The sequence below is a fragment of the Taudactylus pleione genome, unplaced genomic scaffold, assembly GCF_031769625.1.
Source record: "Taudactylus pleione unplaced genomic scaffold, aTauple2 ptg000248l, whole genome shotgun sequence".
NCBI lineage: Eukaryota > Metazoa > Chordata > Amphibia > Anura > Myobatrachidae > Taudactylus > Taudactylus pleione.
In genome coordinates, this window is record NW_028284650.1 from 2,492,665 (window position 1) to 2,553,612 (window position 60,948).

Consider the following 60,948-nt stretch of genomic DNA (forward strand, 5'->3'; position numbering starts at 1 on the left):
ACATTAGAAGAACTGATAAAATTACAGAAAATCAAAATTGCATAATGGTGCACTGCTAGATTTTGCTAGTTGTCATTGATAGTATTCCCAGTGGCGATAATAACAGATCATATTAGAGAAGGAAAATGAATGGATGGTTCAATATGGGAAAACAAATTTGTAGACCTCTGTTTCCAAACTCCTGTCCTCAGGGACCCCAAACTGTGCATGTTTTCCAGCTCTGCCAGTAGTTGCACAGGTGTCATTACTGGCTGACACATTTAAAATATCCACAGGTGGAGCTAATTATTTATCTAAGTATAGCTAGGCTTTCCACATCATCCCTTTAATTCTGGACATATATGAATTACACATATTATGTGGCTGGATATCTTCAAGTCTCCATTTCACCTGGTTTTTAATCAGCCACAGAACCTATGTAATTCACATGTGTCCCAAATTAAAGGCATGACATGGCAAGTATAGCAGTGTCATTATTACACTATGGGGCAGATGTACTAAGCTCTGGAAAGTGAAACATTGGAGAGTGATAAACTACCAGTGAATCAGCTCCTAACTGTCATTTTTCAAGCACAGCCTGTAACGTAACTAGGGATGTGCGCCGACCCCCGTGTTTTGGTTTTGGATTTTATATCCTTGTGTTTTGGATCTGGATTTAGTTTGCCAAAACCGCCCCTTGCGTGTTTTGGTTTTGGATCTGTATTTTTTCTAAAAAAAAATAATAAAAACAGCTAAAAACATAATTTGGGACTGTTTTTTGTTCCTACAGTATTATTAACCTCAATAACATTTATTTACAGTGATTTCCAGTCAATTTTGACCACCTCACAGCTCACAATATTGATTTCATCTAGTTTAGGGCCAAAAGGTTGCATCCAGCTAGCTGGCTGACTAAGCTAAGCGACACCAGTGTGCGACACTAAAGGCGCACATCCATATGCCGATTATACCGAGCGATTGCACGATCACGACATTGTAATCATGCAATCGCTCAGTAATCATGCACAAATCGTGCACTTTTATGTCGGAAATGACCAGCGATGCGCGCTCCCGCTGGTCATTTCCGACATCAATCATCGGCCGAACATGCTGTACAACCTGATGATAACGTCAGGTTGAGCATGGTAGGGGATGATTGATGTGCCTAAACTGAACGTTCAGTGTAGGCACAGCGCAGACTGTGAAACGACTACATGATTACAATGTCGTAATCGTGCAGTCGTTTTTTGGTCTGCAAGTGGATGTGTGCCTTAACATGTGGCAGTTCAGATTTCAACATGGCACAGAGTGGCATTGCAGTGGTAGACAGGATGGCAGTTTAATAAACTATACGACCCCTAGGAAGTTTAAAAACCAAGAATGTTTTCCTTAACTAGGTTTGAGGCTCGAGGGAGTTGGAATATGTTTATGGACTGAAGACAGGGAAAGGACAGAAGGATTGATTAGTTTTTAATTTATTTATTTTAATGTTATTTTAATGTTTTGAGGTGGCCTTGCTGGTGGAGGTGCTGCCACACCACCTGCAGAGTCAAAAATATGTGGACGATAAACTATGGTCTGGCTGGCAGTGTCACCAAACAATAATAGCGAAGCTAAGTTGCTAATGCACACAGACACAAAAAATATATATATATATATTTTTGTTGTTGATTGATAATATAAATTTTATTTCACTTTTATTTTTTTTAACACTGGGGAAGAGCACTCCTGAATGAGGCAGCAGCCCCTTGATGAACAACACAGACAGCACCCTTCTTTATGGACAACAAAGCAACCCTGCCAAGTGCGGACAGACCAGCTGCAAAGTCACAAATATGTGGACGATAAACTGCGGTCTGGCCGGCAGTGTCACCAAACTATAATAGCGCAGCTAAGTTGCTAACGCACACACACAAAAAAAAAAGTACAGGACAACAACAGAGCAGCAGCCACAGTTAATTGACAGGACAAGTGACACAGCAGCTGCAGCACCCACTGAAGGAAGCCCCTTTATATACTGCAGCCTAAGCCCTATTATGGGCAACACAGCAGCAGCCTTCAGGCCAAGCCCCCGACTGGATACAGACACTGAGTGACTGACAGTGACTACAAATCTGCTAGCGTCTCTCCACAGCCGGAGTGAAAATGGCGCAGATCGCAGGGACCCTTACTGTATATAATCCAAAACCCTCGAGAATCTGACAGCGGGAGGATGACGTTTTGCCTAGTTTTGAGATCCAAGTCAGGTGGGAAAACCCAAGCTGGTCTTGGATCCGACTCGGAATTGCAATGTTCAGGTGGGGCCGGTTCTCAGAGAACCGGACCCGCTCATCTCTAAACATAACAGTTAAGAGCTGAGTGGTTGGTAGTTTATCACTTTCCAATTTATCACTTTCCAGAGCTTAGTTCATCTCCCATATAGTAATATAGCCTCCCTCATGTCAAGGCTACAAAATTAGAAAATAGCATCACCAATGATTATAAGAATCGGTCAATACAGGGGCAGAACTATGGGAGACAATGGAGGCGCCTGCCGCCGGGCTCCAGCTCTGAAGGGGCACCGCATCCATTGTCCACAATGTAGTCACCCCACTTGGGGGCACCTAGTGGAGATCTCCATGTCAGACCATCAGCTGCTGAGTTCATCTATCTATAGCCTGTTTGCATGTGAACTGCTAAATTACAGTATCAGCGGCTGTGACGAGGGGGTTGGCACCAAAATATAACTTGCCTCCAGGCGTCTGGGATGAACTTACGCCACTGGGTCAATAACTGACTTTTTATTTAGACTCTAGGGCAAAGGTTCCCGAACTCTGTCCTCAAGTGTGAAGGATATCCATACTTGACCACAGGTGACTAATGGGCTGATTCATTATGGATCTCTATTGCGAACGCAGCTGCGATTACGCACACAGACCCGCTGCGAAAATATGGTAATGATTGCACACTCTAGTGCCGCGGCGACCATTTTTCCGGTGTTCTGAGCAGCAGTGACACCCGATGCGGGATCTCGGACAGGTAAGTTTAATAAAAATATGGGTGCAGTGTGTGCGGTGCGGGGCCCCCCTGGACCCGGGGGCCCATGTGCCCCGCACACACTGCACCCATTATAGATACGCCACTGATTCACAGATTGAATGAAATAAATTACACTTTTCAATGTCAAGCTATTTATTTATTACCTCCCCATCCTCTACCGGTGACCCCAGCTGGCAAGCAAGTGTAAACCAAAGAAAACACGATTTCTGCAGAACTTTTACTTTCACTAAAAGCAAATGAGAGAACAGAACATGAAACCTGCGGGTCAAGCTTATATCAGTAATGCACCAGCAGGTTATAGCTTTAATATACAAGTCTGTGCTAATGCTTCAACTTTTGCAGGGAAAACGTGGGAAAAACACATGCAGGCCGAGCTTGTACTTGTAGTTCTCCAGCTGTAACGGCTAACAATTCATGCAGAGTAAATGGCCCAAGCTCAATAAAGCACCTGCAAGTTAGGCTGCTACTTGTAGTTCTCCAGCTGTAACGGCTAACAGTCTATGCAGAGTAAATGGCCCAAGCACAATATTGCACAAGCAGGTTAAGCTGGTACTTGTGGTTCACCAGCTGTAACGGCTAACAGTCTATGCAGAGTAAGTGGCCCAATCACAATATTGCACATGCAGGTTAAGCTGGTACTTGTAGTTCTCCAGCTGTAATGGCTAACAGTTCATGCAGAGTAAATGGCCCAAGCTCAATAAAGCACATGCAAGTTAGGCTGGTACTTGTAGTTCTCCGGCTGTAATGGCTAACAGTTCATGTAGAGTAAATGGCCCAAGCTCAATAAAGCACCTGCAAGTTAGGCTGGTACTTGTAGTTCTCCAGCTGTAACGGCTAACAGTCTATGCAGAGTAAATGGCCCAAGCACAATATTGCACAAGCAGGTTAAGCTGGTACTTGTGGTTCACCAGCTGTAACGGCTAACAGTCTATGCAGAGTAAATGGCCCAAGCTCAATATTGCACATGCAAGTTAAGCTGGTACTTGTAGTTCTCCATCTGTAACGGCTAACAGTCTATGCAGAGTAAGTGGTCCAATCACAATATTACACATGCAGGTTAAGCTGGTACTTGTAGTTCTCCAGCTGTAATGGCTAACAGTTCATGCAGAGTAAATGGCCCAAGCTCAATAAAGCACATGCAAGTTAGGCTGGTACTTGTAGTTTTCCAGCTGTAACGGCTAACAGTCTATGCAGAGTAAATGGCCCAATCACAATAATGCAACTTTTACTACCAGAATTGCCAGCCAGGGTTACACAGGGCTAAATAAACAATTAATGTACCTTACACTACAGAAAATGACAAGGTAAAAGATTCACAGCAACCATACACCTTGTGCTAAGAGATGACAGCAAATAATATACATTACATCAGCATGAATGGACTTTGAAATGGATACCGGCAACAAGCAGTGTCTAAAAGACAATTTACATTAACACCAATACCAGAAAATATTCAAACATTTCATGGCAAGCAAAATAATAATCAGTATTGACAACAATAACACAGCAACAAGGCACAATGCCCGAGAGAGAACAGCATTTGAATAACAAATTTCAGCAAGAATAAATACAGATTACATTAGATTTAAGCGACATTTGACATCCCATTAGATTGCGTCAGACGTGAGCCAACACAAGTAACTCACATCCCCTCCCGGACATGAGCCGGAGGTTCACAGGAAAGAAAACAACCACCAATACAACTCTTGGGGGACAGAAGAGGTAACCTATCTTTCACTTCCCCCCTATTTCAACACTTTACCTAATTTAAAGACACTGTCAATGAGAGTTTATACGGCAGCATAGTATAAACTGATAAACCCCCTGTGTGGGCCTAAGAGTAGGTACTGGCACAACTGCATGGCGGCAGCTCCTAGGAGGGGAGAAGGGACCCACTAAAAAAAGGCTGGGGACCCACTAGAAGGCACTAAGGGAAGAGGGTGAGAGGGTGTCCCGCCTGGGTGATACTATCTAAAGGCAAGAGCTGCACTCAGGGGACGAAAGGAGGCAAGAGTTTAGCAGAGGGAGATCTGGTGTTCTTACCCCTGGCTGTGGCTGTTCAGCCCCCCACAATGTCCAGGGAAACTCTGGGATGGTAGGCACTGCACCGGAGCTCCCAGCTGCAGACCTCCAGCAGGTATTTTACAAGGAGCAACAGGTGCCAAATCCCTTTCCACAGGGGCTCTGTCCGACAAACAAACACAGCAGCAGGAGGGGTCCTGAAGCACTCTTCCTCTGGGGCTGTCTTTTCTTCTGCCCATGCGGGTGCCAGCAGGGTTTTCGTCACTGGCGGGACCTTTTCCTCAGCTGGGGTTTCATCTGCGACAATGGACCGATGAGACCTCCTTCTCAGGCAGCTCCTCTTCTCTCCCAGCATGCGCAGACTTCCACATGCGGCGCCTCCTGATAACAGGCACTTAGGAAGGCAGTCCTTTATTCAGAGGGGGCTTCTTCCAAAGTAGGGTCCTCTATGCAGGTCCCAAGGCAAGCTTCCTCCAGGGACTCACATCCAGCATCAGAGCACCTCTCCTGGCAGGTTGGATAGGTATCCTTCTGTGTTAATGTGAAGTCTGGTAATTGTAATCCAGGGCAAACATAGGGGATACCGCACCCCTATTTTTACAGATCCAAGGGCACTCCACAGCAACTCCTTACAGGCAGCACACCAGGTGCAGTATTTGTAATCCAGGGTAACACAGGGGGATACTCTCCCCTATCATATGACCAAACTCTGAGCACTCCACAGACAAAATCCTCCCAGACTTCTCACTCCCAGCCCTGGGGAGGGTATTTTATAAACTCTTTCATACTCTCCTCCCTGTCAGTCCGGCATCTATGAGTGGACAGGGGGGGACCCAGCAACAGGTCGCCTACAGGGATCTCTGCATGGACACCCAGGCTACCAATCGATGGGGCAGGATTTTCCCTCCATAAATGGGTCACTGACCAAGGGGCACTTTCTACCTCCCTGTTTGCACATGCTCAGTCGGGGTTCAGGGAGAGCAGGGTCAGTCAAAGTTCACTGTACATGCCTATGGGGCCAATGGTGCTGTATAAACTTATAAAAAAAAAAATGACTGGGGCTTGCAGGGTAACTATATCCTCTAACTAGTTAAAGGGGTAACCCTATAACTATGGGGGTACCACACACACACTGCGATGCTTGTGCAGTATGAAACAATCGGTCTGCGTGCATAATCGCAAAAGAGATCCGTAATGAATCAGGCCCTAAGTAGTACCTCAGTCAATTTGATTTAACCACCTGTGCTCAACCATGGATATCTCTAAAACCTGAACTGTTGGTTTGCCATGAGGGCCTCGTTTGGGAAACTCTGCTCTATGCCAGTGTTTACCAACTCCAGTCCTTAGGGACCCCTAAAAGTGCATGTTTTCCAGATCTCCTAGTTGGTGCAAAGGTGTAGTTACTGGATGACACTTTTTAAAATGTACACAGGTGGTGCTAATTATTTATTTAAGTATAGTTATGTAATTATGTATAGTTATATAATTATGATACTGAGGATATCTGTAAAACATGCACTGTTTAAGGGTCCATGACGACTGGAGTTGGGAAACACTGCTCTAGATGGTGCACTGATGTAAATATACCTCCCATATTTGTTGTGTTTCAATTACCATTATTGGTATTGATATGGAGCCTGATAAACTGTAACGCTATTGCACAGTAGCTGCGTCTTTGGACCTAAATACTATGCAAGCATACGCTAATGCAGCAGGAGGCATCATGTGTAAATAGACATCTCCTGCCGACTTCCTTGATCCGCAGCTGCATCTGAGGATATAGCCATTGGAGCCAGGGCCGGATTAAAGGCAGGGCGACAGGGGCGGTTGTCCCGGGGCCCCCACACTTATGGGGCCCCACACACTCTCCCCGGCCACATCCCCCTATGAACACTTTTTTTTCTTCTAACGGAGCCGCCAGCTGCGGCCTGCGATTAAGTCCCGCCCCTCCCGGTATTTGGCTCCGCACCCTTTTTAAAGACCCGCGAATCGTGCTGGTCCTCCAACAGTACTGCTGCTGCCTCTGAAACCATGGAGGTAAGCAGCAATGTATATGTTTATCTGTGTCTATGTATATATGCGTGTATGTATCTATATATATATATATATATATATATACACACACATATATATATATATATGCACACAATACATATACATATATATATATATACGCACACACATATAATATATATATATATATATATATATATGTGTATAATATAGCAGTCCCGCTAGGCTGTTTTAGGAGGGCACCGCGCCATGCCCTATTTCTAAAAGGCAAAAAGCACCCCGCCCTCCGGCGCCCCGCTGAAACAGCCTGCAGGTGTCAACCCCACCCGCGGGTCACAGTGTCCCGCAGGTGGGGGAAACTGCTGGTGAATGGATGTCGGGCGCATGCATTCACACTGACAGCAGCACTTGGGGGCAGCCCGGAACTCCCCCAAGAGTGACGAAAAGGGGACGCATTAAAGAACACCCACTTTTCATTGGCCACACCTCCTTTTCGGGCACGCGCCCCTAGATGTGCCCTTTCTCTAGGACGTTGGACTAGAGTGAACATATATATTTAATCAACTTTTATTGATAGGGGCCCCCGCATGTTTTTGCCCAGGGGCCCCCACAGACCTTGATCTGGCCCTGATTGGATCACTCTGTGACCATCAGTCATCTGTGTAACCTTCAGGTTACTCTGTATGGCCGGTGGCTTTGCGCAGCTGAATTCAGTGAAGCTGCATACAAGGACACAGTTACTGGCTTCAGCACTCCCAGAAAACGGGGCCGACAGGTCCACATTTCTGGGATGCTGCCTGATGCTGCCCACACTCCATGCCATGGCTGCAGCCTGTCAATCAGCCTGCACCGTCCGGGCACTACGAGCGAGCTAGCAGAAGGAGATCTGCACATGCGTAGTGCAGATTCTGCTCATGTGCAACTCATCTAACATCGGTCTTGTACACAAACCATTGAGTTTACGTACAACACTGAATCAGGCCCATGGTGCATGTAGATTACAGGAATGTGCTCTAGGGACATACGCAAACAATGACACGGCCGGTCCAGTCATTGGGTCCTTGTGTGATTATCAGATGTTTCCTCTGTAATGGGACATGTAAAAGTAGTGCCCTAAAGTGTTGACAAATTATTGCAAAGTAAAGTACTAATAGGATAATGGCTTCAAAAATATTATAATTTTGTTTTAGAATCTCCTGTTCAAAAAGATTTCCTCTTGGAGATTGTAGTCCAAAAACTGATTAAGCCAGTATAAAATGAGAGATTGGTTTAGCCATATACAGTATAAGGGACATATTTATTATAATATTGATACGTGCGCGTTGAATTAGGTGGACAAGTGATAGGACAGGATCTCCTTACCTGGTGAGGTCCCCACTGCCCTCTTCTTGTAAATAGGAAAATTTAATAGGAGACAGTATTGTCCCAGTTAGTGCTCACCTAAGGAAAGGATTGTCATAGCAGTATGGATAAAACAGAAATGTCACATATCTCAATCCAAGAACTGCTAACACGTAAATGTAAATAAACATTTTAAATCAATAAAATTGTATTGAATAATAATTAAAATAATAATATATGAATGAATAATAATTAAAAATGTATTAAAAATACTAAAAAGCAATAAAATTGTATTGAATAATAATGAAAATAATAATATATGAATGAATAATAATTAAAAATGTATTAAAAATACTCAAAAGCAGTAAAACTATAGGAGAATGGTTAAATAAATCCAATTAATGTGGTAAAGGGCACAGCTGTGCTAATATGAATAGGCAATTCAATAAATTGTTATTGATTTAAAACATTTGTTATAATGTGAGGTCTGCCCCCAATAATAAGGATTCCTTATCGCCTAGATGTCACAATTCTGAGTTGACAGGTCACCAGCTCGGATAGGAGCCTGTCACCGCGATCAGATAGAACAAATGTGCCAGCTGGAGCCACACGGAGAGATTCTTTGGATCTGCGAAGGGCGACCCATAGGCTACTATAGGCTAACACCATCTGGAAATGGCGTCAGCAGCTGGGGCCAAGCTCCGGAATGGTAAAACTGGCAGCACAGCTTCCCCCATAGGATTCTATGGCGGCTGTAGCTGCTGTCGGAAATAGAGGGACAGCAGAAGATATAGGAGATAACCGCTGCCATCCCTCCATGTTACATGTTACAACTTAGGGATACTTAATATTTGCGGGTAGGATGTGGTCAGGGATACAGTATGCCACCAGTATACTCTAATAACTTAATGTGTTTATAATTCTAACTAGAGATGAGCGGTTCGGTTTTGGATCAGTTACATTCAGATCTGAAAAAATGAATCTTATTGGTATCCAAGTTTCATGTGTTTTAGATAGCCAATAAGATAAATCTGAATTTACGCTAATTTTAGCAAAAAGAACAGAGTAGAACCGAACCGCTCATCTCTACATCTAACACATTGCAGGGATTTTTAATCATCCAGGCGGTATAGAAACTCTTATTCCCGTGAATAGCGGTGATAATAAATTACAATTGATCTGGTCTCGCGGCACCAATAAATGAATACATATGCCTTTAAATATTTAGTCCATCAAATGCATATAATGTAACGGCACAATATGCTTCTCCTTGAGTGCACATGGTGGGGTAAGTTCTGTATTGGAACCAACGCTAGAGTTCCATCTAAGCTGCCTGGGGTCATGCTAAAGAAGAGGTGCAACAATATTAAATCCAGTTTAGATTCACCTCTTCAACAAACCAGGGTTCTCTGAGCTGACGACCTTCTTTAGACCAAGAGGACCGGCCACACAGTCATTAATCTAACCCAGAAGTAGCTTCTTCTCCCAAAATAAAAAAGTGTCTCTTTCTACTTTAACACAGTGATAGCTTTATGGGTATGTAATAACGGCAGTCAGGATGCCTCTTGTCAATGGGCCTCATTCAGACCCACTCGCAAGCGGCTGTCCGCTCGCAAGTGGGTCGATGTTGTGCACTGCGCATGCGCACGACGGAGGGAGCTCCGTCGTGCGCATGTGCCAGACGTGACGAGCAAAGGACTTTCCTTCGCTCGTTGTGTCTGATCAAAGGGGGCGTGCTGTCGATGTTGATTGACAGCACGCCCCCTTTGGTGGGCGTGCCGGGGGCGTGCCTCCCAGACGGAGGCGTTCCCAAGGGAACGCCTACCGTCAGAAGCCAGCCCCACCGACATCACTAGTGATGTCAGTGGGAGTGATTTTGGCTCTGATAGAGCCAAAATCACTCCAGGGCTTGTGGTCGAAAACCCGGACCACAGGCTTCTGGTCGCACTGGCGATGGTCGCGATGGTCAAGACCATCGCGATCATCCTGCACGCTCGTATGAGCTGTGGGTGGTGACCCACAGCTATACGAGCGTCCAGGAGGACGCTCCATTTTTATGGAGGACGGCCATCATTCAGAGCGAGCACTCTGCTCAGAGCGTCCGGCTCTGAATGAGGGCCAATATACCAACAGCGGCATCCCGATGGTCGGTATCCCGACTGGGGTCAGGTTAGTATACTAATCCTCCCCCCTTCTCCCCCTAACCCTCCCTTCTTGTAACCTAACACTAACACTCCCCAGCCTGCACCCTAACCCTCCCCATTAGTGCCTAAACCTAAGTCTCCCCCCTTCGTGCCTAACCCTCCTCCCTTAGGGGTCTATTTACTAAGCAGTGTTAGGAGACAAAGTGAAATCAGATAAGGTACCAGCCAATTAGCTGCCAAATGTAATTTTTCAAACAGCCTGTGACATGGCAGTTAGGAGCTGATTGGCTTGTACCCTATCTCAATTAACTTTGCCTCCTAACACTGCATAGTAAATAGACCCCTTAGTGCCTAACCCTTACACCCCCAAGAGTGCCTAACTCTAACCTCACCCCCAAACCCTAACCCTGGTATGCTGCCTAAATCTAACAGTCTGTGGCTAACAGCTAAGACGTCCCCAGCTTACCTTCTTCGGGATGGCATCTGTCTGAATTCCAATGTCGGGATTAAGATAGGTGTCGGTATTTCGACACCTATCTTAAGTCTTAGGTCAGGTTTCCACCATCAGGATTTAGACTGATGGCATCCTGTCACCTGTCATCCTGTCGAGACAGTGTTGCAAGCATGTCACCATCTATTTATACAGAATAAATGTTATCTTAAAGGCAGAGACTCTTCAAGGCTTTTGTATCAGTCATATGACAGTGGAAGAAAACGATTTTAAAATAAATGATGTAAATAATTCAAAATATTGAGATTAGTAACTATATTGCTCATTTGAACACTTTCACTTACATTATAGATTGCAGATAACTGGCACTAGCTGTGTTGTTTATGCTGTGTAAAACTGATTGTGTCGCTTGCTATGTATATGTGGCAATAGATACTCAAAATCCATGCCTCAGTGCTGTGTGTACTGAGGCTGACACTGTTGCACAACACAAATCATGACACTGTTACATGAAAATCTGATTTACACAATGTCCGGAGTGAAGACATCACTGCTCCCCACAAGATTGGCACACTCGCTCACCGCTGCTTCTTACACTATGATGGTATAATCCACCGACAAACTGAGCACATAATAGACAAGAAATTCTACAAATATAGAATAAACTAGAAAATCTGCCATGTCACCAAAGGGCCTATTTATCATCGTGGGACAGGTGGCCCCCGATAATTAAGTATCCAACTAACGACGAGTAGCAGTGATGGTAACTTAACTACCAAAGCAATTCAGTATTGATCTGGTTTGGGGTCAGCTGTCTCCGCAATCCCTAACAGTGCTACAGAAGTAGCAGTGATGCTTCCCCTCGCTGACCCGGCCGATTGCACATACGTGAGCTGAGGTCACACAGGCGCACGGCCACAGGTCTCAAAGGGCGGAGGCAGCGGAAGGATCAGCTCGGATCCTTCTTTGCAACTCTGGACTTCCTTTCCTTTCCTCCGGGAATCAACGTCATCTGAAGAACGTCATCCCACATGCAAGCTCCGAAAACTTTGTTTTCACAGTTTGCCAAATACTAGGCAGCCACATCAGGCCCCTAATAAGGAATGGCGCCCTTACAAAAACATGGCGTGGCCCGGCGGTGATCAGCATTTTGGGGCGGAGCATGGGGGCGTGTCATCGCGATCCCGTCATCGTGGCTCCGCCCCTTCCGCTGCCGGGATTTTTATAGTAAGTGCAGAGGGGGGCAGACGGGTCACTGGTGCCCGGGAGGCTTGCCTGCCTTCCCGGGAGGTCCTGGAGCGGCACCCGATTTTCGGGAGGCTCCCAACCAAATCGGGAGGGTAGGCAAGTATGCATTAAAACCACCTGTGGCTCTTTTAAAATGTGTCAGCCAGTAATGAATACCTGCACTCCAGCAAGGAAACATCGAAAACATGCACTGTTAGTGAGTCACATGGACTGGATTTGAGTAGCTTTGAGTAGCTCTGCGCTAATTGACTGAGATGGCAAAGACTTTCTCCATCTATATGGCGCTCCAGTCTGCACGCTGTTTCTACTGCAGATTCATCTCTGCAGCTGTGTTCCATCTCCACCTGCTCTGGCACTTACCATCCAGACTCTGAGTTAATGTAGTGCACATGATTAACGAGGAGGGCTGTTCTGTGATCACTTATCATTTCTAAAGCTGGGCATACACGGCCAGATAAAATGCCTGTCAGACCGACAGACATTTTATCTGGCCGGCTGCCAGCTGCAGATGTCCGCGGCATACACTGTGAGATTTCTCTCACAGTGTATTCGGCAGACATCTGTGCTCCGCCCCCGGGGAAGGAGACATTTCCCTGTTCCTTCCATGGGAAGTAACACAGGAAATGTCTGTCTGTCGGCCGCGGCTGGGCATACACTGCCCGATGCGGCCGACTGTTTACCGGTAAATATCACATTGGATGGGCATGCTGGACAATCCGGCATGCCCGACTGAGCAATATTTAACCCTCGGTCGCCCCCCCACATGCTACAATTATCGGGGCGATCCGTGGATATCGGGCGGATTGCCACAATAATTGTAGCATGTATGGCCAGCTTCAGGAAAGATCCACCTATTATATCTCTTTAAGGAGGGACCTGTGTGTTCCATTAAGTGACTATTACCTGCTTCTTTATGTATTGATACTCGGCTCATAACATCACTAATACCATTACTTGTGGATGGACTTGCTGGATAGGTAATACTTACAGGAAGTAGTTTGTTGATCGCAATTATGTCGACAGTCATTATTTAGACCGGACAATGCCGACACTGGGCCTGATTCAGAGACGTACGCTAATTCCATCGCAGTTGCAATCCCATACGCAGTGGCTGTGCAAATATGCAAATGTCGCAGATGTCATGAAATGTATTAAGATGGCCACCCGTAACTTCGCAAATCCAAGCATTTGCGTACAGATTATTATTTATTACCAGTTATTTATATAACGCAGACATATTCCACAGCACTTTACAGAGAATATTCAGTCACTTGCATCACTCCCTGCCCCAGTGGAGCTTACAATCTAAGGCCCTCATTCAGAGCCGTACGCTCTGAGCAGAGCGCACGCTCTGAATGAGGGCCGTCCTCCATAATTATGGAGCGTCCTCCTGGACGCTCGTATAGCTGTGGGTCACCACCCACAGCCTATACGAGCGTGTAGTTTGATGGCCGCGATGGTCTTGACCATCGCGACCATCGCCACTGCGAGCCGGAGCCTGCGGTTGAGTTTTTCAACCGCAAGGCCCGGAGTGATTTTGGCTCTATCAGAGCCAAAATCACTCCCACTGACATCACTAGTGATGTCGGTGGGGCCGGCTTCTGACGGTAGGCGTTCCCTTGGGAACGCCTCCGTCTGGGAGGCACGCCCCCGACACGCCCACCAAAGGGGGCGTGCTGTCAATCAACATCGACAGCACGCCCCCTTTGATCAGACCCAACGAGCGAAGGAAAGTCCTTCGCTCGTCGCGTCTGGCGCATGCGCACGACGGAGCTCCCGCCGTCGTGCGCATGCGGGAGTGCACAACATCGACCCACTTGCGAGCGGACAGCCGCTTGCGAGTGGGTCTGAATCAGGCCCTATATTCCCTACATCATGCTCACTCACAGACACAATAGGGTTAATTTTTGTTGGGAGCCTATTCACATAGCAGTATATTTTTGGATTGTGGGAGGAAACTGGAGCACCCGGAGGAAACCCACAGGGAGAGCAACTCCACACAGTTAGGGTTTTTTGGGAATTAAACCCAAAACCAAAGATGCAGCATCGGTCGCAGATCGTGTGATAATCGGACTTCTGAGTAATCCTATGGTCGTTCAGAATGGGCGCAGGAACTGATATGCCAGAGCCATTTTATTGCCTGCAGGATCGCAGATGCAGGCTATGTCAGTGACACACCCTGAAAACGATTGGACACTCCTGTGTTTTTTGACGCCACTTCCCATTATTAGACATGTGCCCGGACCCCGTGTTTTGGATCTGGATTCATCTTCATGTTTTGGTTTTGGATCCAGATAAAATTTGATACAAATTGATTAAAAATCGATAAAAATAAATAAAAACAGTTAAAATGTCCGAATCCATAACCCAAGTTTGTTTTTTAAACCCAGTTGTGAACCGACAACAGATCCGAACTGGGTCACAAAAGTAAATCCGAACCTTGACCCGATTATACTCAAAACCCCTAAATACAGGTGTGTTCAGATTTCTGGACCCTCACATCTCTACCCATTACCTCCCCTAAACGCTCCCTGTGTGTCAATCACTCTGCAAGTAAAACGTTACAGCGAGCAACTACGGCAATGTACTTTGGCAAATGTGCACTGTGACTTAAACGCCTGTGTAGTTTACTGATAATCACTCAGTTGCATTACTATCGCCTTTGCATACTTCTCTGAATCAGGCCCCCTGTTGTAATGTTACTCAAAGTGCTGTAACGGTGTCGGTATTATAACTTTAAACTAGAGATGTTTTGGTTTTGGATCTGTATCACCTCTGGTTTTGGATCTGGATTGGTTTTGCCAAAACTGCCCTTTTATGTTTTGTTTTTGGATCTGTATTTTTTTTTAAATCATAAAAACAGCTAAAATCACATAATTTGTGCCTGTTTTTGTCCCTACAGTATTATTAACCTCAATAACATTTATTTCCACTCATTTCCAGATAATTTTGACCACCTTACAATATTGTTTTCAACCAGTTTAGGAACTGAATTTGCACCAAGCCAGTTGGCTGACTAAGCTAAGTGGCAGCAGTGGGTGGCACAAACAAGCGGCAGTTCAACTTCCAACATGGCACATGAGGGAGTTGGAGTATGTATGTAGTTGAAGGCAGGGACAGAAAGGGTTGATTGGTAGTAAATGTAATTTCATTGTTTGTTTCCGAAGTAAATTTATGAGGGAGAAGGGGTGTTGGAGGCATTTACAAAAAATATTTTACTCATTCACATCAGTCCTTGCCCCAGAAGATTCCTTGAGCACCATGCCTGCTGCAGGGAGTGAATTTTCATCCCAGAAGGTAACCAGGAAGACTTGTAGTAGTGCTTTCCAAAATAATTGACTGTTAAATAATCCTTTGTAAAGATTCCACTTGAAAAGCATTTCCCAACCTGTACAGGGACACAAACTGGCTTTGCTTTCTTGAGCTGCCCACACTCCAGTGTGTACTCAGAAAGAGTTTTTAGCACAGCTGGGAAACTTGTCAGTGATCGGCCTGAGGCTACTTCCCCAAAATGTGGAAAAGATTATGTCCATCAAAATGAACTACAAATTCTACGACAAAGACCTTTACCGTCAATTACGTGCAAAAAATTACAGAGGCACCTGTAGTGGTGGATTCCAGCAGGGACAAATTAATATTGTGTGAAGAAGATGATGTATACATCACCCCAGATTCTACCAGCACCCAAGCCTATATCGTCATCCCATCCTGTGTTGTGTGTAAATTACAGGTGCACTCCCTGTTAGATTGGGGATTTATTGTCCACTTTAGTGGAAGTAAGCTCCATTTTAGTCCATATCACCACACCCCCTACAGATCTTCTGACCTGGGCTACAGGAGGAGCAGCTGCACTCTGGAATACAGTTGCATGGAGTTGCCCCTCTGACTCGCTGAAATTCAGGTAGAGGGGTCATGGGTAGGGAGTATGGACACTATAATCAGAGAATGCAGTTTTAGCTGCTTTATTTAATTTTTTAAACCATATCCTCTATTTTCACCTTTTGAAAATATGTTTATGTGAATCTCAGCTGAAGCATTTGTGATGTCATTATGTTTAATATATAATGCACGTTATTTAGCACTTTGTTGTGCTCTTGTAGTCGGCATGTAGACTAATCATTTATTCATGATTGAGGAAAGAAGTGAAAAGTTGAATTTTTATCGCTAACTTTGTGTTATTAAATTGTAAAATTGTGAATTTTTCACTTACAGTGTCACAGGATTTTTTTATGAATAAGAAAAGAATAACATACTGCGCTACCACTTACAGTGTGACAATTTTTTTACAAATACACTGCGTTTCCACTTAGTGTGATAATTTTTTATGAATACACTGCGTTTTCCACTCAATGTCAATATTTTTTACGAATACTCCCCTGCAGCCCCTGCCCCTGGATGAACATAGCAGCCCCTGCTCTGGATGGACACAGCAGCCCCTGGATGGACACAGCAGCCTCTGCCATGGATGGGCACAGCAGCCCCTGCCATGGATGGACATAGCAGCCCCTGAATGGACACAGCACCCACTACCCCTGGAAGGACACTTTTATTATTTTTTTATTCTTTTTACACTGGGGGGGGGAGAGAACCCCTGAATTAGGCAGCAGCCCCTTGATAAATGACACAGGCAGCACCCCTGCACAGCTATGTTGCTGATAAGTGTGGCTACACAGAAAAAACAAAAACATTTATTAATTATTATTTTTTTTGCAGTTGGGGGAGAGCACCCCTGAACAAAGCAGCAGACCCTTGATTAACGACACAGGCAGCATGCTTGGCGCAGCTACATTGTTGATAAATGTGGCTAATGCGCACTCACACATAAAAAAACACTTTTATTAATTTTATTCTTTTTACACTGGGGGGGAGCACCCCTGAATGAGACAGCAGCCCCTTGATAAATGACACAGGCAGCACCCCTGCGCAGCTACGCTGCTGGTAAGTGTGGCTAACATGCACACACAGAAAAAAAATACTTTTATTTATTTTTATTTAATTTTTTTGCACTTGGGGGGTAGGAGAGCACCCCTGAACAAGGCAGCAGCCCCTTGATTTATGATGCTTGGTGCAGCTATATTGATTAACAACGCTTGGCGCAGCTATATTGTTGATAAGTGTGGCTAACGCGCACACAGACACAGGAAAAAAAACACTTTTATTATTTATTTTCTTTTACACTGGGGGGAAAAAAACCCTGAACGAGGCAGCAGCCCCTTGATAAACGACACAGGCAGCACCCCTGTTCCGCTACGTTGCTGATAAGTGTAGCTAATGCACACACACACACAGAAAAACAAACACTTATTAATATTTATTTTTTTTGCACTTGGGGGTGAGGAGAGCACCCCTGAACAAGGCAGCAGCCCCTTGATTAACGACACAGGCAGCATGCTTGGCGCAGCTACGTTGTTGATAAGTGCAGCTAACGCACACACAGACAGAAAAAAAAACACTGTTTTTTTTTTTTTTTCTTTTACACTGGGGGAGAAAACCCCTGAATGAGGCAGCAGCCCCTTGATAAACACAGGCAGCTCCCCTGCACCGCTACATTGCTGATAAGTGTGGCTAATGCACACACACACACACAGAAAAAAAACACTTAGTAATAAAAAAAATTTGCACTTGAGGGGGGGGAGAGCACCCACACCCCTGAACAAAGCAGCAGCCCCTTGACTAATAACACAGGCAGCATGCTTGGTGCAGGTACGTTGTTGATAAGTGCGGCTAACGCGCACGCACACACAGAAAAAAAAACTTTTTTTATTTTGTCACACTGGGGGGGAGAGCACCCCTGATGACAGAGCACCCCCTGGACAACACCGCAGCACCCCTTTATGGGCTGCAGTGACACAGGAGCCATTGAAAAACCCCCTACTTCTGTCTGCAGCACAGCTCCTATAGACAACAACACAGCCCTTATGGACAACAGCATCCAGCCCTTATGGACAACAATAACCAGCCCCTATAGACAACAGCAGCCAACCCCTATGACAACAGCAGCCAGCCCAGCCGCAATGGACAACAACAGCACAGCCCCTCCCTAGCTTCCTCTTCACTCTCCACAGCCGGAATGAAAATGGCGGTTAGCACGGGAACCTGTATAGGATCCAAAATCGCGTGAGAATCCGACAGCAGGAGGATGACATTTTACCTCATTGTGAGATCTGAGTCTAGAGGGAAAACCTGAACCGGACTCAGTTCTCGTCCCGGAACATGAAGTTCGGGTGGATCCAGTTCTAAGGGAACCGGACCCGCTCATCTCTACTTTAAACATTATTCTTTACGATCATGTTTAAAATCACAATAGTAACACTGGGCCTGATTCAGAACCGCTCATAAGCGGCCGCTCGTTCGCTCCGAGCGATGTTAGCACAACTGCGCATGCGTATGGGTCATAATTAGGGGTGAGCGGGTTCGGATTTCTGAAATCCGAACCCCCCCGATCCGAGGCAGATCCGAGCCAGGCTCGACTTTTCCCGCCTGACTCGGATTCTGAAATCGAGGCAAAACGTCATCATCCCGCCTTCCGAGTCTCGCGAGTTTTGGATCCTATATAAGGTACCCGCGTCGGCGCCATTTTCTCACTCGGCTGTAGACAGTGAAGAGGGAGGGTGGGAGTTAGGGCTGGCTGGGCTGTGTAGTGTAGTGTAGTGCAGAGTAGTGTTGCGCTGTGCTGTGCTGCGCTGCGCTGCTGTTGTCCACTACTTCAAAGTCCATAGGGGCTGGCTGTGTTGTGCTGTGCTGCTGTTGTTAATAGGGGCTGTGTCCACTACTTCAAAGTCCATAGGGGCTGGCTGGACTGTGTTGTGCAGTCAGTTGTCCATAGGGGCTGTGTCCACTCCAAAGTCCTGTGCAGTGTCCCAGTCCTAAAGGGGTGCTGTAGTGTTGTCCAGGGGGTGCTCTGTCCGTCAGGGGTGCTCCCCCTAAGTGCTAAAAACAAAAATATTTTTTCTGTGTTTGTGAATTGTGTGCGCAGTAGCCGCACGTGCATCAACAAAGTAGTGCCAAGCGTGCACCTGTGTCATAAGTAAAGGGCCGGCTGGCTTGACCGTTAAAGGGTGCTGTAACCCCCAAAGTACACTCCAGTCCAAACCAAATAAAAAATATTTTCTGTGTTTGTGAATTGTGTGCGCAGTAGCCGCACGTGCATCAACAAAGTAGTGCCAAGCGTGCGCCTGTGTCATAAGTAAAGGGCCGGCTGGCTTGACCGTTAAAGGGTGCTGTAACCCCCAAAGTACACTCCAAACCAAATAACAAAATATTTTCTGTGTTTGTGAATTGTGTGCGCAGTAGCCGCACGTGAATCAACAAAGTAGTGCCAAGCGTGCGCCTGTGTCATAAGTAAAGGGCCGGCTGGCTTGACCATTAAAGGGTGCTGTAACCCCCAAAGTACACTCCAGTCCAAACCAAATAAAAAAATATTTTCTGTGTTTGTGAATTGTGTGCGCAGTAGCCGCACGTGAATCAACAAAGTAGTGCCAAGCGTGCGCCTGTGTCATAAGTAAAGGGCCGGCTGGCTTGACCATTAAAGGGTGCTGTAACCCCCAAAGTACACTCCAGTCCAAACCAAATAAAAAAATATTTTCTGTGTTTGTGAATTGTGTGCGCAGTAGCCGCACATGCATCAACAAAGTAGTGCCAAGCGTGCGCCTGTGTCATAAGTCAAGGGACGGTTTGGACATCTGGTCCGGACTGAAGGACGTGCCAACAATTTCTGACAAGTCTACTGTCACTGCATATGATACTGTCCTCAAAGCAGCAGCGACAAGCGTGCCTCTGTCTGTTAAAGGGTGGTGTAACCGTCAAAGTGCGCTCCACAAACAATAAAAAAATTCTTCTTTTTTTTTCTGTCTTTGTGAAATGTGTGGGCTGTAGCCGCACCTGCATCCTTAAAGCAGCAGCGACAAGTGTGCGTCTGTCTGTTAAAGGATTACATCGGTGACAGCATCCAAGTAGGCATGTCAGACAGTCCGTACCTGTACTGGCAGGAAAAAGAAGCAATTTGGAGGTCCCTGTACAAACTGGCTCTATTTTATCTGAGTTGCCCCCCCTCCAGTGTGTACTCCGAAAGAGTGTTTAGTGCAGCCGGGAACCTTGTCAGCGAAAGGTGTAGGAGGTTGCTTCCACAAAATGTGGAGAAGATGATGTTCATAAAATGAATTATCAGCTCTTCCAGGGAGACCAGCCTCCAGAACGTACAGAGGGACCTGTGGTTGTGGATTCCAGCAGGGACGAATTAATACTCTGTGAGGATGAGGATGTACACAACACTGAAGAGGGTGAGGAATCGGTGGATGAGTAGGATGAGGATGACATCTTGCCTCCGTAGAGCCAGTTTGTGCAGGGACAGATTAATTGCCAGCTTGTTTTGTGGGGGCCCAAACGAACCAATTATTTCAGCCACAGTCGTGTGGCAGACCCTGGCGCTGAAATGATTGGTTTGTTAAAGTGTGCATGTCCTGTTTATACAACATAAGGGTGGGTGGGAGGGCCCAAGGACAATTCCATCTTGCACCTCTTTTTTTTCTTTGAATTATGTACTGTTTGGGGCCTAGTTTTTCAAACTGCCATCCTGTCTGCCACTGCAGTATCACGCCTAGATGGGTCACGTGTTTGTGCCGCCCACTCGTATCTCTTAGCATAGTCATCCAGCTACCTCGGTGCAACCTTTTGGATATAAAAACACTATTGTGAGGTGTGAGGTGTTCAGAATAGACTGGAAATGAGTGGAAATTAAGGTTATTGAGGTTAATAATTGCATAGGAGCAGAAAAACCCACAAATTCTGTGATTTTAGCTGTTTTTATGCTTTTTTTAAAAAAAAATACAGATCCAAAACACAAAACCCAGAACCCAAAACACGGAAGGGTGGTTTTGGCAAAACCAATCCAGATCCAAAACACGTAGAAAGATCCAGATCCAAAACCAAAACACAAAACACGAAAAGTGGCCGGTGCACACCCCTAGTCATAATGCACATGCGCCAACCAGTCATTGCGGTCGGAAATCGAGTGCTCGCAAAATAGCGAGTGCCTGCTAATTTGAGTGACAGAATGAGGCGATTGTGGGTGGTAACAGGGGAAGGTGCTTGAAAACGGGGAGTGGAGAACCGAACGCAGGCGTGCCAAACGGTCATTTTAAGGGTGTGCATAATTAACAAAGCAGCGTCATCGACCACGTCACTTGGTTGTTTCTTAGCCTGAACTGTTCGCATGATTGCGGTAGGAAAATCCAACCACAAGCACTGCGAGCAGTTCATACGCCTTTCGATGTACTCGATTAATCTAATAAATAGCGGAGATGACGTAGGATGCGAGCGGCCAGGGGGCGTCTTTACAAAATAGCGAGCGCATGTTTCGATCGCTCGCTCGCTCAGACATAGAGGCGTCAACAGACCGCAAAGAGCGAGCGCTCAATTTAAATAGCCGGCCCCTTTTTCTGAACGAGCGAGCGCAAATAGTGGCCGGCTCTGAATCAGGCACTCTGTTACAGTGCTCTAAGTAATAAGTGTTGGCAATGTCCCATGTATATAATTCTGTCAACATATTGGCTGTTGACACCATTACTATGGACAATTTGTACAGTATGTATCCCAAAGAGGTCTGCTGCTGATTTTAACATTAGACAGCCTCACCTGTCCCATCACACCTTTACTTTTCCTGGAGTGGCCATATATATTATTTTGTTCAACAAATACAAATTTTTAGTTATGTACTAATGATAACTCTGAGTGCCAATGCAATCCTTCATAAATCAGGTAGCCTTCACCAGTAAGACACTTGGTGACACCAGTAAGGCCCGATTCAGACCCGCTCGCTGAGCCGCGGACACACACTACTGGCGATTGTTGCCCATCTGCGCATACGTATGCAGCAAAATCCGCATGCGCGAACCAGTCACTGCGTCCAGGAATCGTGCGCTCGTTGGACACAGAGTGAGCGCTACTTTGAGTGACAGATAGCGCCATTTGTGGGTGGTAACAGGGGAAGGTGCTTGTGAATGGGGGAGTGGTGCTGCGAACGCAGGCGTGTCTGGGCATCAAAACTGAGTTTTATGGGTGTGCATAATTAGCATGGAAGCGTCATTGTACACGTCATTTGGTTGTATTTCAGCCTGCAGTGATCACAGTGCTTGCGGTGGATTAGGGTCTATCTCAAGCGCTGCGTGCAGCTCCGATGGCTCTCGATGGTTCTGATTAATCACACACTTCCTGGAGATGACGTGTGCTAAGAAAGAAAAGTGGGCGTCTTTATACCGGCGTGCGCTCACGTTGCGTCATCTCTAAGACATAAAGGGCGTCCTTATATCAGACAGTGCGATCGCGGAATTTGCATACCCGACCCATTTTGGCAGCGAGAGAGCGGAGCTTAGCGTCCATGTCTGAATTGACCCCTTGGCCCCACTGGAAGTAAACTCATTGATATATAGAGGACAAAGATAATATTGGCCTTTCAGAAAAAGGCTGCTGTCTAAGAAGAAGAGGGATACCTGGGTGGTTTTAGTAGGGGGTGAGTCGAGGCCTGTTCAAGTGGAGCAGCCGCACGGGGACTCCATCCCATAGAGGGTGCAGTGCAACCACTGTTGCTAGGGTCTATCTGGCAAGCTGGCCCACCATGCCCACCACATCCACATCAGACCCTGGCCCAGGCAACGCTGGGCTCTTCCATGTGGCTCAGTTATCGCCAGGCCCAGGCTTGACCCTAAAGACAGAAACACAGCAATGTGACATCATAGGTCACATACCCACACACCGTCCTGCCTGCGCACTGTGATGCAGCTTTGCAGTGACTCAGTAAGTCACTGAGGCAGGCTGCTGCTTGCTGGCTGAGGCAGCATGGTGCAGTGGCTGAGGGCTGACCCACCCATTGGTCTGGAGGCACTCACTGGTCTTGAGACCAGAGTGGAACCGTTGCTACAACTAGCTCTGCAGCTGTCATTGACAGCCCAAGTGAGGTGGCTCAGTATTATTCTGCGGGGGGCTTGGGGCAATGAAAATGTATCAATGTGTGTCTTATTTTTTTTTCCTGACTGGGGGGGAAATTAATCAAATGAATGTGTGCTTTCTTCCCCTATGGGGGATATGAATCAATGTGTGTTCTCTTCCCCTATGGGGGATATGAATCAATGTGTGTTCTCTTCCCCTATGGGGGATATGAATCAATGTGTGTTTTATCGTTTTCCCTTTGTGAGGCAATTATTGTGTTTCTTTTTTTTTTTTCTGTGGGGGCCTTTGTGTGTTTTTTTTTCCCCTGTGGAGGACTATGTGTGTGTTCAATTGTGCACAGGCCCAGCGACAGGGGGGGGCCAGGGGTACACCGGTACCAGGCCCCGGGGTCCAGACGGGCCCCAAGGACCGGACGGCATATAACAGGGCCGCGGACTCACTGTTCAAGCCGGCAGGCCCCGGCTGCTGGGAGCCATAGCCGCTGCTGCCACCCAGCCCCTGCTCTGTTCCTTGTAGCCTGGCCCTGGCAGCGCTGGGTTCCTCCCCGTGGCCCAGCCACAGCCCGGGCCAGGCCCTGCTGACTGACGTGCATCTGACCTTATGAGCAATGCGGCGGTGTGACATCATAGGTCACTTCGCCGTGCATCCCTGCCGCTCATCTCTGCTGGTTTTGGAGGGGATAGGGGATGAGGAACAGGGGCGGTGGGCAGGAGAACAGGATGGGTGTTGGGAAAGAAGGTGAAGGTAGCTGGGGACAGAGGAAGGGGCTGGTTACATAAGAAGGTGCTGGGGGCAGGGGGGGCAGAGGAAGGTGATGGGGGCTGGGGACAGAGGAAGGTGCTGGGGCAGAGGGTGACACAGGCTGGGGGCAGAAGAAGGTGCTGTAGGCATGAGGTGACAGGCTGGGGCAGAGGAAGGTGATGGGGGCAGAAGAAGGTGCTGGAGGCATGAGGTGACAGGCTGGGGGCAGAGGAAGGTGATGGGGACAGAAGAAGGTGCTGGAGGCATGAGGTGACAGGCTGGGGGCAGAGGAAGGTGATGGGGACAGAAGAAGGTGCTGGAGGCATGAGGTGACAGGCTGGGGGCAGAGGAAGGTGATGGGGACAGAAGAAGGTGCTGGAGGCATGAGGTGACAGGCTGGGGGCAGAGGAAGGTGATGGGGACAGAAGAAGGTGCTGAAGGCATGAGGTGACAGTCTGGGGGCAGAGGAAGGCGATGGGAGTTGGGGGCAGAAGGTCACATGGGCTGGGGCAGAGGAACGTGATGGGGCTGGAAGAAGGTGATGGAGGGCTTATGGACTGAGGATTGTGATGAGGGGCTGAGGACTGAGAATGGCTGGCTGCTGACACCATTCCTCCTACCCCTGAGGCATCCACAGCACTGCCATTAAGAAGACCTTGCAAGAGACGGCAGACAAGAACTACAGCCTGCATCAGCAGTGACAGAGAGACAGTGTGGTAAGTCATAGTGTATTTTTAAGTAAAGGCTGGTATAGCTTTCAGTTAACATTCTCATGCTTCACATATAACACATGCAGGGGAGGGCTGTGCAGCATCGGGGACAGGGCCGCCATCAGGGAGGGACAGCCAGCACTCCTGTACCGGGCCCGGACAGCTGAGGGGCCCACCGCCGCCAGGCAGAGGTAATTTCTAATGTATCATTCTCATACAGGACAGCTGAGGCTGCTAAGTGCTGGCTGGACTGGAGAGTTCTATGAATGAGTCATAACTCACAGCTCAGCATTGTCTGATGGCTCATTCATTAATGAACTCTCCGGACAGCACTACATGATCTACACGCACATACCCGGCACCAGTGTCCTGCTTCTGAATCAGGAGCAGCTGCAGGAGGACCAGCTTATGTAATAAAGTTAGGAGCACTGGGCCGGGTGGGCCCCCTCTCACAGACAGAACTCCATCAACTACAGTAAGTTACTTTGCCAATCACCTCTGCCTCCATAGTTGCTCCACCCTCAGCTCTCCTTCTCTCCTCCCCCCTGCTCTAATTGGCCAGATATTGTGTGCACTGCACTGAGGAAGGCATTGTGGGAGAACAACTTTGGTGCACACATAAAGCTGCCTCTCCCCCTCCCCTCTCCTATACTATCTGCCCCACTGTCCCCCGTACTGTGTCTGAATCCTGCCTCAGCGCCCCTCCTATACAATCTGCCCCACTGTCCCCTGTGCTATTCCTGAATCCTGCCTCTCCCCCCTCCTATGCTATCTGCCCCACTGTCCCCTGTACTATGCCTGAATCCTGCCTCTCCCACCTCCTATACTATCTGCCCCACTGTCCCCCCTCCTATACTATCTGCCCCACTGTCCCCTGTACTATGCCTGAATCCTGCCTCAGCCCCCCTCCCCTCTCCTATACTATCTGCCCCACTGTCCCCTGTGCTATGCCTGAATCCTGCCTCAGCCCCCCTCCCCCCTCCTATACTATCTGCCCACTGTCCCCTGTACTACGCCTGAATCCTGCCTCTGCCCCCTCCTATACTATCTGCCCACTGTCCCCTGTACTATGCCTGAATCCTGCCTCTGCCCCCTCCCCCCTCCTATACAATCTGCCCCACTGTCCCTTGTACTATGCCTGAATCCTGCCTCTGCCCCCTCCTATACTATCTGCCCCACTGTCCCCTGTACTATGCCTGAATCCTGCCTCTGCCACTCCCCCCTCCTATACAATCTCCCCACTGTCCCCTGTACTATGCCTGAGTCCTGCCTCTGCCCCCTCCTATACAATCTGCCCCACTGTCCCCTGTACTATGCCTGAGTCCTGCCTCTGCTCCCTCCTATACAATCTGCCCCACTGTCCCCTGTACTATGCCTGAATTCTGCCTCTGCCCCCCTCCTATACAATCTGCCCCACTGTCCCCTGTACTATGCCTGAGTCCTGCCTCTGGCCCCCTTCCCCCGCCTATACAATCTGCCCCACTGTCCCCTGTACTATGCCTGAATCCTGCCTCTACCCCCCTCCCCCCTCCTATACAATCTGCCCCACTGTCCCCTGTACTATGCCTGAGTCCTGCCTCTGCCCCCTCCTATACTATCTGCCCCACTGTCCCCCCTCCTATACTATCTGCCCCACTGTCCCCTGTACTGTGCCTGAGTCCTTCCTCTGCCACTCCCCCCTCCTATACAATCTACCCCACTGTCCCCTGTACAGTGCCTGAATCCTGCCTCTGACCCCTCCTATACTATCTGCCCCACTGCCCCCTGTGCTATTCCTGAATCCTGCCTCTGCCACTCCCCCCTCCTATACAATCTGCCCCACTGTCCCCTGTACTGTGCCTGAATCCTGCCTCTGACCCCTCCTATACTATCTGCCCCCTGTGCTATTCCTGAATCCTGCCTCCCTCCCCTTTCCTATACTATCTGCCCCACTGTCCACCGTACTGTGTCTGAATCCTGCCTCAGCCCCCCTACTATACAATCTGCCCCACTGTCCCCTGTGCTATTCCTGAATCCTGCCTCTCCCCCCTCCTATACTATCTGCCCCACTGTCCCCTGTACTATGCCTGAATTCTGCCTAAGCCCCCCTCCCCTCTCCTATACTATCTGCCCCACTGTCCCCTGTGCTATGCCTGATCCTGCCTCAGTCCCCCTCCCCCTCCTATACTATCTGCCCCACTGTCCCCTGTACTATGCCTGAATCCTGCCTCTGCCCCCTCCCCCCTCCTATACTATCTGCCCACTGTCCCCTGTACTATGCCTTAATCCTACCTCTGCCCCCTCCCCCCTCCTATACAATCTGCCCCACTGTCCCCTGTACTATGCCTGAATCCTGCCTCTGCCCCCTCCTATACTATCTGCCCCACTGTCCCCTGTACTATGCCTGAATCCTGCCTCTGCCCCCTCCTATACAATCTGCCCCACTGTCCCCTGTACTATGCCTGAATCCTGCCTCTGCCCCCTCCTATACTATCTGCCCCACTGTCCCCTGTACTATGCCTGAATCCTGCCGCTGCCCCCTCCTATACTATCTGCCCCACTGTCCCCTGTACTATGCCTGAATCCTGCCTCTGTCACTCCCCCCTCCTATACAATCTGCCCCACTGTCCCCTGTACTATGCCTGAGACCTGCCTCTGCCCCCTCCTATACTATCTGCCCCACTGTACCCTGTGCTATTCCTGAATCCTGCCTCTGCCCCCCTCCCCCCTCCTATACAATCTGCCCCACTGTCCCCTGTACTATGCCTGAATTCTGCCTCTACCCCCCTCCCCCCCTCCTATACAATCTGCCCCACTGTCCCCTGTACTTGCCTGAATCCTGCCTCTGACCCCTCCTATACTATCTGCCCCACTGCCCCCTGTGCTATTCCTGAATCCTGCCTCTGCCCCCCTCCTATACAATCTGCCCCACTGTCCCCTGTACTATGCCTGAATCCTGCCTCTACCCCCCTCCCCCCCTCCTATACTATCTGCCCCACTGTCCCCTGTACTATGCCTGAATCCTGCCTCTGGCCCCTCCTATACTATCTGCCCACTGTCCCCTATACTATGCCTGAGTCCTGCCTCTGCTCCCTCCCCCCTCCTATACTATCTGCCCCACTGTCCCCTGTGCTATTCCTGAATCCTGCCTCTGCCCCCTCCCCCCCTCCTATACTATCTGCCCCACTGTCCCCTGTACTATGCCTGAATTCTGCCTCTACCCCCTCCCCCCCTCCTATACAATCTGCCCCACTGTCCCCTGTACTTGCCTGAATCCTGCCTCTGACCCCTCCTATACTATCTGCCCCACTGCCCCCTGTGCTATTCCTGAATCCTGCCTCTGCCCCCCTCCTATACAATCTGCCCCACTGTCCCCTGTACTATGCCTGAATCCTGCCTCTACCCCCCTCCCCCCCTCCTATACTATCTGCCCCACTGTCCCCTGTACTATGCCTGAATCCTGCCTCTGGCCCCTCCTATACTATCTGCCCACTGTCCCCTATACTATGCCTGAGTCCTGCCTCTGCTCCCTCCCCCCTCCTATACTATCTGCCCCACTGTCCCCTGTGCTATTCCTGAATCCTGCCTCTGCCCCCTCCCCCCCTCCTATACTATCTGCCCCACTGTCCCCTGTACTATGCCTGAATCAAGCCTCTGCCCCCTCCCCCTCCTATACTATCTGCCCCACTGTCCCCTGTACTATGCCTAAATCAAGCCTCTGCCCCCTCCCCCTCCTATACTATCTGCCCCACTGTCCCCTGGGCTATTCCTGAATTCTGCTTCTGTCCCCCCTTCCCCAAATCTATATTTCTGTACTCTCCCCATGTGTCTCCATATTTATGCCCCTGTACCCCCATACCTGTACCTTTGCCCCCTCTCCATATCTCTTACTCTGCCCGCTTCCCATTTTTCTCTGCTCCCTTATTGTGTTGTTGTGTCCTTTACCTCAGTGTGCCTCTCCCTATATGCACCTCTGTCCTTTTACCTCAGTGTGCCTCTCCCTATATGCACCTCTGTCCCTTTTACCAAGGTATGCCTCTCCCCATGTTTGCCTCTGCCCCCTTGCCATGTCTGTGCTGTATTCCACACCACATAAAGTAACTGACCCTCCGGATGGCAGGTAAGTAAATCTGTTGTAAATCATTAGGCTTCTGTTGTAAATCTGTTGTAAATCATTTCTGTTGTAAATCATTAGGCTTTTCTCATTCAAAAAAAAAATTCCTTTATTACTTTTTATTCTTTAAAGGCAAATATTCCATTTTTTTTTAAAATCTACTGAGATATAGGACCTCATTCAGAGTCGGTCGAAGCGGCCGCACGGTCGTACAGGAAAAGGGGCCGGATATTCAAATGATTCCCTCGCAAGTTGCGACCCTAAGTTCGGATCGGTAGTTGGCCGACCAAGGGGAGGAAGATGTCGGAAGACAAAAAATACGCCCCCTTCTCGTATGCATTGCACGTCATCTCCGGGCATATAAGGATTAATCGAGACCATCGGGAACCATCGGAACTGGTCGTAGAGCTTAAGGTTGACCATACCCTCTCTTAAGCTTTACGATCATGTCAGTGTAAAAACCTCCCATATCACATGTGCCATGACGCTACTTTGTTAATTATGCACTCCCATAATCCGTATGCACTCCCATAAAACGCTGTTCGCATAACGAGGCACGCCTGCGTTCGGATCTCCACTCCCCCGTTTTCAAGCACCTTCCCCTGTTACCACCCACAAACGCTTCCATCTGTCACTCAAACTACCGACCTGGCTGTGTTCAAGGAGAGAGAAATTTCTGATCGTAGCGGCTAGTTCGCGCACGCACATTTCGAACTTTACGCATGCGCAGTATAGCGAACATCGGTGGCGTACGACCGTGCGGCCGCTTCGACTGACTCTGAATGAGGTCCATACTGTATATATGTATATACACACACCTTTGCATCCACCAGGCCTTTGGGGGGAGGGGGGTGTAAGAACCAAGGAGGTGGGGGGCCCTGCCTTTTTCAATGGTACCGGGCCCCATGAATTCTAATGGCAGCCCTGATTGGGGGTGATGGTGAGAAGCTGGGGCCCCCAGAGACATTGGTGTACCGGGCCCCGAGATTTCTGTTGCCGGCCCTGATTATGCATATATTTGGATTTAATTTGGATTCTCGCACAGGTTGCTAGTAGACCTGGGCAGGGCCGTAGCTAGGGTAGTGCAGCCGGTGCCATCGCACAGGGCACCACAGGTCAGGGGGTGCTGTTTGGGCCTGTCAAATTTCTGTTTATTATCATTCTTGCTTGTAGCTTCCTCTTATTTCATCCCCAGCATCTCCTGGCCTCTCCTATCTCTTCCCTGGCCCTTCCCCATGAAGCCATGGCCATTTTTTGGGTGCATTATGTACCTTTGAAAAATGAGGGGGGCGCCAATGCTCTTTCTGGCACAGGGCACCAAAAAGTCTAGTTACGGCTCTGGACCTGGGGCAGGCCCTGATTTTAGCCTTATTTGTCCTGACTTTGTAAAGTAAAACTTTGGGAGTTATGTGAATGGAATGCTGAACTAATCCCCTTGGAGTCTGGGAACAATCACTGAAATTCTTGAGACTCCTGAACAGAAGACAAGTATGGTATATATAGACAAATATATATATATATATATATATATATATATATATATATGTGTGTGTGTGTGTGTGTGTGTGTGTGTGTGCGCGCTTGTATTATGTGTACCCCATGTCACTGTAATTGTATGTCAGTGTGACGGGTTTATTTTGTTTTATTTTTAATTGCAAGTAAAACGAATCCCTGTGAATTCCTTAGTGTGAGCGTGCAGCACGTTTGGGGGGCTGAGCCAACTACATGGGCTGTTTTTAACAGGAAGTGTTGAGGAAGCAGAACTTAAATTCGGATGGAAATAACGATACACTGCTCAAACCACCAAACATTACTGCCCTGTAGAGGATCGCGCTGCAGCTGTAACTATGGAATGGTCGTTAAAACATCTCTTCCTAGTATTACAGATGTGGGGGATCTTTCATATAGGTTAGTTTACTGTATTATTTTGCTTTGGGCATTCTACGTTATTTTTGTGATTGTTTATTAAGTTGATACTGTGATTAGTGGCTTATTATGTTAGAACTTTACTCAGTTTAAGCTTATATTATTTTGTACTTATGGTAGTCACATAGGGGATCATGTACAGTAAAGTTGTATGAAAACACAATGGGCTGATACAGTGCTGGGAGCAAAGCAAAACAAAATAGAAAAACAAGTAACCAGGAACATGCAGTCAGGAGGGTAGGCAGAGCCTCCCATGTCATACTCCCTGTCATACTCCCTCCCCTATCATACTCCCGGTCATACTCCCTCCCCTATCATACTCCCGGTCATGCTCCAGAATTTTGATATAGAAACTGGGTTTTCATTAGAGATGAGCGGGCTGGTTCTCCAAGAACCGGACCCACCCGAACTTTGTGTTCTGAGGCGAGATCCGAGTCCAGCTCGAGTTTTCCCGCCTGACTCGGATCCGAAAACGAGGTAAAACGCGTCATCCTCCCGCTGTCGGATTCTCATAGGTTTTGGATTATATAAAGGTCACTGCGATCGGCGCCATTTTCACTCCGGCTGTGGAGAGAGAGGCTAGCAGACATAGTCAGTCACTGTCAGTCACTCAGTGTGTGTGTCCAGTCAGGGTATTGGGCTGAATGCTGCTGCTGTGTTTTCCATATAGGGGCTTAGGCTGCAGTATATAAAGGGGGCTTCCTTCAGTGGGTGCTGCAGCTGCTGTGTCACTTGTCCTGTCAGTTAACTGTGGTTGCTGCTGTGTTGTTGTCCTGTCCATCAGGCTAGGGTTGCAGTCCATAAAGGGGTGCTGTGTTGTCCAGGGGGGGTGCTCTGTCCATTAGGGGTGCAAAAAAATGATAATTTTTTTTTATTTTTTTTATTTGTGTTAGCAACTTAGCTGCGCTATTATTGTTCGGTGACATTGCCGCAGTTTATCGTCCACATATTTGTGACGCTGCAGGTGGTCTGTCCGCACTTGGCAGGGGTGCTTTGTTGTCCATAAAAAAGTGGTGCTGTATGTGTTGTTCATCAAGGGGCTGCTGCCTCATTCAGGGGTGCTTTTCCACAGTGTAAAAAAAAATAAAGTGCTTTTTTTGTGTGTGCGTTAGCAACTTAGCTGCGCTATTATTGTTTGGTGACACTGCCAGCCAGACCACAGTTTATAGTCCACGTATTGTGGACGTAGTGTGTTATTCTTATTTATAAAAAATCTTGTGATACTGTAGGTCATTGACACCATAGTGCAATATTTAAAATTGGTACAAATTGACGTGTGTGCTGTACACCACTTCATTTGTGTTTGTTGATATGGAGAACGATCAGTTGAGAGGAGAGCAGGAACCACATACTAGTGCTGGAGCTGCTGTCAGTGCCACCAGTCATGACAATACTAGTCCGTCTACATCATCTACTAAAGCCGATGCCCAAGGGCATACTGGGCTTAAGTCAGGGCATCTAAAATCAAGAACCAATCTTTTACAGTGGTAAAGAAAAAAACATCAAAGGGAAAGTTAATGCAGAAAGACATAAAATTGGGAATATGCCTTTCACCACATGAAGTGACAAGAAAAGGTCTTGGCCTTTATTTATGGCTGGTGTTTCTGCCTCTTATAATGATGTAAGCACAAGTGAACATGCTGACATAGAAATCGAAGATGCTTTTGTGGAAGTGCACCAGGATGAGCAGGATATTTGTGTAGCTGACGCTAATGAGGATGTTTGTGTAAATCAGGCACCAGTGGAAGAAACAGTTATTGCCCATGATAAGTTAAAACCCATTATCATGCCTGGGCACAAAACAAAAAAATCCACTTGTTATGTGTGGAATTATTTGTACCCAAATCTGAACAACAATTGTCAAGTCATCTGTATCCTTTGTAAAGCCAGAGTAAGTAGAGGTAGGAACCTTAACCATCTAAGAATCTCCTACCTGTTACGTCATCTGCAGCGCATCCATCCAAGAAGTTTTTGTGTTTTGTGTTGTCTCATATGCATCACCAGTGGGTCTTTTGGGAAAGTTTAGTTTTTTCTCAGTAGATGCACTTGCTGGAGAAACTGAAGGAGAAGCCATCGCTGCATCACGTGCCACTTGAGCTGACAATTTGCTTACCAGCATCTCTTCAGATCTGTGGGCCTGATTCAGACCCGCTCGTGAGCGCTGAGCGCTCGCAAGCGGGTCAATGTTGCCCAAGTGCACATGCGCACGACGGAGGCGGCGACGGAGGCGGCTCCGTCGTGCGCATGCGCGAGACCCGAATAACGATCGCCAAGCTGTCGTTATGGGTCTTGCACCAAAGGGGGCGTGCTGTCGATGGTGATTGACAGCACACCCCTTTGGTGGGCGTGCCAGGGGCGTGGCTGCCCAGATGGAGGCGTTCCCATGGGAACGCCTACCGTCTGGGGCCGGCCCCACTGACATCACTAGTGATGTCAGTGGGAGTGCTTTTAGCTCTGATAGAGCCAAAAGCACTCCAGGGCTTGCGGCAGCGAGACCCTACCGCAGGGTCTCGTCGCAAGCCCGATGGTCGCGATGGTCTTGACCATCGCGCCCATCATTTTGGCCGCTCGCTATAGCTGTGGGTGGTTACCCACAGCTATGCGAGCGGCCAGGAGGCCGCTCCAAAAGGAGAAGGGACGGCCCTGATTCAGAGCAAGCGCTCTGTCAGAGCGTCCGGCTCTGAATCAGGGCCTGTGTCCGTTGGGAAGAAAGACACAACGTATGACTTAAACCTTATATCTTAAATCTTGCATTTGCTCTGTTCAGCTTGTCCACATATCTGTGGTTAAGTGGACAGTGGGTACAACGCATTTTTGAGGCCACTAATTAAGGGCCTGATTCAGAGCTGGACGCTATTTGCGCTCGCTCGTCAAGAAAATAGGGGTGGCTATTCAAATGAACCGTTCGCTGTCTGCGGTCTGTTCACGCCTCTAGGTCTGAACGAGAGTACAAAACTTGCGGTCGTTTTTTGGGAAACTACGCCCCCTGGCCGCTCGCATCCTACGTCATGTGAGCTATTTATTAGATTAATCGAGTACATCGACCAGGGTATGAACTGCTCGCTATTCTTGTGGTTGGTTTTTGCTACCACAATTTTGCGAGCAGTTCTGGCTATAAAATAACCCAGTGACGTGGTCAATGACGCTGCTGTTTTAAATATGCACACCCATAAAACGCCCGTTTTGACCTTTAAGCACACCTGCGATCGGATCTCCACTCCCCGTTTTCAAGCACCTTCCCCTGTTACCACCCACATACGCCTCTTTCTGTCACTCAAATTATCAGGCATTCGCTATTTTGCGAGCACATGAATTTCGGCCGCACTGAGTGGTTCGCGCATGCGTATTACGATCCGTACGCATGCGCAGTTGGGCAAACATCGCTCGGAGAGAACGAGCAGCCACTTGCGTCCGGCTCTGAATCAGGGCCTAAGTCTTTTAAAGTCCTTGTACAGGTTGGGAATTGTTTTTCTAGTGAAGTGGAATCTTGATGGGATTTGGTCGCGGGGACATAGGACCTCAATTAACTGTCTAAAACTCCCTGCATTATTAGCGGATATTGGACGCACATCAAATACCAGCATAGATGTTATGGTGTCAGTGATCCGCTATGAAACTGGGTGACTATTTTCATACTTTCTTCCCGTTGCAAAGGATTGTTTAACAGTCAATTGTTTTTTAAAGTACTACTAGTAGTCTTCCTGGTCCCCTTCTGGGAAGAAAATATACTCCCAGCAGCATGCATAGTACTCAAGGATTCTTCTGGGGCAAGGACTGATGTGAATCATTTAAATATTTTTTGTAAATGCCTTCCCTTCTCCCCTCCCTCATAAATTTGCTTCAGAATAAAAAAATTCAATTAAATTTACTACTAATCAAATCTTCCTTTCCCTGCCTCCAATTACATACATACTCCAACTCCCTCAGGCCTCTTGAATAATGAAAACATATGTTTCCTTATGTGCCATGTTGGAAGATGAACTGCCACGTGTTTGTGCCGCTCACAGCTGCCGCTTAGCTTAGTCAGCCAGCTAGCTTGGTGCAAATATTGGGCTTAATCCAGATGAAAACAATATTGTGAGCTGTGAGGTGGTCAAAATTGACTGGAAGTTAATGTTATTGAGGTTAATAATACTGTAGGAACAAAAAAAAACCAAATGATTTAATTTTAGCAGTTTTTATAATTTTTTTTATAAAAAATACAGGTCCAAAACAAAACCAAAAGACGCAAGGGGCATTTTGGCAATGCCAAATCCAGATCCAAAACCTATATACAGGAGTCGGTGCAAATCTCTAGTTTTTAAATATGTGTTTTATACATTATGCCACACAGCCATTGACCTCAACCCGCGTCACTGCAAGTAATTGCACTATTTTTGTATGGGGGATAAATACAGGCTGCTTTTGTATGTAACCCACAAATGCTGGACAGCTTTATATTACACTGCAATCTAGACATACTTGAGTACTCAATAAAAACAAATGGGTGGTTCAATAAGCGCTGTCTTCCGCAGAAATGAGAATGTCCGTCTCGATAGGGACTGTCACTCAAGATGAAAAAAAGAAAATACACAGCAAATTATGCTAAACTTATATCAGGAAACGTTTTCTGTTTGTATAGTCTTTCCTCCACTACTCACCTCTTTAACAAACAATGCGTTCCTATTAATGTTTCTTTGTACTCAGGATTCCATCATTATGTACAGTATGTTTTGTCATGTTCATACATTTCCCATCCAGAACCCTTAAGTATACGAACTCACCTGGGAACAGGTATCGACGTCCACATAAAGGTATCTTTGCTTGTCACAGAAGATAGTCCTTGGTACAAAGAGTATTCTCATCCAATAGGTGTGAAAAAGGTATTGACTTATTTTTAAAAAGCTAGTTCCCAAAAGACATGGAATGTAAACAAGTACATAAAAAATAGGCACAGGGTCCAAAAATACATACATAAAACACTACCTCCACTATAAAACAAGGTGGTAGGAGGTGTATCAATAAAAATTGAGAAGGTTAAAAATACCAGAGTCTCAGTAAAGGCAAACACCTACGCGTTTCTGACATAACGTCCTTCCTCAGGGGACACCCGTGTAGGGGGTGGGGCTTAATGACACGATTCTCCATGAATCATGTCACTTAGCCCCGCCTCCAATCTAAATGTACACCAATCGCGGATATTTAACGTGAAGGGGGCAGGGCTTAATGACACAAACCGTCAGGCCCCGCCCCATCACAACTCATTTGCTTCTCCTCCCCGGACATCTCCCGGGGAGGGGAAATTACAGGTAGGCAACTATGTGTAACATTCATATATTTCATAGACACCAGATACTAATTTATGTCACCAGCCTCTCCCACATGCCACTTTTATGCCACCAAATACCACCCATAAATCTCATCTACAGTACATGATTCTTAAATGTTATCACACTCAACCCACATCCCATGCACTCTAAAACTCATTCAATATTTTCTAAAGTGCGGGTTTTTAGAAGTGGAGATGTTGTCCGTAGCAACCAATCAGATTCTAGCTATTATTTTCTAGAAGGTGCTAGATAAATGTTATGTAGAATCTGATTAGTTGCTATGGGCAACATCTCCACTTCTAAAAACCTGCACTTTAGTAAATATACCCCTAGATTTTCTCACATATATCCTAATACCACTCAGACAAAACCACATACCACGCAAACCTCCCCACAGCAAGTATGAATATTTCTTTACATCGCACTGCATCTAGTTTCATCATGATGTTAAATTGTATGTGCCTCATTTCAATATACAAGGAAGGAATGAATAAATGTGTGTTTAAAGCTTTTTGTACTGTATAGTGAAATCTTACTGTAAGCTCTCACAAGCAGGGCCCTTATGTGCTTTTCCATCAACTCTTCCCTACTGCCCAAAACTGCACCCAACCATTGGGTTCTGCTGATCTGCTGCTTATTTTGGTACTATGATAGCTGATGCAGCAATGTTTATAAAACGTGTCCATGTCCTGCAATGTTTTGTGCTGTAAGACACTTTTTTCTTGTTTAGCTCATAATGTTTCTGTAATATGAACTTTGTAAGGTGTTGCAGACCCCTTGTGGTGACCTATAAATAAAGAATAATAATATTATTAGTAATCTATATAATAAGCAAGAAAGTGTGTCTGTCTGTTTGCCCTTCATGCATGGCCAGAGTTTTAGACCTAACTCCACCAAATTTGGCAGGGTTGTGTAGTTTGACCAGGATTAGGTTTTTGCCTAGGTATGAACTTTGTCAGGGCCACACACTGCAACACAATCCCTAATGGGTACACTTTTAAATTACACAAGTTCTGGGGCTGGCTCAAGCGGAAATTGGCAGTCTGCCAAAAACCTGTGTGAAAGCTACAAAAGTTTCCTTTTAGCCTCACAGTCTGAGCAAGTGTCAAACTTTATGACTCAAGCAAGTTCATATTAAATCCAGAGTTAGTCCTTTTTAAAGTGATCATATATAAGCCTCTGTGTAGGGCTTAACTAGAACCTTGTGGGCCACATAGCAAGATCTTAAAACTCCCCCCAGGGGTAAAAAACACATACAAATCCCCCCACAGAGAGACCATTCAGGTTATGCCACACAGTAGTACCCCTTATACATACATATTATGCCATGCAGTAGTAGTGCCCCTTATACATTATGCCACACAGTAATGCCCTTTACACTACACAGTAATGCCATTCACAGTTATGGCCCATAGTAGTAGTGCCCCATATAACACATTATCCATACAATAGTAGTGCCCCTTACACATTAAGCCACACAGTAATGCCCCTTATAACATTATGCAACACAGTAATGCACCTTACACATGATAACCCCCTCAGCAGCTACTCACCTCCCCGTCTACCTCCGGCAGCGTCTCTCCTCCCCCTGTGTGCCATCAGCAGCCAGCAGGTGTCGATTTATGGCTGGGGCTCTAACTAATTACAGCTGGTGCACCGGCAGGCAGTGTCAGACATGGACAGACAGCGCAGGCTCAATTTGAATCTGGAGATGCTCATGAGAAAATCAGAGCTTGCTGACCGGCAGTCAATCAGGAGCCGCCACTGCTGATTGGCTGCTGGTCCCCGAGTTTTGATTGCCTCATGACCGGCAGTGCTGTCTCTCCATGCTTGACTGCCGGTGCGCCAGCTGTATTCAGATGACAGGCCGGCACCAAATCAACACTGCTGCCAACTGAGTCCCCCTTGGCGGCCCTGACTGGACCAGCCCACCTTGTGTGCGTGACTGGGTGCAGGTGGAGCAACAGGCCACAGAGGCAGCTCGGGCATTATAGCAGCTGCACCCCTTGCACCCACGGTAGTTATGCCACTGTTTGCATGCATGTTAGCAAACACTGGGGTCCTTTTCAGGATCAATGGAATGGGGTTATTAAAGGTGAGGACAATGTAAACAAATAAAGGCTGCAGGTGTACTTCAGGGTCCAGTCTTCAACCGGGTATCCTGGCTAATAATTTTAATAATAATGTTGTCCTTACAAACGGACAAACAGCAAGAAAGACTTACTATAATGTACATCAAATACATAGACAATTTGAGGTCCATATAGAATAAGTGAAAAATCATAAATTAAATCAGCCGCAAAGTACATAGGGCCTGATTCAGAGTTGTACAGTATTGCACAGCCGCAGGGAATACTGTAATAATAATCAGTGACGTGCGGTGAGGTCAGTGGCTGGGCAGGCACATATGGAGATGGGTCTGAGTGCTGGGAGTCTGTCTCACTGTAACTCTCCCCTCACTATACTGCAGTGTCAATTGATTCTCCTACCTGCATCACTAGTGTGGCCCCTCCCCCAGCTCTGCAAGCAGTGTCTGACTATACAGAAGCGAGGCCGAGCTTTTCCTGCCTCATCTCTCGTCTCCCTGCAGTCCCAGGGAGCTCCACAGAGCTGGTGAGTGTTAACTATAGAAATGATTACAATAAACAAAGAAGATATTTATGTTACAAATATCTTCTTTGTATTATTCTAATCATTTTTAAATCAAATCTCAGGAGCATGATAGGGGAGGCTCTGCCACCCATGACTGCACATCCCTGCAACTAATATGCTAATGCAGCAGGAGGCATCTGGTGTAAATAGATGTTTCCTGACTGCATCACAGATCCCAGTGCTGCATCCATTGGATCTTGTGCGAGACCATCAGCAATCTAAGCAACCCCGTGGTTACTCAGGGTAACTCGAGGTAAAACCCTGTGAGGAGGAACTGTCCTGAAGGAAATCAGACAAACTAAAATGATTGTCATCTTTAATGTATTGAAATGTTACAATCCAGGGTGCCAAGGGAGGAGGGGGGGGAGCAGGTATTAATTACCCGAGACCAGGATTGATGGTCAGGCTTTATTGCTTTCCCCCTGCACAGCCAGTGGAAACAGAAGCAATCACAGTGATCACGCCCCCCACCCCTAGATTTGCCCTACGGAGCGTGCGGCGGCGCATCGCAGTACAGCAAAAAGTTATTTTTTTTATATTTTTAAGGGGGCGTGACCACGACTACTGACATTAGGTCACAACCCCCCCCCCAAAAAAATTTTTTAAAATTATTGGGATCACTACTGCCCTGGCTACAATGTACAATGTGGAAAAATAAATCAATGCCACTGTAGGTTCTAAGATAAAAGTTACTTTGGAAACAAAGTAGGAAAGTAATAGTATCTATTTTGAAATACACAACAGCAAAAAAAATTGTGTGCAGCCTAATTTTACGGCACAAATTTCCTTTCTACTGTATGCCCAGCACTTTTTTGTTAACTTTTTTCTTAACCTTATCTGTTGTTGTTCTTGTTAAATATTTTGCTTAAAAACAAAACTGGAGTATAAATTTAACACTATCCAATAAACTAAAGGATAAATAATGTTAGCTGGGTTTGCCCGGGTTTAAATCTTCAAGTTATCAAGTTTTATTATGTGATGTCCTCCAAATCCATTCAGTGGAAGGCCTAGAACAGGCTCCCTGGGTCAAAGTTCAGCCCAGTGCATTACGCTGTGAGGTCTGTCTGGGACCCCAACCACTCCATTAGGCATCCCAGACCAATTGCCGTCCCCTCTGTGAAGTTTTCATCCAAATCCATCCATTTGAAGGCCTAGAACAGTCTCCCGGGGTCAAAGTTCTGCCCGGTGTTCCTGGTTCAAAGTTCTGCCAAGCGTACACCAACGGGAGGTGTCTCTGGGATCCAATGTCTTCTGGGATCCAATGTTACCATTCTCTAAAGTTTTCATCTAAATCCATCCAGTGGAAGGCCCAGAACAGGCTCCACGGGTCAAAGTTCTGCTTACTGTAACCCAGTAGGAGGTCACCGGGACCTCAACCCCCCTATCATGACTTCTGGGATCTAATGATACCACTCTGTGAAGTTTTTTGTCCAAATTATGTCATGTCATCCAAATCCATCCAGTGGAAGGCCCAGAACAGGCTCCCTGGGTCAAAGTTCTGCCTCAAGCACTCTGCCGTGAGGTCTGACCAGAACCCAACCACTCCATTAGGCATCCCAGACCAATTGCCACCCCTCTGAAGTGTTCATCCAAAGCCATCCAGTGGAAGGCCCAGAACAGGCTCCCCAGGTCAAAGTTCTGCCCAGTGTACACCAACAGGAGGTTGGACCCGGAACCTAACTACCCTAAAACCTGTCCAGGGTCCAACTGGACCACCTGGCGTTGGTTTTATCCCAATTGCTTTAGGGGTTTCCCAATGCATAACTGGACAGACAGACCAACAGACCAATAAATTCTGCAGTTGGATTTGTTTACAGATGGTCATGTGACGGTTGGAAGTAGTTCAGGTGAGTGGTTACACTTTGAAGTGTGTGGCAGTTGGGAAAGAATCCACAGTCATGTGTCATAGTGTGTCCAATCATGTTAGAGGGAATTTTGTTATTAATAACACATTACTTTACATGGGAACGTTGCCGCTCCGCCACGCCCAATATGTTACCCCAATCTAATTTTTCTCTTGACTGGCACATCTACATTGTAAGACCTTTATTTTGATACTGCAACCATAAAAAACCATATAGAATTAATATATAGCTAAAAAAGTGTAATTTATATTCAACGCTTTATATTACCTTGTATATTTCTTTTCTGATCCTTTCATATATGAAGAAAATACATTAATATATAAAAAATAATAGAACATAGTGTAATATAATATATAGTATTCTAAAACTAATTGAATTGCCAAGTGTTCATTCATTCCAAAATTGTGTGTACATTGAAGTTGTTCAACCACACTAAAGGGAATCTATGTCTATAGATACCCTTACTGGACAGAGTAGTGATATGATCTCTTCATCTATATATATATATATATATATATATATATATATATATATATATATATATATATATATATATATAAAATCACATTTCCTGACTCACTGACTCATCAACGCCCAGCCCAAACCCATGGACCTAGGAACATGAAAATCGGGGAGTATATGCCTTCCATGACGTGATGTGTTACTACACAGGTGGGGGAATCTGTTACAACACGGGTGAGGGAGAGAAATGTGTTACTACAGGGGTGAGCGGGGGTAATGTGTTACTACAGAGGTGAGGGAGGGGAATGTGTTACTCCAGAGGTGAGGGAGGGGAATGTGTTACTCCAGAGGAGAGGGACAGCAATAAGTTACTACAGGTGTCAGTGAGGGTAATGTGTTACCACAGGTGTGAGGGAGGGATTGTATTTCTACACAGGTAAGGGAAGAGAAAGTGTTAGTACACAGGTGAGAGAGGGTAATGTCTTAATATAGCAGTGACAGAGGGGATGCATTACTATAGAGGTGAAGGTTTAATGTGTTACTGGAGAGGTGAGATGGAAATGGAAACAGTAAATATCTAAGGTACCTGGGTGAAACCGTGTACATCAGCTAGTACAGTATATGTTCTCTCTCCATTGCACTGGAGCCTCAATTTACCATTTCAGATGCCTATAGAAAGAAAATAAGAGGTATCTTGCATAAAACATTTGTGATGACGGTCACTATGTCATAATATCAACAAAGTGCATGATGTTAAGTGCACAGTTATGATGCAGACATGGTTAAAATGTCAACAACATAAATGTTGACACTTGAACAATTCAACATGGACATAATGTCAACATATGAAATGTTGACATAGTGAAAATATAGAGAATCGGTATGATATCCCAGCGGCTGAATAGGATCCTGACAGGGGCGGTAAGTACCCTAACCCTCCTCCTCTCCCCTGCTAACCATAACCCTCCCTTGGTGATGCCTACCCCTAATCTCCAATGGGGGGGAGAGGGGACAGTGCTTTACTCTAACATGCCCCCTGGTGGTGCCTAACCCTAATCCCTCCTTCCTGCACCCTAAACCTAACCCTCCCGTGGGGGTGCCTAACCCTACACTCTCCCCAAGGTGCCTAACCCTAACCCCCCTCCCCACAGTCTAACCCTCCCCGGGGGGAGCCTAACCCTAATCTCCCCCCAGGGGTGCCTAAACCTAACCCTTCCATCCTCAGGCTAAGTATCACACTTTCCCGTCTTCTTACCTTTGGGATGGTGGGGGTTGGGACGCCGAGGAAGATTGGAAAAAAGTGTTATGGACAGACGAATCAAGGTTTGAGGTGTTTGGATCACAGAGAAGAACATTTGTGAGACGCAGAACAAGTGAAAAGATGCTGGAAGAGTCTGACGCCATCTGTCAAGCATGGTGGAGGTAATGTGATGGTCTGGGGCTGCTCTGGTGCTGGTAAAGTGGGAGATTTGTACAAGGTAAAAGGGATTTTGCAATGCCATACCCTGTGGACAGCGCTTGATTGGAGCCAATTTCCTCCTCCAAAACGACCCAAAGCACACCTCTCCAAATTATGCAAGAACTATTTAGGGAAGAAGCAGGCAGCTGGTATTCTGTCTGTAATGGAGTGGCCAGTGCAGTCACCAGATCTCAACCCCATTGAGCTGTTGTGGGAGCAGCTTGACCGTATGGTACACAAGAAGTGCCCATCAAGCCAATCCAACTTGTTGGAGGTGCTTCAGGAAGCGTGGGGTGACATTTCTTCAGATTACCTCAACAAATTAACAGCTAGAATGCCAAAGGTCTGCAATGCTGTAATTGCTGCAAAAGGAGCATTCTCTGACGAAAGCAAAGTTTGAAGGACAAAATTATTATTTCAAATAAAAATCATTATTTCTAACCTTGCCAATGTCTTGCCAATGTCTTGACTATATGTTCTATTAATTTTGCAACTCGTTTGATAAATAAAAGTCAGTTTTCATGTAAAACACGAAATTGTCTGGGTGACTCCAAACTTTTGAATGGTAGTGTGTATATATATATATATATATATATATATATATATATATATATATATAAAATGTTTAAAGAAATGCATACCACTGCCAATTTAATTATTTCTTGAATTAATTATTTAATTGAATTATTTTCTCTTCCTGCATTTTCAGGAAAGTCTGAGGATGAGTGTAAGGTGGAAACTCCGAGTGATATGGAGTTTGTGCCATTCGGAGAATTGGCTCTGTTGAACTGCTCTTATACCTGTGCCCCAGTATCCTGGAAAAGCAGATTAAGAAAGAGCAATACCAAGGCAGGGCCTAATTGGCTGTCTACTGAAGTCCTAGCTGATGACTGGGAGATGTCAGAAGCATTTTGTATCCATTTATCATATAGTGGAAATTTAACGCAATCCAGGGTCTCAATCATGGCTTACGGTATGTTACATGTTATGTACAGTGATGATGCATTCTATAATCACCCTTACCTTAGTGAAGAGTTAAAAGGAAATAATTAAGATTACTGATACGGCGTGCTGCAGCCAAATTAGGTTAATGCTTGCTAATCTGGAGTGGGGGAGGGAGATTCTGGGCAACAAGAAACCCACCCTAAGTGTGCAGTAATCTTATTTGAGAGTTTCCATGTTTATACAGTATGAATGCGATCTGGTAGAATTATTTATAAAACTTTTAAAACATTAAACTTTATGTAACCCTTGAAAAAACTATTGGCGACATGTATTACTATAACTATATTAATGATATACAGTATAGAGATCTGTGCTGCAGAATCAATATTGTTATAATCTTACGGATATCAAATATAAGGAGAAGATGTGTCAAGCAGTGAATAGAGTGGAGAAGTGAATCAGTGGAGAAATTGTCCTTAGCAACCAATCAGGTAGCATTTATCAAGCACAATTTATAAAATCATAGGCAGAAGCTGATTGGCTGCTATGGGCAACTTCTCCATTCTTTCCACTGCTTGATACATCTCTCCCAGCAGCTGATTGGTTATATTTCTACATTTCCTCTTCAGAAGGTTTGATACAGGGGCTTTTTAAGAGAGGAGGGGGCCCGTGTGCAGCCTCCATTTGGGCCCCCTCCTCTCTGTCGGCGGCTCAGCGGCACTGAGCGCTGTAGATTCTGACTTCATGCCAGAATCTACTGCGCATGCGCGGGTCTCCGGGAAAATGGCGCTCGCACCTACTTTCCCGGGGACATCTTTTCTGTGCTTGCGCAGATCACTGGGAAAATGGGCGCCGCCATTTTCCCAGTGAGTGTTTGCTGCTCTGCAGCGTCAATACGGTGCTGTGCAGCAGCACTTTGGGAATCGGTGGAGGTAAGTGTAATTACCTATGGGTGCACACCTTGCACCCATTATAAAGACAACTATGGTTTGATACCTCTCCCCTCAGTGCTCTAGGAACTGAGAAGGTCTGAGTGGTCTTGCCACGCATTTCGCCCTCTGGCTGACTGCCTTATCTCAGTAGTGTGAGCCAGAATGATCGGCAATCAGTTCCCTTCAGTTTTTATACATCTGGCAGAGACTACACGCGGTGCTGTTATCTGGTATCTGAGTGTCTCTGTAGCAGTGTAAGATCACCTGGCTTACATACAATATCTTTGCACCACAAGTGTTTGTAAAACAGTCTTAAAATTTAGAGGTCAACGTAGCAGATCACTGAGGGCCTGATTCAGTCGCAGCCATCCTCACTTCTTTTCCCGCAGTTGCATCTGTGACTTTATGCCACTAGAAAAGTGCTTCGCTTGCGTCTGAATGTGCAAGGACTGAGACGCCCACCTGACGCATCTACACACGCTGCACCACTCCAAATCGGGCCCTGAATGTATCATTCACTCTTTGCCTACGGTTGTAATGCTGCCACATACGCTATACAAATAATAATAGAGACCAGCAATACATTATATCACTTTGTTTATTGTGATGATATAGTGTTACAGGGCGGAAAGTATCCCGAGTTTATGACCTGGGAGTCCATCTGAACATGTGCAAGTGGGATGAATCCTATTGGATAACTGTGAAAAGAAGTCCACAGGCTTCTATTAGGCAACACAATGCCTATCACATGCAAGCTCCAGAAAGTTTCGCTTTCCGGAGACTGATACATATGTGGAATGCATTCAAATCTGAGAAAACGGCAATTTTGAAAGTTTTGATTGCCTTTTTGTGTTAGTACATCCCGCCCCAGTGAGAATGCATGTTACACAGTAGCTATAATTACTGTTTCTACAACTTAATAGTGCAAGATAGGGAAGAAAAATGAGAAAAAAAGAGAACAACTCCCTAGTTTGAGGCACACTGAGTCACTTATTAATATTAAAAATTAACTTTTATTGTTTTATATATAAAAATGAATATAGTGGAACTAAGACAAATATGAAACAAACAAATTATTTAAAAATCCTTGAAAAAGTCAAAAAAATCCGCCATTATATAGTGTGGAGTATACTCACACATCTAATGAAAAAATTGTATATGAGAAAGTACGCAATTTATAATTTAGTATCAATAGAAAGTGCTGTTGCAACACAGGGCCTGATTCAGAGCCGCTCGTAAGCGGCCGCTCGTTCGTTCCGATCAATGTTTGCACATCTGCGCATGCGTATGGGTTGTAATGCGCATGCGCCAACCAGTCATTGCAGTCGGAAATCGTGTGTTCGCAAAATAGCGAGTGCCTGCTAATTTGAGTGACAGGATGAGGCGTTTGTGGGTGGTAACAGGGGAAGGTGCTTGAAAATGGGGAGTGGCGATCCGAACGCAGGCGTGCCAAACGGTCAAAACGGGCGTTTTAAGGTGTGCATAATTAACAAAGCAGCGTCATCGGCCACGTCACTTGGTTGTATCTTAGCCTGAACTGTTCGCATGATTGCGGTAGGAAAATCCAACCACAAGCACTGCGAGCAGTTCAGACGTCTTTCGATGTACTCGATTAATCTAATAAATAGCGGAGATGAGGTATGATGCGAACGGCCAGGGGGCGTTTTTACAAAATAGCGAACGCATATTTCGTTCGCTTGCTCAGACATAGAGGCGTCAACAGACCGCAAAGAGCGAGCGCTCTATTTAAATATCTGGCCCCTTTTTCTGAACTAGCGAGCGCAAATAGCGTCCGGCTCTGGATCAGGCCCACAGTGTGTTCACTATGTACATGTAGACGGCACAGCATACAAAAAGAATTCAATCAAAATAAACATAAAGGGATATATTGAACAGGTCAAAACTACTAGTGTAATACAGTATGCTCGCTATGTACAAACAAACGGCATAGCATGTGTGACAATCATGAAAAAATAATTGAACAGATATTGTGATAATCAAAAAAAGAAAAAGAAAAAACAAACAAAAAAGCACATATATAGCAGCAATTTGTTAATAAAGTGCTAGTGCATTGCAATCCATCTCATGTATGCAATCCATCTCATGTATGCAATCCATCTCATGTATGCAATCCATCCCATGTATGCAATCCATCCCATGTATGCAATCCATCTCATGTATGCAATCCATCTCATGTATGCAATCCATCCCATGTATGCAATCCATCTCATGTATGCAATCCATCTCATGTATGCAATCCATCTCATGTATGCAATCCATCTCATGTATGCAGCTGTATGAAAAAATAAATTAAGCACATAAAATTTATAAAGCCAAAGTACTACGTATGTATAATTCCTGAGAAGCATAGAGAGTCAGGAATGTGTGAACCTTCTATATATCGTATCTAAATCAGAATTCTTAAGTGAAAATACATTAAATAACATTAAATGCTATTAACAAATATAGCTATGACAAGGCGAAAATGCAGTGACATTAATACGCAAATATCACCAATCAATAAGTTAGTAAATTGTTGCATGATATAACGGCAGATGATTACCATAGCACCACGGACATTGCAGTTCTGAATTAATATGCTATAATAGAATGAGGCGTCCCTCTGTATATACCTGTTGGTTGTATACCACTAAATAGAAAGTGCTGAGGAACAGACAGTAGTACCTGTGTACTTAGAGGAACAAAGATCTGTTTTTGCCAATCTTACTATTACCATTGGACTGGAGGATAGTGCGCTGTATAATTCCAAGCAGCTTGCACTAAGGGCCTGATTCAGCGTTGTACGCAAAACCGATGCGTATGTACTGCGCATGGTCTGATCAGTGTCTGCTACGATGGTCGCAGTGCGGCCATTTTGGGGTAGAGTGGGAGCAGTGATGGGGAGCATTTTAAAAAACGGGGGGATGTTGCCTCCGTTTTTGAGGTGTGCTGAGGCCAGTACCTGTGTCTTCTGGTGCAGCTTCACTGATCATCGGCTGCGTGAATTTCACGTCCATCCTGAGTAACCGGAGGGTTAAAGAAAAAGAAAATGCAGGTGCACACTCTAAGCATTAGGAATACTGATGGTCACAAGGCGGGATGCACCAGTGCAGACATTGCGCTCAAACCTCAGAAAACTATGTTTTCGGAGGTTTGACTGGTCACCACATATGCACCAAGCTCCAGAATGCGATGGGTAACGTCACCTTTAGATGGTGTTGCCCAAAAGAAGCCTATAGGCTTCTATTCGTGACTTCCTCTGAAAGGGATCCAATCCCCCAAAAGCACGTGCGGCACTCAGCGCATGTGTGGAAGGACTTCTGGGTCATAAACCCGGAAGTCCTTCTATCGCAAAGGAGAGCTGTTACCGGTAGAGCTGTCCTTTGTGATTTTATTCATGCATACCGACATTATTTATGCCGCCATGCGATGAGTGGCGGGATCCATCATATGCTGATGCATCCCACCCAAAATAATTTTGATAAACTATACAATTAACATGGAGTAAAATGAGGTTCTTAGTACAGGTTTGGCAAAAAATGCATGCCCATCCACCGCGTCATAATGAACCTTGGTTGTGTCCTCAGATGTAGCAGCAGATCACAGGAGCCAACAGGAGGCGTCTATTTACACATTGCGCCTCCTGCGGCCTTAGCATATTATTGCACAGCTGTTGCGTACAAAGTCGCAGTGGTTGTGTAATCATGTTCTACTCTGAATCAGGCCCTATATCACCAAACATTAGCTTGTTCAATAACATGGGGTAGATGTACTAAGCCTTGGAGAGAGATAAAGTACCTACCAATCAACTCCTAACTGCCATGTTACAGGCTGTGTTTGAAAAATGACAGTTAGGAGCTGATTGGTTGGTTCTTTATCTCTCTCCACTTTATCTCTCTTAAAGGTTTAGTACATCTACCCTAACTGGGTGCTCAGAAGTCCAATTTTACCCTGCTCATAACACATTATTGTATGATAGACATTTTAATGACCAATCGGGTATAATCAGGTATAATGAAGAGTTATGAAATGTCTGTCTGTCTTGATGGCAGTATAACGAAAAGCATAAACTCATCTTGAATGCCAGACTGTCACAATATGCAGTAGGAGAGTATCTCATACTGTTACTGCATTGATATTAGTATACGTGAACCATAGTTGCCTACCTTTGCTGTCTCTTCCCCGGGAGAAGCCCTGGGAGGAGAGGCAGGTGGGTGGCGATGGGAGGTGGGACCTGACGAATCGCGTCATTAAGCCCCGCCCTCTCACGAGAAAATGCCCGTGATTGCCGTAAATTTAAATAGGGGGTGGAGCCAAATTATGCGACTCGCGTCATTAAGCCCTGCCCCCTGCACGGACACCCGCGATCGCCGTGGAAATTGTCCTCATTCTGCCCACTTCACTAGGAAGTGGGCAGAATGCAGGAGAAATGCCTATCCTTCCGGGGGTGCGGGGGCTTACCCGAAAAACCGGGAAGGTATGCATGTATGACGTGAATGCCATTTAAAGCCCGAAAAGATTTAGGGGGAGCTGTATCAAAGAAGACAAGTGGAGAAGTTGCCCAAAGCAACCAAACAGATTATAGCTATCAGTCATCATTTACAATTTATATAACAATAGCTAAAACATAATCGGTTGCTATGGGGAACTTCACCACCTGCCCTCTTTAGCAGAAGAGTAACTCAGTGTCATACTAACAATGAGGTCATCCATCATCTATGTTACACATCTTAGGTATAATGTAGCCTGGTCACCACATACTCATATAGAGAGATTGGGCCTGATTCGCATGCAAAACCAAAATTCATGGAGTTGACCAATTGTTTGCTACTGCGCATGTGCGACAACCCCCAAAACTCAGACAATGCAAGTGTTACACAAAAGAGTAGTTTACGATTGAGACGCACAGTATGAGAATTGTATTGGAAATGTGCTGGGTGGGTGGCGGCTATTCAGATGCGCAAAAATGGTACATCTTTTGGGCCTGTTATAGGAGTGTCGCAGGTGTGTCGCCAGGGCCAAATTAAAACAGGCCCCCACATAGGGTCACTGCTACACTGGAATTTTCCAAGAACAGGTGGCCCACGGCACCCGCCACTGGATGACAACTGTCACGGTTCTGTATCCACAACGCAGAGCGGCTCCTGAGTCCCCTCATCAGTATCACGTGACACATCATGTCTGTGACGCTGATTAGGGGGACTCGGGAGCCGCCATGCACTATATGCACTGTGCATGCGGAACACAGAGCTGGCAGAGCCGGAAGCATTCAAAGGGAGGCATATTTGGGTTGGGGGCACTGTGTGGCATATGGTGAGGGTATCATGTGGCATATGCATTACGGCACTGAGCGCTCGCAAGTGTTTTAAGACGCCCCCTTTCCCCTTGCAACACAAGTCATCTCCTGGGATTGTTGGATGAATCGGTAACATCAAGAGCCATCGGTGCTGATCGCAGCCCTTGAGGTAGACTTACTCCACCGTAAGTACTGCGATCAGCGCTGGCTGAAATACATGGAGGTGACCTGTACAATGATGCTACTTTGCTAATTATGCACGCCCTTTAAACTGCGTTTTGTTGGCCTGACACACCTGCGTTCGCAACAACACTCCCCCGTTACAAGCACCGTCCCCTGTTACCACCCACAAATGGCGCTATCCGTCACTCAAAGCAGCGGGCAGTCTGTGTGCTACGAACGCACAATTTCCCATCGCTGAGACTGGCTTGCGAACGCGCACTGCGAATTGGATGCATGCGCATTGAGCAACAATCGCCCGGCAGTGAGTGATCGCTCCTTAGCGACAGGGTCTGAATCAGGCCCAGCACGGACATGGCAAGGGGGCAGAGGTGCAAATAGAGAGAGGTACACTTAAGTAAAGGACACAGATGGGATAGGAGCAGAGTCTTAAATGGGAAGCGGGCAGAGGCAGAGATGGAGAGGGGGCAAAGGCACAGCTATGAGGGAACTGGGGCACAGATATGGGCACATATGGGGAGGGTACAGAGATAGAAATTTGGGGAGGGGGGAGACAGAAGCAGGATTCATGAATATTACAGGGGACAGTGGGGCAGATTGTATAGGAGGGGGAGGGGGACAGAGCAGGATTCAGCAATAGTACAGGGGATAGATTGTATAGGAAGGGGAAGGGAGGGCAGAGGCAGGATTTAAGCATAGTACAGGGGACAATGGGGCTGATTATATAGGAGGGAGGGATGGGGCAGAGGTACCTCTGTGTGGGCACCGCAGATGCTCTCTCACATTTCCTTCCTCAGTGCAGTGCACACATTATCTGGCCAATGAGAGCAGGGGGAGGAGAGGAGGAGAGCTGAGGGTGGAGCAACTATGGAGGCAGAGGTGATTGAAGTAACTAATTTGATAGGGTCCTGAGAGGGGAACCTGTCTGTGAGGGGGCCAGTGCTCCTACCTTTATTATATAAACTGGTCCTCCTGCAGCTGCTCCTGATCACAGTAACAGAAGCAGGACACTGGTGCCGTGTGTGTGTATGATGATCATGCAGCGCTGCCTGGAGAGTTCATTAATGAATGAGTCACATCATACACTGCTGAGCTGCGTGTAATGACTCATTCATAGAACTCTCCGGCCAGCACTTAGCAGCCTCAGCTGTCCTGTATGAGGGCAATAAATTAGCAATTAACTCTGCCTGCCGACGTCCGGCCCCTCAGCTGTCCGGGCCCCGGTACAGGAGTGCTGGCTGTCCCCCCCTGATGGCGGCCCTGCCCCCACACGCATTAATCCTGCCCTGTGTTGCTGGTGTTTGCATACACAGATGCAGAATCGCTCACATAGGCGGCCATACTCAGACAGAGAACCTGTACCTGCCATAGGGCTAGTGCAAGTTTCCATGGTGTGACCCATAGCGGCTTCTAAAGATGCATCAGGCACTAATACACTTCTATAGACACTGACAGTGGGCTGTCTCAGTCCTGGCACATTCAGCCACCCAGATATACACCAGGGAAGGGCTTTATTTCCATAAAGTCGCAGACGAACACCAGGCAAAATGACACGCGTCCAACTCAGACCCAGGCCCAAGGTGTTACATATGTGTTCTAGCTATAGCACAGATCCTGTGACAGTTTATGCCTATATACAAAGTGTGATATTGGGTGACCATCCAGACTCTCCAATTTTAAATGCTATAACTAAAGTTTAATGTTTTAAAAATTATTTATTAATTCAAAAAATGCCTCCTGCTGAGCTCTTCTTTCCACTTCTTCTGGATTATGTATCAATGGGCCTGATTCAGCATGAATCACAACTGCGTAAACGCACACCACGGTGTAATGGTTAGCACTACTGCCTCACAGCACTGAGGTCATGGGTTCCATTCCCACCACAGCCCTATCTGTGTGGTGTTTGTGTGAGGGGCGGGTGCGGTGCAATGCCTGCTGCCGTGCAGGTGTACGTCTGTTACTTACCTTGCGTCGCACCCTCTCACCTTCAGGCCGTGTGTTGAGCAGACGGTCCTGGAACCTCCGAATAGAACACGGACACGATGACCTAGGGGGAAGGAGACGAGGTGAGTACCGTCCTTCCTCACGTCGACCGACGCGCCCTACCGAACCGGGGGATAAATTCAGGTTTTAAGTGAAGATCATCATTGGCACTTTTAGCCTCAGATCCCGAATTTTCACCTATCGGTACTCACGCACCAGGTGAAGATCCGTCCTTGCACCGGGTTGCAAGGTTCACCGTCCGCCCAGAAGGAAGTAGAGATAGATAGTGACAAACAAACAGGGAGAGACAGTACACACAGATATTTCTCACCGTGTCCACTCTTGCTCTTCGTCCGCTCACTCGCCTACAGGTCCCTGTAAGGAGATACACCACACAGCCGTGCAGGGCCTAAACCTATGTCAAGCAACTACACATACTAAAACGGCATCACCCTCAACCTACAGTGTGTGTAGTGCGACAGATATAACAACAACTAAACTTTTGCCCTGCACGGAACACCAAACACAGACTAAATATACAAGAGCAAAACACAGTGCTGTCCCTTTAAATGTCTGCTACCTATCCAAAGCTGGCCAGCTCCTCTTCTCTGTGACTGGGGAAACCACTACCTCATGGGTGGAAGCCGTACAGCTCTCCACCACTGCTCACACCTCTAATCATCTATGCGGGGGCTACCTTTCTATATGAGGGGCACACCTAATGGTCTCAGGGCCCTGGGCCTAACGCCCAGGGTCTTACCTGCGGCTCAGGCCTAGGTGCCTGCCAAACGGTGGGCTCTGGTAGTGGTCTGGGCCTAATGCCCAAACCACTTTTTATGGGGCTCAGGCCTATTTGCCTGCCTATCTGTGGGCTCACCTAGCGGTCTGAGCCTAATGCCCAGACCACTTTATATGGTGGGTGGCTCGGGCAGTTGCCCGCCTACTTTATTATATAGTGACCTGGGCCTAGTACCCAGGCCACTTACACCTACTAATGGGGCAATCCTTTCATGGGGCCTAATGCCCGCTATAGTGCCCCAGGTTTGGCTCGCGGCCAGAGCCAAACGCCCGCCGCGCAGTACACCGCGCCCAACGCCTGACCGGCGCTGGGAGCAGGTACTATCTCCCAGCGCCGGCTACCCGCCGCTTCTTGGCTGCCGGGCGCCAAGCTCCGCTGAGCTTGCGCCCGGAGCCAAGCTTCTCCCGGCGCCACAGTACCGCCAGCACTGGTGAAAGGGACCAGGCGGTCCCTTCACCAGGTGCCCGCGGTATCTGCACGAACGCTAGGGACATTACTGTCCCAGCGCCGGCAATGGATGTGTCCCGCAGAGGACACATCCCCCCTGCCTGCCCCTGCACCTCGGCTGATGCTGGGATCAAACACGTGATCCCAGCACAGCCTTCCACATTTGTATATGTTCTCCCTGGGCTTGCGTGGGTTTCCTCCAGGGTGCATTGGTTTCCTCCCACACTCCAAAAATATACTGGCAGGTTAATTGGCTCCCAACAAAAATTAACCCTAGTGTGTGAGCATGTGGTAGGGAATATAGATTGTAAGCACCACTGAGGCAGGGACTCATGTGAATGGCCAAATATACTCTGTACAGCGCTGCGGAACATGTTTGCACTATATAAATAACTGGGGGCAGATGTACTAAGCTCTGGAAAGTGATAAATTGCCAACCAATCAGCTCCTAACTGTCATTTTTCAAACACAGCCTGCAAAATGACAGTTAGGAGCTGAGTGGCTGGTAGTTTATCACTTTCCAATTATCATTTTCCAGAGCTTAGTACATCTGCCCCAGTGTAATAAATAATATATCACCTCCCTCCATAGAGTTGTAGAAAATTAGACCATTATAGAGTAGTATTACTTATAGTGATTTCACCGCAGACAAAATATATGGTTGTGGTACAAAATGAAATATATAACTTGTCCTCACTAACAATTAAGGGGATGATACTGTAGATAGACACACACATCGGACTGGTTTGCCATATTTCTCTTTTTTATTTCAGCGCTCCCGAGTAACGTCACCATAGACCTCCGCGAGGAGCTGGAGGAAGGGAAATCTCACACAGTAAAGTGCACGGTGTATGATGTGGCTCCTGTAGCAAATCTCTTGGTCTCTGTAGTCAGAGGGGGCAAAGAAATCCAGCGTTCAACATTTACAGGAGATCTCCGAAAGGGCTGGCAAACGGTGACAGAGACATATGATGTTATGGTTAGTCGCAGGGACAACCTTCAGGACTACTACTGTATGGCCACCTTACAGCTGGGCACAGGAATGGAGAATGTAGTGCAGTCCCCCAGTGTCACTGTAAGGACGTATGGTAAGTTACACCATGACAAATGAATGAAGCCGCTCAAATTGCTCATTCCTACTTATTGTTTGTGAAGTCCTGTTGGGGGTAAGAACCTCTGAACAGATCATTTTGTTGTGAGCATTTATCCCGTTATATTAGGAAATTATATTTACTTGCAGTGTTGTTATTTTTATTATTATTAGTCTTACACTTATTTATATGTGATCTTTAGGACCACCAGGTGTTCCATACATCTCTGTTACACCCTCCTCAACGATAAAGGCTGGGGATTCCTTCACCCTAACCTGCCAGGCTGACGGGTCACCTGACCCCATGTATCACTGGATGGTGCCCCCTCATGCTGTGGTGACTTACTCCCAGGATAGAAGCACAGTCAAGTGTAGCAGCGCTGATTCTGGACACAACGGTACCTACCAGTGTGAGGCCAGGAATATACATGGGCGAACTCGGGGACACCAGGTCATGCGTATAACCAACGGTGAGCAATCACTTTAAACGTTACTCCTATAGGGGTCTATTTACTAAGCTGTGTTAGGAGACTGAGTGAAAAGTGATAAGAAAGTGATAAGGCACCAGCCAATCAGCTCCCAACTGCCATCTCGCAGGCTGTGTTTGAAAAATGACAGTTGGGAGCTGATTGACTGGCACCTTCTAACTTTCTTATCACTTTTCACTCTGTCTCCTGACACTGCTTAGTAACTAGACCCCATAGTCTTGAATAAGATGCAGAGCGGTTGTTTAAATTGGAAATTGGTCATTGACTATATGGTTGAGCTTGAGATCTCTGTACAGAACTTTAGTCTTCTTTCTTTAGAGCAGTGTATCCCAGCTCCAGCTCTCAGTGCATGTTTTCCAGGTTTCCTATCAGAAGAACTTATTTATATTTGGTCTATTTATGATTTATTTGTTTCACGCTGAGATTTTCCACATTGCTCATGCATGAATTTCTGCAATCCACATGATTTTCTATCAGTCTAAAAAGTCACTTGAGACTCTCTGTGACTAAGGACTGAGGGCTCGATTCAGACCTGCTCGCTAGATGCGGACACTCGCACCCAGCGTATGCAAATTGGAAGGCAGGCTGGTTGGTACTTTATCTCTGTTCACCTTATCTCCATCCAAGGCTTAGTAAAGGGTAATCCTGCAAAAATTATATAATATATATGTGTGTGTATTTATTCCAAAACGGGCAGGCTAACCAGATTTGCACAAGCTGTGTCTTTTAAACAGTCCAGAAAGAGTCCATATATATTCGTGGTGCAGCACTCCTGATAAGCCCTTCTCCCATAGGATATTGCATTGTATGAACTAAGATGAAAGGAGGCGCACAATAGTGAAGTATATAAAAGTAATGAACTTTACTAAAAGGATTAAAAACACTCACATAGGCAATGTGTGATACATTGCAAAATCACAAATCAAGCATGAGGAAGCGGGTGAAATCCAATCGCATCAGCACACCGGTGTCTATGATGTTATTCCGTGTTCCTCTCTGAACCCGTGACATCACCGCAATCACGTCCTAGTCAAGACATGCGCAGACGCGTTTCGTCCAATCGGACTTCCTAAGTGGGGTGTGGCCATCAAACAATCTCTCTGTGTTTATATACCAGCATATCTGGTCATCTGATTCCATTAGACCAATCACTACTTCAAGTTTGAACAAACTAAACATAGGGAGACACTCTTAGAATGTTTGGAAATACAAAAGTGTCCTCAGTCTATGGATGCCATTTTGTTGTGGATCTCCATACACTAATATAGCCTCCATGTTGTTAAAGTCTAGACTGGTGCTATTATAAACTACATCCACCAGGTGACACTCAGCTCTTATCTATTCCATAAATTGGATTACCCATAAAACAAGGATCACGCACATAAAAAATAGGTTAAGATATTACAATACTATATTTATTTTAAAACCATTACTTAACTAAGTGCACCATCCTTTATGTCTTTATAAAAGGTATCCAAACATTCGCAGAACTGCAAACTTACTATGTTTAGTGTAACTATATGTATAGAACTTATCATAATACAATAATATGTATAGCATAAAAATACTGGGTAGTAATAAAATATTTCATTCATCTTACAGGAAGTGAAATAATTTATGAATATATTTGCTAAGCATTGTAGATGCGCCAATCCATTTAGGCTCTTTTTTTTTATTCGTTAAAAACTGCGGTAGATGAGTCCAGTACTAAATTTAACTGTAAATAAAATTAAGGTCCTTGTGTTGTTTTCTTTTTTTCTGCAGACTGCAAATAAGTTAGAGTGAGATTGCTGCATGTATTGTGGTTGCTGAGCAGCAGCCTCAGCAGTCTCCTATGCCTGTGGGGGGAGCGATCACACTGATCGCGCCCCCCCCTGGCTTTGAGCAGGGCTGAGGGGGCTCAGAGCACCCCCCTCCCCAGCGCCTGGGTAACAGGGGGCATGGCCTAATTGCAGGAAGGGGCGCGGCCATGCCTCCCGCGATTAGGCCACGCCCCCTGATACCCGGGCCCGCCGCAGCTCTTGGCGGGCCTGGCTGTGTATATATAACCAAACCAGATGGCCCAGCTTACTCTTTCCTCCTCAGACTCTCTTAATCTACACGCTCCCTCTACATTCCTAGCTAGGCAGTCCGCACTCCCTGCATCCGCTGCTGCAGACTTACCTCACTTGAAGGAGGCTCCTTCTTCTCCCGGGCTGGGTGGCTGGCAGACATGACTCCTCTCTCTTCCAGTAGCACGGTGTGATGTCACATACGCCGACTCAAAGAGAAACAAAAAAAAGCTTTATTGAACAAGTGGGTGGGCGGAAGGAGCGGCATCTGTAAATCAATCAGGTCCGGCGCAGTGTGCCGGTTGGAGCGGGTGCCCCTTTCACTTAATTAGCAAAAGCTGATAGTAGTGGACGGTAGTAGCAGGCGGACCCCCTCCTTTCTGCCAAGTGTCTGGGCCATGGACTATAGTCCTGGCAGTCCTCCCCTGATGGCGGCCCTGCACACAAATTGCTTAATAAAGTCAGTAGGGGGGTGCCACAGGGGTCCAAAAAAAGTTGAGACAATTTTTCCATAAAATAAGGATTTAAGGAAAAACGAGACCTGCTCTAGAGGTACTCAAAAAAAATCAAAACCCCACACCCAATTGAATACCAAAAATCTTGCACCTGCAGGTACAACATTTTTGGTAAACTTGCATCTAAATGGATATGCCCCCAAGTTGTCCATACCTACAGGCCTAGGAGATATAGATCCATCAGGAAATAAATCATTTTCTATTTAATTATAAAACTCTTACGGTATTTGTATTGTTGTTGATGATGATGGCAGATACACACAAAGCAATCTGAGAACAATTTGGTCTAAATCTGCCAATTAGCAACAACATAATCACACATTTGGCCACTTGAAGTAAACATAAGGCATCAGACAAAAAATTAGCCACTTATTGATGTTACACATGGGCTACTGGATGTGAGATGGACATTATGAGTTAGGACCTTTGCCAGGTAATACGAGTAGAATGGTATATGGCATTGATATCTGTGGTAAAAGGTTTTTATTATATTGCACAATCTCCTTTGCAGATAGTGGATTCTGTGGATATTGATATTACGCTATAATTTCCCAAATACATTTATAATAATAGACTACTTTCTTTGCAGGTGAGAACCGTTCAAGCCAGGCAGCCATCTTGTTCTTTGCAACCATTTTGGTCCCCACTCTCTTTATCTGATGAAAAGAGACAAGTCGCTCAGGATTTAAGACTTCAGCGTGAACAAATGCTCTTTCGACTAAGAGTTTATATTTTCATATTCAAGGGGACTGTAACATAAAAAACTGTCCAATTTAGCTTAATTTATGCATTAACTGAATCATGAGTGTGGAAGGATATCAAGACAATCTCTCTTCATGTGGCACTTTTACCTGTTTTAGGTATTTATTACACTGGCGGAGGAGCTCTGAGGAAAGCACTGTCTGCACATGTACAACTAGAAATGTTCAAATTGCATCCTGCTACAGGCTTAGGCACAAGACCTTCTCCCCGGTACCTCAGAGCTCACAGAGAATGCCAATGCCTTTTATGGGGAGGGCATGCTGTGTGCCCTATCACAAAGCATAGAGCGATTCTGTAATTGTTCCCATCTTGCAACATAAAGTTTGATTTTTCCACTTCAGTGTTCAACCCAAACTGAGCAAGGACCAGTCCTCCCAATTTCTTCCACCAGTGCAAACCTTGGCACCGACCTGACCAGTCTCAGCTTGCCAACCCAACCACCTCCCATTGGAGCTGGTGCAATTCCATGCTGTTACAAAGCAGCAATTACACTGCTAATGTGCACTTTCCTAAATAGGTCTTAATGAAAAAAGTGTCTGATTGGCTGCCATGGCTAAGTGTGAATTTTGTGCCTGATTATAATGTGTGTAATTGGACTCTAGCTATAACCCATCTATAATGGATTGAAAGAAGAATTCCGGACTCTAATGAACAAATACAGGACTTAGCCAGGGTCACCCAATAACCTGTAATATATTCATACCCTGCTGGACATGTGTCGCCCTATTAAATGAAGTTCCTGATGCTTAGGGTTGAATAGATGTATCAGCCCATGTCACTGACACTCCACCATAGTCACTGTGTACTCCACTAAGCTTCTACGCATTACATTTTATTCCAAATCATGTTATATATATATATATCTAAAAAACCTATCCAGAATACGACCATATCTTACACAAGACACTGCAAAAACTGTAACTCATGTACTAATTACTTTCTGCATTGATTATTGCAATAGTCTCCTTACTGGTCTTCCCCAAAACAGACTCTCACCACTACAATCCATTTTGAATACAGCTGCGAGGCTGATCTTCCGCACTAAAAGTTAATCGTCTGCTGATCTGCTCTGTCAGTCCCTCCATTGGTTACCTGTATTCTACATAATTCAATATATAATACTTTTACTTACACATAAGGCTATTAACCAAACTATACCAACATACATCTCTTCACTTATCTCAAAATATCTCCCAACTCAACCTCTCCGCTCTGCACAAGATCTGCTCTCTCATCCCCACGCATTACTTGTTCCCATTCATGGTTACAGGACTTTCTTCAGGTTGCACCACTCTGTGGAATGCCATACCACGCACAATAAGACTTTCCACTAGTCTCCAAACCTTTAATCGTTCTCTGAAAACACCTTATTAGACAAGCTTATATCCCCTCTATACAGTCCACACATAACTTTACATATTTTTTTCTTTCTTCATTTTCACATCTTCCTGACCCCAGGCCAACAATCCTGTGTGATTGGGTAATACAGCCTATTAAGAATTTGTGCAATCTGGCTGGACCATATGCAAAAGGTAGCAACTATCCTTGTGTATCAAAGCCTATTTCCCTATAGATTGTAAGCTTGCAAGCAGGGCCCTCTTACCTCAATGTCAGTCTTGTTTTATTACTGTTTGTTCCCAATTGTAAAGAACAACAGAATATGCTGGCGCTATATAAGTAACTGTCAATAATAATAATAATAATAATAATAATAATTCTAAGTAACAGTGCAGTCACACTGTATTGTTCTCCACGTGGCCACATGATCGAATAATTTTGGTCCTGTCCCCGCTACACAATGTTGAGATTGCCGGCAATGTGATGCAGGGAGCGGGGCCAAAATGACGCGATTGGATTTTGGTAGGCTCTTGGCCGAATCGGGAGGGTAGGCAAGTATGCTAGCAATCTGCACAGGCTCCTGCTTGTATCTGAGAGTCTGAGCTGCACTTACAGTACTTTGTAGTGCGCACACATGTGAAGGGTATATATCTTCTGCATTGGGGCAGAGACAGTACCGTGATAGTACGCTTAGCTGACCAAAATATACTGAGCTGTGTCTAAGTGAGCTGCACCCCAAAGAAAACATTTTGTTCTGTGTTTAAAAATAATTCTCAAGTCTCTTAATTAAACTTAATACTGTATTATATATTTCAAGGGCAGCTTGTGTGTGTGTGAGGGGCAGTGAATATTACTGTACTGACTGGGTGTTTTCTTCCTGTCAGCTACACTCCAAAATAATAAGAGTTGAAATAAGAAATTTTTTCTGGTTTAAAAAAAAAAATATATATGTCTTTTAATAAAACTGCATGGTAAAGGTAACCGTCCCCAATTTCTCTATCTCACTGTAGGTTCACTTGGCAGGGCCGTCGACAGCCGCGGCGGGCCCAGGTGACAGGGGGCATGGCCTAATTGTGGGAGGCGCCTCCGGAGAGGGGCGCTGTGTGTCCCTCAGCCCGGCGCACAGCCAATAGGGGGTACGATCAGCGTAATCGCTCCCCCCATAGCCATAGGAGACTGCTGTTGGGCTGTGCTTGGCTGCTGTGACGTTAGAGGGAGGGGGAGCTGTGGAAGAAGTATCAGAGTCAGGCCAAGAGTCTATCACCATGTAAAGAAAAAAATGCTAGGTGTATAAGGATACATCTGAATATGCACATTTTAGAGTCATAAGGTCACAATATAAAAGTGAGAAGTTAAAGTCTGAGCCAATCTCATTCTGGACTCAGATTGGATAAACTCAGACTTATCAGATGCAACAGAATACAAACTGCTCCTCTCTAGGATATATTTGTAGATCTAATGAGCCACTTTTAAAATAAAAAATCCAGTAACCTTGTTCCGTTAGAATGTGGCGCTGCAACATAAATAAAAAAAAAACACTACAATCTCTGATTGCTAAAGGTCAGAGAGATACAGAACAATGTTCAACAATTCAAGGTCTTTATTTCAAGGTCTGTGGATGTAATCTTGAACTGTTATGGCATTGTCATAACACAAGAAATACAGTAAACTGTCGAAAGCCGGCGCCTGCAGTAAAATGCCAGTGACGCAGTCTTCTTCTAGTC

General features: G+C 46.2%; 1 protein-coding gene across 1 annotated transcript; it reads left to right on the plus strand.

Annotated features, from left to right (window-relative positions):
- The first annotated feature begins 30,488 nt into the window (after positions 1-30,488).
- On the plus strand, positions 30,489-60,034 carry LOC148515551 (intercellular adhesion molecule 2-like). Its single transcript, XM_088479991.1, has 5 exons — positions 30,489-30,633; positions 43,108-43,371; positions 53,754-54,068; positions 54,274-54,540; positions 57,714-60,034. Exons 1-5 carry the CDS (start codon positions 30,573-30,575, stop codon positions 57,782-57,784), a joined length of 978 nt encoding a protein of 325 aa, XP_088336117.1. The 5' UTR covers positions 30,489-30,572; the 3' UTR covers positions 57,785-60,034.
- Positions 60,035-60,948: the final 914 nt, after the last annotated feature.

Bases quoted from the DNA above. Each gene is read 5' to 3' on its own strand.
- LOC148515551 (XM_088479991.1), top strand. From the start codon at position 30,573: ATGGAATGGTCGTTAAAACATCTCTTCCTAGTATTACAGATGTGGGGG. The intron at 30,634-43,107 runs GTTAGTTTACTG...CTGCATTTTCAG, and splicing joins GTGGGGGATCTTTCATATAG to GAAAGTCTGAGGATGAGTGT. The intron at 54,541-57,713 runs GTGAGCAATCAC...CTTTCTTTGCAG, and splicing joins GGTCATGCGTATAACCAACG to GTGAGAACCGTTCAAGCCAG.